The sequence below is a fragment of the Rosa rugosa genome, chromosome 2, assembly GCF_958449725.1.
Source record: "Rosa rugosa chromosome 2, drRosRugo1.1, whole genome shotgun sequence".
Taxonomy (NCBI): domain Eukaryota; kingdom Viridiplantae; phylum Streptophyta; class Magnoliopsida; order Rosales; family Rosaceae; genus Rosa; species Rosa rugosa.
Window position 1 is genome coordinate 31357252 of NC_084821.1, and position 71659 is coordinate 31428910.

General features: G+C 37.4%; 3 protein-coding genes and 1 long non-coding RNA gene across 9 annotated transcripts; 3 read left to right on the plus strand and 1 right to left on the minus strand.

The window, feature by feature from the left end:
* Window positions 1-5771: 5771 nt before the first annotated feature.
* On the minus strand, window positions 5772-6664 carry LOC133733168 (uncharacterized). The gene is made up of 3 exons (XR_009857530.1): window positions 6446-6664; window positions 6293-6317; window positions 5772-6222 (listed from the first exon to the last, which is right to left on the minus strand). It is a non-coding gene; the product is annotated as an uncharacterized LOC133733168 (long non-coding RNA).
* Window positions 6665-27329: 20665 nt separating this feature from the next.
* On the plus strand, window positions 27330-33080 carry LOC133733881 (4-diphosphocytidyl-2-C-methyl-D-erythritol kinase, chloroplastic). Of its 2 annotated transcripts, XM_062161532.1 has the most exons (11): window positions 27333-27676; window positions 27792-27890; window positions 27963-28031; window positions 28111-28215; window positions 28292-28348; window positions 28470-28670; window positions 29533-29625; window positions 29715-29814; window positions 30359-30458; window positions 31691-31776; window positions 32840-33080. In XM_062161532.1, the coding sequence occupies exons 1-11, from the start codon at window positions 27464-27466 to the stop codon at window positions 32938-32940; spliced, it is 1224 nt and encodes a 407-aa protein (XP_062017516.1). In that variant the 5' UTR covers window positions 27333-27463; the 3' UTR covers window positions 32941-33080. The 2 variants fall into 2 exon arrangements, with proteins under 2 accessions (XP_062017517.1, XP_062017516.1); XM_062161533.1 differs by lacking the exon at window positions 27792-27890 and having other exon boundaries at window positions 27330-27676.
* A 13400-nt stretch (window positions 33081-46480) lies between these two features.
* Window positions 46481-54861, plus strand: LOC133733070 (uncharacterized). Of its 4 annotated transcripts, none has more exons than XR_009857476.1 (13): window positions 46481-46840; window positions 46933-47025; window positions 47103-47177; window positions 47742-47791; window positions 48608-48697; window positions 48855-48911; window positions 50035-50104; window positions 51109-51210; window positions 51278-51330; window positions 52537-52687; window positions 52805-52889; window positions 52971-53069; window positions 53797-53928. XR_009857476.1 is itself a non-coding variant. In XM_062160678.1 (13 exons), the coding sequence occupies exons 1-13, from the start codon at window positions 46571-46573 to the stop codon at window positions 54288-54290; spliced, it is 1410 nt and encodes a 469-aa protein (XP_062016662.1). In that variant the 5' UTR covers window positions 46483-46570; the 3' UTR covers window positions 54291-54861. The 4 variants fall into 4 exon arrangements, 3 of the variants coding, with proteins under 3 accessions (XP_062016662.1, XP_062016663.1, XP_062016664.1); XM_062160678.1 differs by lacking the exon at window positions 52971-53069 and adding an exon at window positions 54109-54861 and having other exon boundaries at window positions 46483-46840; XM_062160680.1 differs by lacking the exon at window positions 52971-53069 and adding an exon at window positions 54109-54861 and having other exon boundaries at window positions 46573-46840; window positions 47113-47177.
* A 4313-nt stretch (window positions 54862-59174) lies between these two features.
* LOC133734068 (SNF1-related protein kinase regulatory subunit beta-1) lies at window positions 59175-61851 on the plus strand. 2 transcript variants are annotated; one of them, XM_062161721.1, is made up of 4 exons: window positions 59175-59462; window positions 60485-60660; window positions 60772-60934; window positions 61379-61851. In XM_062161721.1, exons 1-4 carry the CDS (start codon window positions 59343-59345, stop codon window positions 61691-61693), a joined length of 774 nt encoding a protein of 257 aa, XP_062017705.1. In that variant the 5' UTR covers window positions 59175-59342; the 3' UTR covers window positions 61694-61851. The 2 variants fall into 2 exon arrangements, with proteins under 2 accessions (XP_062017705.1, XP_062017706.1); XM_062161722.1 differs by lacking the exon at window positions 59175-59462 and adding an exon at window positions 59479-60312.
* Window positions 61852-71659: the final 9808 nt, after the last annotated feature.

Consider the following 71659-nt stretch of genomic DNA (forward strand, 5'->3'; position numbering starts at 1 on the left):
ATGTGTGAATATTATACTTTGTTTTAATTTTAATTGTTTAATTGTTTGACAATGACAGGTGTACCCTCAATCCCCGGAATAGAACGATCCCTATTTGCTTATACTACTAATGATAATTTCAGGGTTAAATTATGCGCTTGCTTTTAGCGTATCATTAAGGACTAAAATATCCAAGATATCCTCAATATTTCCTTGAAATTTCAGTTTTTTACAAGCATCGATATTAATTTTAACATCTTTCTGATATATTATTTTTAGTATATTTTTAGCTGATCATATTAGGCCTCATCAAAAAACCCGCGGATCAAGTGGGCGGATGGAGGCCCGCCGGCCCTGAGGGCTAAAAGGCCGGCCTGGCCCGTTAAAAAGCCCGCCTCGGTGCGTAGTGGGCCGGCCCGCCAAAAGCCCGCAAAAACTCGGCCCGGCCCGCTAGGCTCGGCCCGTAATTTTTATTGAATTGATAGGGGTTTCTCTTTGGAGTGTATGATATATAAATATAGGTTTATAAGAGTAACTAAGTTTTACCTCGTTGATTGAATTCGAAACGAGAACCAAATTGGCTGAATTTTTTACAACCATCATAAAACATTACAATCTCTCCATCGAGCGGTTGGTTTCTCTAAATTCATTTTCTACTTCATGGTTGCTTTAGAATGAACCTCAACAATTTAAATGCAATGTACAAGTCATACAACTTTAGGAGGTAAATTGATATAGGCCAACGTCTTTGTAATTAAAATTAAAATTTTTATCTTATGTACATGCACATCCATTGATAGGATATTTACAGACGTGATGTGAAAAAATAAGCACGTTTCGTGGTCATCAAGCCATCGGTCAACCAAGAAAACATACAAGTGACGACGGTTGACCAATTCAATCGGATTCGAAAATATGGTGAAATTGGCTAAATTTTTTACCACACTCATAATTTATTGTAATAATCTCATCCAACGGTCAGTTTTTCCATTTTCTTTGAATTGATAGGGGTTGCTCTTTGGAGTGCATGATATATAAATATAGATTTATAAGAGTAACTAAGTTTGACCTAGTTGATTGAATTTGAAACGAGAACCGAATAGGCTAGATTTTTTACAACCACCATAAAACATTACAATCTCTCTATCAAGCGGTTGGTTTCTCTAAATTCATTTTCCACTTCATGGTTGCTTTAGAGTGAACCTCAACAATTTAAATGCAACATATAAATCATACAACTTTAGAAGGCAAATTGGTATACGTCAACGCCTTTATAATTAAAATTGAAATTTTTATCTTATGTCCATCCATGCATATGCATCGATGGAATATTTATAGACGTGATATAGAAAAATAAGCACGTTTCGCGGTTGTTACGCCATCGGTCAACCAAGAAGACATAGAAGTGACGACAGTTGACCAATTCGATCGGATAAAAAAATATGGTGAAATTGGCTAAATTTTTTACCACACTCATAATTTATTGTAATGATCACATCCAACGGTTAGTTTTTTTATTATCTTTGAATTGATAGATGTTGCTCTTTGGAGTGTATGATATATAAATATAAGTTTATTATAAAAAAATTAGTATATTTAAAGATTTATTTGTAAATAAAGCCCGCAAGGCCCGGTCCGCTACTATTTAAAAATATAGTAAGGCCCGGCCAGGCCCAAGCCCGCTATGAATGGGCCGGGCTTGGCCCGGCCCGGCCCGTTGATGAGGCCTAGATCATATAACTCTTATCCAAAATTTTTGTAAAATTTCCATCAATATTCGATATTTTCTTCGATTTTTTTTTTTTGAACTATTGATATTTCCATGATCTTCAATATTTTGGTCATTGTTTTGGATCAAGTTCTGCCCCAGATGCCCAATACCAATTTCCACCAAGGTTTTTCAGCCCGGTCTGTCAGAGACCTGGGACTCAGGCTAGGGCAATAAATTGCCCCAGAGAATGACCGAAAGGAGCCCAAGGCTCGAACCTGGCCCAAAACAGAAAGAGGGTGACATCAACAATCTCGCCCTGTAGACGAAGGACGCGCATTGCAAATGTAATTTTGTTGCGTACTGACTGACGTACAGGCAAGGGACGCGCTCCGCATGGGTGAGCGCATGCCATGTAACCATTGGCTCCTCTAGAAATTTGAAACCAACAGTCATGAAATCTAGACCGTTGGTTTCGATATGTTTCTTAAACTAACGGCATATAATTAATAAGAGAAGAAACGGTAACATAACAGTAATAAAACGGGAAGAAAAATTGATAAAAAAAAATTCTCTAAAAATACCCAAATCTGCTTTACCTCCCACACCCAAAAAACTTTATTTCATAGTTGTAACGTCCCGAACCCAAATTTACCAGTTTACGAGTCTTTCGATGGGTAAACGACATTTTCATTTACTTTTTGGCTCCGTTTCGACATTTTAGGGGGCCCTAAAAGTTGGTTTTTTGTTCGGGTCAAAATTTGAGAAAATGTTCTTCATGAAAGTCGTAGAGGACGTTAAACCGAGTTCGTGGACATGCAGCACGTTAAAATCGGAGCTGTAACGAAAAAGTTATATAAGTTGGAATGTAATGGAAATTTTGTAAATTGGAGGATTTTTTTTGGTATATGGGGGTTTCCCAAAGGGGAAACCCATCATTTTCAGGGGCTTCCATTTCTGGAAGCTGACGAGAGAAAGAGAGGGAACTCGAGAGAGAGAGGGAGATAGCCGGCAGTGGGTTTCCCGGCCTCACCACCGGCATTTCCGGCCACCTCCGGCCGTGCAACCGGGCTCCCATGGACGTCTCACCTTCCTCTTCCTCCCTGTGGCCACGATGCACGATGATAATGGTAGAATTCGACGCAGCAAGCTTGATTTCCGGCGAGCTCGTTATTGGTTTTCCGGCCAATTCGTGATTTTCCAGCCATGTTAGACGACTCCACCGTCTGGGCTTTTTAGCCCCTTCCTCCACGGTCCTAATCCACCAAGTTTCATGTTCCAATTCAGCTGGAGGAAGGTGAATCGAAGATTTGAGCTAAATTTGGAGATTTCGGATTTGAGGTAAATTCGACCCTTTAGACTGGAAATTGAACTTGACCACAGTTATGAAAGACGCTTAGAATGTTGAGTTGATGATGTTGGTAAAATTTGGTAGCCAGATATGGCGGTTGACCGGCGGCGCGTGGGGCCCAGGCGCAGCTGCCTGTGGCGGCGCGTGAGGGCGCGTCCGGCCGTTCCTGGTGAGTTGTTTTGGTCTATTGAGTAGTATATATTGTTACGAATTTATGGATAGGTGTTTGGTGGAAATTGGAGGAGGTTTGGATATTAATCGGAATTTTCGAAGTTCAATAGTTTGGTTATTGATGATTTATGAGAATTCCACTATCGGATTTCTCTCAGTTTTGCCCTAGAAACCTTCAATTAAAGAATTGGTGTAAATGATAAAGTTTTTGTGTCAATGGTGAAGTTTGGGTTAAATTGGAGAAGAAATGGAAATGTTAATTTATGAGGATTTGATGTGGGAATCGTATTTAATTTCCGGATTGTTATTCACGAATTATAATTGTGTACAGGGCGATATACCGAGTATTGCTCGATGAAGGAATTCGTATACATGATCGCCTAAATAGTACTGTGAGTGGACATTTATTTTAAATTAAATGTGAATGCAGTATATTATTATTTTCCGATTGAGGTTTAATTTATTATTTTGAATTATTGAGTATTACGATTTTATGAGCTAGATTTCTTGAGATTTATTATGCTCTATGAGTTACGGGATTTTTAGTGGATTTCCTTCCCGAAGGCTTTCAATAGATGTTTTCAGGCTATTTATTTATGAGTTATTGAGTTGGGAAACGATTTTCAGGAAGTGACTGATTAAGAAAATATTATGAGAATTATTGTTTTCGAATAGCAGTTTTATGAGGATTTACGAGTACGAAGGATTTAGCAAATATTTGAGCATGATTGAATTATTGAGATTTCTTTCCGAAATCATTTAATGATTTACAGAGTATTTGATTTATGCTTTCGAGGATTTATTGAGGTGTTGAGGTTTGAGATAGCGGGATAATCCTGAGTTATGCTTTCAGTGGATTACTAATGATTTATTGAAGTATTATCGAGTTTATTTCTGTGGCAACCCGAATAAGTATACCACAGCGCCGTAATATTAAGCCAATAGGAGCTCGATACGTCGTAGACGTACCGTAGACCTACCAACTTAATACTACAAGGCTTGTTGAAAATGCAATTTTTGGGAAAATGGGAGACCAAGAAAAACTTTTAAGAAAGGACTTTAAATCAACAACCCAACATTTAAATCAACAAGTCTGGAAAGCAACAAAATAAAGTGGCAAGTGCACTGTGATGCCTTAGGGCTTACATCATAACCGAAATGAAAGGGAGTTCAACAATAACAATACAACAAGGGGTGAGGCGCGCTCCCAGGTAGGCGGACCTCACAGAGTTCAACATAGAAAGAGAAGCTAGTAAATCGATAGAGTACCAAATGGGAAGAACTTCAAGCAACAGGAACAGCAACACACGGACTCGGCCAACGACCCACCTCTAATCCAAATCGTCCGGAACGACCTCGTTGTAACCTGAAATGTAGGGGTGAGCATTTCGTCCTCGCTAGCCCAATAGGGGCCGACCCAACCTTAGTTAGGTTTGAAATCTAATAGGTAAAACATAGCTACTAGAATATAGGTTGCGCGCATTTGTAAAATCAAGTAAAACAAATGCAAACAAAAACAATCACAGTTGTTTCGTTTCAGGAAATCATATGCAGCATGCTTCACACAATTTGGAGCTCCGAGATACTTACCTGCCGGCTAAAGTAAAATAAATCAGTGACCGACCTGGTTCGTCCTGAGTACGAGAACCAGCCAACTACTCTGTAGTCCTTGTGACTACAAGTAGCGAAAGTGTCCATTTCCTGGCTCTGAGTCTCCTATGACTGGTTCACTGTCCGTATTTACCTTTCCTTGACAAACATAGGAGCACAGCCCCCCCCCCCCCCCCCGGAGGTTCACGGTTATCGACACCGTGGGATCCCTAGGAATCTACGCGTCTAGGTCCCATTCACTTTCAGGTCACAAACACAACATACAAAAGGGTACAGTATCTCAACATGCAAGTCTAGCCTCGGTTTTCGCAATCAACAATTATCAGTTCTGAAAACACATGTATCGCGAGGCATCGACTAATGAACAACCAAAAATACTTGCAGGCAACATAATATCATACTAGAGCATTCCACATATATCGAAAAGCCTCTAACAAGGAAGGGACAGCTCACGCTACCTGGAAAATGCTGGCGTACTCCACACTCGGATGCTTTCCGCTTAAGCTTCCTTAACGATCGTGTTACCTAAACCATTACTTAGTTTGTAAGTAATTATCCAGGTAAACATCATGATCAACTTTAAGTAATCGCGCACACTAATTCATTTTTATTTCAATGAGACCATTAATTATTTCTTTCAACCTTTACCAATTTGGGAAACTAACTTCTTTCTTAAAAAGGAAAACGTCCTTATCGCTCCGCTAAACTTTCGCCAATCCGAGCGACCAAAGTTGAGTCGATCCTCACGTTTTACGAGGTCGGTCAACCATGGTCAACTCTCGAAGTTGACTTTTGACCTTTGACTTTGACTTCTGACTTTTGACCAAATATTCCTTTATTTACCATTATTTCTTATTTATAAAAAATAAATAAGTAAATAATTATAAATAAAGTTTTACTTTTACTTTTATCCATTTACTTCTCCTTTTTCACCTTTTCACTTTTACCATGACTTTTACCTCCACACTTTCACTTTTACCTTTTACCTCCTTTTTACTGAATTTACCTTTACTTTCACCTTCTTCACTTTTTACCACTTTACCATGGTAAAAACTCAATTAATCCAACTTTTACCATTTTCTTTATTTTCCCTTTTCTTCCAAGAACAAATCCATTTCTTTTCTTCTTCCTTTTCTTTTTCCTTTGGCCAAAACTACACAACTATAATTACCAAATCTTCAACAACAAAATTCCAACACTAAGAAAATTATGCTAATAAAATCCTACTTATTTATCCATCCTCAAATCTCTAATTTCACAATTTTTCCAACAACAACAATAGCTCAACATAAACCAAATCAATCAAATAAATTCCAAAAATTCTAGGGTTTGTCCAAAACCCATTCCTTACCCTTTCTCCTTCAAAAATCACGTCATATACCTTCTCCTTGGCCTTCTTCACCTACAAATCCGTCCATAATCAACATCTCAACCAAAAACTCGAAAACAAGGTTGCATGGATAGATCCTTACCAAAAATCCTTGCCAAACCCATAGCCTAGCTTGATGGTTCAAGGAGAAATCGGGTTCATGCAAACAAAATCACAAACCCAAATCAAAAACTCGGATTTAGGAAGAAAGATGTATAGATCGAAGGAATATAGGCTAGATTAGGATGGAAAATACCTTGATTTGAGCTTGGAAAGAAGAAATCACAAAAGCCCCAATTTTAGCTTCGGGTTCTAGGGTTTTTGGGGGATTAAATGGCTAAATTTCATGATTTTGGTTGGAGAAATGGAAAGAGGGAAAGAAGAGGAGAAAATCTGGAAATTTTGGTTGAAATCCGGATTCCGGCGACGGCGGCGGCCTGCGGCGGCGGCGATTTCCGGCGACCGGGTAGAGAGAGAAAGCTGAAATGAGAAATGAGGGGGATGGAGGCTAGGGTTTGGTGATGTGTTCCTTAAATACCTCTCCCAAATTTAATTGTGAAAAGTCAAATCTGCCCCTCCTTTTGGGCCAATGGGCTTGGGCTGCTACTATTTCATTTTCCTTTTAATTTTCTCAAGCCCACTCCGAAAATTACCACTTCAAACATCCTTATTTCTCCTATACTTCATCGAATCCTTTCGGGAAAAATTTTCCGAGCTTATCCTAAGCCTTGATACTTTAAAAATACTTTTCTAGACCCAAATTGGATTTTCTCTAAATTTCTTAATCCTTTTTAATGGCCTCAAAGTCTTAACCGAAGCGCGAATACTTGTGTACCATACGAATACGTAGTTTCAAACATTATACGACAAATTAAAATAAACAAGAAAAAGTACGGGGGTCTACAATTTCCGAAAGCAGGTAATTGTAAGAGGTTGTTTCCAGTTTATTGAGGAGGCTATCAGTCAGCGCATGCATGCATTACCTAGTTGGCAGTCCCTTCTAGGTAATAGTCTGGTTGGCAGTCCCTTCCAGACTACAGTCCGGTTGGCAGTCCCTTCCGATGCGTCACCGGGTTGGCAGTCCCTTCCAGGTGACATGAGGTAGTAGTTGGCAGTCCCTTCTCACTACCTGTGGTTAGTTGGCAGTCCCTTCTATCCACCGCCTCCTGTTCCGGTTGGCAGTCCCTTCCGATGCGTCATCTGGGTGGCAGTCCCTCCCAGATGGCATGAGATGACTAGACAGCAGTCCTTTCTAGTCATCAAACGAACCTCTTGAAAAGGATGCTTTATGAAAAGGATTGAGGATGAGATTTTAAGAGATTGCAGTAAAGTGATGAATGAAAGTATTTCCAAGATTGTTACTGCATGCGAGGTTTTAGAGAATAACTTGGGAAAGCATTTAGTTTTACTTATTCATTTGAAATTACTTATTTTTCGTCCACTCACTCTAACGGTTTTTATATGTTTTCCCCTGGGCCCTTTGGTTTTAAATGCCCAGTTTGCAGGCCAGTTTAGCTTGAGGTCGAGCGTACTTGGGGTTGAGGCATAGCTGTCATAGCTTCCGCATTATAAAAGTATTGGTCATTTATCTTGTAATCTACCTTCTTGTACGCCTAAGAAATAGATTGCTCTGATAACTTTTGAGATTAATATTCTTAAGTTCTAATTGTTTGTGAATTGGGAGATGTAGTGATACGGGGAGCAGGGTGGCTCCCGAAGAATAAGGGTGGATTATTTTAGAAGTGTAAATGTCTTTCTACAGGTTTTTTTTTGGGTAGTTCACTTTTAGAGGGAGTTCCGCCAAATTTTTGGTAGAATTTCTTCTAAGGTGGGCCCCGCAGGGCCACTTTGGATTTCATGCCGGGGCGGGTCCTGTCAGTTGGTATCAGAGCACTAGGTTGTAAGATTCTGTAGACTTGTTTCGATCTAGTTACCTTATATGCTTGATGTTACTCAGTACCTCCCGAGTGATGGCCCGACTGCAGCGGTTCCCCATCGTTTACTCTTCGGTTCTGAAGTATTCATCAAGTGTGTAAGGTACATGGTTAGTTGATTTTCCTTCAGGTGCTATGCCTCTTATACGCCGACGTCATAGGGATTTCTCTGCATATCAGATTGTTTACGTGTTTTGCACCTTTTCCTGGTGATGTTGATGTTAGATTACCTTACAGGGTTGAGTTATGCTACGAAATGTGATCCGAGGGAATGTGGTGGTTATCTCTCCCTCGATGCCAACAAGTTTGTTGGGGTAAGGTTTAAGGTGCAAGACTGGAGTTCGATTTCGTGTTTGATTGTTAGAGTTGAGTGGGCATAGATTTGGGTTGTCTCAGTCTGCTATAAATTGCTTTGGAATCAGAGTTGTTGATGGAAATGGAACTAGTAATATTAGTGGTTCTAACGTTGAACCAAGTTTCAGGAGATGTGTTACGTGATGTGATGTGGCATGTAAGTGACATTTGTGATATCATTGATAGTTGTTGGAGATTGCTTGGAAATCATGACTGGTTATCTTAGGTCTTTGACCTGACCATGATATTTGGATCTAGTTTTGTTCGGATTGGAAGAAATTGATTCTAGATACATTGACTTATAATTGATCCTTTTGAAGTTTTGGATCGTATTGAGTAAGGAGATAGACAGAATTTAAGTTTTTGATATAGTTTTATGTTTGAAACTTGAGTATTTAGTTGGACGCATAGGGCTTTACAATCGAGTTACGATCTTTGCCAATATTTAATTGAGAAGATTAGAAACAACTTTTGTATATGAGATTGTGCCTATGCGTGTACTTAATTGGTTATCCGTTTTGGCTGAAATGGTTGTACCTAAAGTTTGGAGAATAGTGGTAGTGATATCGTTGGGTATTCATAATAGTATACGGAGTATGATTCGAGTTATAAATTGTGGAGCCTTGAAAATCAATTGTGATAGATTCTTGGTGAAGTTTTTGCTAGACAGTTGGATTGTGATTTTGTAAGAGTGGTTAGTGGAATAGCATTGAGGAAATAAGTTTCCCAGTTGGCTCCGGAAATATTTCTAATTAAGGTTTGACCAGAATTCTTGTTATATGTGGGTCAAATGTAATGCGGTTTGTCTGTGCAGTGACATATTTCAACGGTGATTAAATGGAGGAATTGGATCGCCATGTGGTTGGATTAATTTCATATTCTAGTACCGCTTTGTGTGATAAGAGATGTTAGACGGGTATCTGTTTTGCATCAAGGTTGTTGTTCGAGGAAAGACTCTGTGAACGGTGTTTGTCATCTAGGAAAATTGGTTGTTGCTTGAGTTGCATACGTATATTAACGGTTTGCTTTTGAGGAATTAAGTGAATTTTACTACCTTGGTACCGTTACTGGTGGAATTGGTTAAACTGTTTGAGATTTAGTTCTCACTTTAATTGATCTTTCTACCGTATGGTGGACCATATTTGGAGAAGTATAGGAAGTTATTGGTACGATTGCCATCACTGGTTTATAGGTACGATGACTTAGCAGGATGTTGGAGTTGAGTTTGAAAATTAATTGTTTGGACCTTGGGTTTTATCAAGGGTTTCAATTGACACTTGAAATACTAAATTGTTGAGCGACTATGATTGAGTTGTGTTGTTGGATTTATGTTTAGCAAGATGAGGATTGAGAAATTTTGGTGTAATCTTAGTTAGCGCAGATTAGTTTTTGGAATTGTTGTTGTAGCTGGAATATTATTGAATAAGTGTTGTTAGAGGGCGGATCTTCAGCTACTTTACCCTCAGTTTAGCGATGACAGTGTCGCTTGGGGATATCGGCTTTGAGCCATGCAAAGAGAGTTGGCTATACTCAAATACTTGCAAGTTTGACGTTGATTATTGGAATATTATGGTTTGGAAACGCGGAGAAGAAAGAATGGACTACTTTGCTAGCAGTGTGGTACAGAAATTTTGAACATGAGTAGGTGTGCGAAATGTGTTGCCTTATGGCCAGCAGGGTATATATCAAAGAAGTTTCTCTAGTTGACTTAGATGTCATCCCAAGGCTTTGATCAATGTTTTAGTCAGGTATCAAAGTAGCGCAAAGGAAGTGTAGTGGCCTCATAACATACATGATTAAGAACTTATAGGTTGGTTCGAGACTACTCTTTGATATGCTTGACAACTATGGGATATCTACGTGCACGACATTCGATCAGAAATTTAAGCACAAACAGACAAAAAGCAAGTGCGGTTTTGTGGTTGCTAAGGAAATTGGTTGTTTCAGATATGTGGTGTTTTATTAACTGTTGGACTTTCCATAAACCCGTGTACGAATTGAAATTGTATTAAGTGTGGGTAGATGTATTATCATCATGTTGTTGGTGAACAAAGTGGATCTTCACTGTACGAGTTATATGAAAAAGAGTATGAATGCCACTATTCAAATTGAATAGTTTGTGATATTGATACCATGAGTCATCTGAACTAATATTTGACCTAAAATTCTTGACGTCGAAGTTGTGTACTTGCGAGTATGTACTACTACGTAGTTAGGTAAGACAAAGGTATCCAACTTGGAACATTGATACATTTGGGGTTTTAAGTATATGTTTTTGGTTGCTTGTGTAATCGAGATTGTCAAGATTATCAACTACTCCAGTCGTTGACTTAAGTTTGCAAAGGGAAAACTTAATCCAAAGAAGGTTTGATTTTCGTTATGCAATTTCAAGGTGTAGTTCGTTCAAGTAACCGACCTTGATTTAGCCTTGAGTCTTTATTCTGGAAATTTTAGTAGGTGTTTCTGCTCACATAGTTGAACAGTTTACAATTGCTTAGAACATAATGCTTTGACAATGTTCTTCCTCAGTTGTTAAGGACTGTCAGTAATGAGTGGAAGTAAATCTACCTACTAAGACACTGAATTTAGTAAGAACGCTGTGGGAATTATTCAGATCGCAATAATTGGCTAGATTTCAGCTAGAGGATTGTTTCTTATAAGGGTTGATCTCCCTGTCCTAATTGGTCAAGTCTTGGATCAGTTTTGAAGGTAGTTTCTTCATGATTTGAGCAGACTTGCACATCTTTTTTGTGTCTTATCATCGCCACTGCTGTAGGATTGATGTGCTATTCATCTTCGTGACTGTTTACTATGTATTGACGTGTGCACCCATTTCTACTTCAACAGTATGGAATTTCGAGGACGAAATTTTTATAAGGAGGGGAGATTGTAACGTCCCGAACCCAAATTTACCAGTTTACGAGTCTTTCGATGGGTAAACGACATTTACATTTACTTTTTGGCTCCGTTTCGACATTTTAGGGGGCCCTAAAAGTTGGTTTTTTGTTCGGGTCAAAATTTGAGAAAATGTTCTTCATGAAAGTCGTAGAGGACGTTAAACCGAGTTCGTGGACATGCAGCACGTTAAAATCGGAGCTGTAACGAAAAAGTTATATAAGTTGGAATGTAATGGAAATTTTGTAAATTGGAGGATTTTTTTTGGTATATGGGGGTTTCCCAAAGGGGAAACCCATCATTTTCAGGGGCTTCCATTTCTGGAAGCTGACGAGAGAAAGAGAGGGAACTCGAGAGAGAGAGGGAGATAGCCGGCAGTGGGTTTCCCGGCCTCACCACCGGCGTTTCCGGCCACCTCCGGCCGTGCAACCGGGCTCCCATGGACGTCTCACCTTCCTCTTCCTCCCTGTGGCCACGATGCACGATGATAATGGTAGAATTCGACGCAGCAAGCTTGATTTCCGGCGAGCTCGTTATTGGTTTTCCGACCAATTCGTGATTTTCCAGCCATGTTAGACGACTCCACCGTCTGGGCTTTTTAGCCCCTTCCTCCACGGTCCTAATCCACCAAGTTTCATGTTCCAATTCAGCTGGAGGAAGGTGAATCGAAGATTTGAGCTAAATTTGGAGATTTCGGATTTGAGGTAAATTCGACCCTTTAGACTGGAAATTGAACTTGACCACAGTTATGAAAGACGCTTAGAATGTTGAGTTGATGATGTTGGTAAAATTTGGTAGCCAGATATGGCGGTTGACCGGCGGCGCGTGGGGCCCAGGCGCAGCTGCCTGTGGCGGCGCGTGAGGGCGCGTCCGGCCGTTCCTGGTGAGTTGTTTTGGTCTATTGAGTAGTATATATTGTTACGAATTTATGGATAGGTGTTTGGTGGAAATTGGAGGAGGTTTGGATATTAATCGGAATTTTCGAAGTTCAATAGTTTGGTTATTGATGATTTATGAGAATTCCACTATCGGATTTCTCTCAGTTTTGCCCTAGAAACCTTCAATTAAAGAATTGGTGTAAATGATAAAGTTTTTGTGTCAATGGTGAAGTTTGGGTTAAATTGGAGAAGAAATGGAAATGTTAATTTATGAGGATTTGATGTGGGAATCGTATTTAATTTCCGGATTGTTATTCACGAATTATAATTGTGTACAGGGCGATATACAGAGCTATTGCTCGATGAAGGAATTCGTATACATGATCGCCTAAATAGTACTGTGAGTGGACATTTATTTTAAATTAAATGTGAATGCAGTATATTATTATTTTCCGATTGAGGTTTAATTTATTATTTTGAATTATTGAGTATTACGATTTTATGAGCTAGATTTCTTGAGATTTATTATGCTCTATGAGTTACGGGATTTTTAGTGGATTTCCTTCCCGAAGGCTTTCAATAGATGTTTTCAGGCTATTTATTTATGAGTTATTGAGTTGGGAAACGATTTTCAGGAAGTGACTGATTAAGAAAATATTATGAGAATTATTGTTTTCGAATAGCAGTTTTATGAGGATTTACGATTACGAAGGATTTAGCAAATATTTGAGCATGATTGAATTATTGAGATTTCTTTCCGAAATCATTTAATGATTTACAGAGTATTTGATTTATGCTTTCGAGGATTTATTGAGGTATTGAGGTTTGAGATAGCGGGATAATCCTGAGTTATGCTTTCAGTGGATTACTAATGATTTATTGAAGTATTATCGAGTTTATTTCCGAAAGCAGGTAATTGTAAGAGGTTGTTTCCAGTTTATTGAGGAGGCTATCAGTCAGCGCATGCATGCATTACCTAGTTAGCAGTCCCTTCTAGGTAATAGTCTGGTTGGCAGTCCCTTCCAGACTACAGTCCGGTTGGCAGTCCCTTCCGATGCGTCACCGAGTTTGCAGTCCCTTCCAGGTGACATGAGGTAGTAGTTGGCAGTCCCTTCTCACTACCTGTTCCGGTTGGCAGTCCCTTCCGATGCGTCATCTGGGTGGCAGTCCCTCCCAGATGGCATGAGATGACTAGACAGCAGTCCTTTCTAGTCATCAAACGAACCTCTTGAAAAGGATGCTTTATGAAAAGGATTGAGGATGAGATTTTAAGAGATTGCAGTAAAGTGATGAATGAAAGTATTTCCAAGATTGTTACTGCATGCAAGGTTTTAGAGAATAACTTGGGAAAGCATTTAGTTTTACTTATTCATTTGAAATTACTTATTTTTCGTCCACTCACTCTAACGGTTTTTATATGTTTTCCCCTGGGCCCTTTGGTTTTAAATGCCCAGTTTGCAGGCCAGTTTAGCTTGAGGTCGAGCGTACTTGGGGTTGAGGCATAGCTGTCATAGCTTCCGCATTATAAAAGTATTGGTCATTTATCTTGTAATCTACCTTCTTGTACGCCTAAGAAATAGATTGCTCTGATAACTTTTGAGATTAATATTCTTAAGTTCTAATTGTTTGTGAATTGGGAGATGTAGTGATACGGGGAGCAGGGTGGCTCCCGAAGAATAAGGGTGGATTATTTTAGAAGTGTAAATGTCTTTCTACAGGTTTTTTTTTGGGTAGTTCACTTTTAGAGGGAGTTCCGCCAAATTTTTGGTAGAATTTCTTCTAAGGTGGGCCCCGCAGGGCCACTTTGGATTTCAAGGTGAAATCCGGGGCGGGTCCTGTCAATAGTTGCACAAAATTTGTTCTTCCTTTTCCTAATATCTTTCATAGTCTCCGGCGACTGAAGTCCGGTGAAGTCTTCAATAACTTCTCTCTCTCTCTCTCTCTCTCTCTCTCTCTCTATGTGACAAAGGGGGAGATGTCAAAATTGTCCCATTAATAAAAAATAAAAATAAAAATTTAATTAGGTATTAGAGCAAAAAATATGTAATTTGTTAGGTGAGTGGACAATCTAATAAGATGTCGGGGGTATGTGGAGTTAAAATAGCAAAAATTTGGATATATGGACATTTTTCCAAAAGATTTTACTTAGGGAAAATTTTAAGAACAGTCCCTGACAGATGGCCCACTCTGAAGTTCGGTAAATTATCTTTCAAAAAAATCAAAACAGTTCATGAAGTTGTAATACAGACCCAAAATTGGTGCATGCCATTACATCAACCGTTAGTGTGATTTTGGTCAAATATATAAGGGTAAATCTGTCTCTTCAAGGATTGATAAAAAAACAACAACAACAATAAAGAAGAATAATGGGATCTGTGCTGAGCTGAGAAGAAGAAGAAGATGAGAGATTTTTTCATGAGTTCATTTCTTTACCCTAAATTTGTGTTCGTTCAATATAAGAAGGCGCATATTGGGTATTTGAGTAGTACTTGCTCTCTGGGCTTACCTCTCTTTCTTATACTTGAGACATGATTCACTACTTGCATCTCTGGTTTCTGGTTTTAGTTTTGATTTTTAAGCTGAATAGCTCAAGGTTCTTTTGAAGGATTTCAAAAAGAGGTTTTGGTTGTTGACCGTGGGTGAGAAAAAAGAAGGGAAAAACTCACAAACAGTACCTGAACTTCAAGCCACTAATAACTTTCGTACCTCAAGTTCAAAAAATATCAGATTGGTACCTAAACTTCTGACCCCGACCCAATATCAGTATCTGGGAACAGTAAAATCGTTAACGGAGTTAATTTTTGAAGGGTAAATCTGTCATTTCACTGTTCATCATCTCCAAAACTCTCCCCTCTCTCTCTGCAAACCCAGATTTTTCATTATCTTCTTCATACCTCACACACACAAACCCAAATCGACCAAAGGAGAGGTGAGAGGTGAGAGGAGTTGGTGGTGGATGGGACGGTGGCTATTGAAGAAGTGAAAGGTTGGTTGATAGTGGTGATGAGGTATGAAGAAGAAGAAGAAGAAGAAGAAGAAGAAATCTGGTATTGCAGAGAGAGGGGAGAGTTTTGGAGATGATGAACAGTGAAATGACAGATTTACCCTTCAAAAATTAACCCCGTTAACGATTTTACTGTTCCCAGGTATTGATATTGGGTCGGGGTCAGAAGTTCAGGTACCAATCTGATATTTTTTGAACTTGAGGTACGAAAGTTATTAGTGGCCGATAGGTCAGGTACTGTTTGTGAGATTTTACCAAAAAAGAAAGAGAAAGATAGAAACCAGAAGGAAGAGGAAGAAGATTGTTACGTCCCGAACCTAAATTTACCGTTTTACAAGTCATTTGGACGGTAAACGACAATTACTTTCATCTTTTACTTTGTTCGACACGTTTAGTGGCCCTAAAAGTTGACTTTTTGTTCGGATCAGATTTTGAGAAAATTTCCTTCATGAAAGTTGTAGAGGATGTTAAACCGAGCGTGTGTACATATGGTATGTAAAAATCGGAGTTCGTATACGAAAGTTATAAGCGAAATACTAAAGTTACTGTTTGGGGTAAATGGTATAAATTTGAAAAGTTACTATGGGCCGGTAATTTTTTTTTTCTTTTCTATCTCCTACCTCCCGCTCTCTCTCTCTCTCTCTCTCTCTCTCTTCTGCAACTCTCTCTCTCTCTGGCGTTTCTTCGCCATCCAGCCACCAACAGGTGAGCTACTGGCCCCCAACAGACGTGTCTCCTCCTCCCCTTAAAGCCTGCGATGGTGGCTTGTGACGATTTGGCTGGAAAATGGAGAACCAACACCGAGAAGCTTACGGTTACTGTAGTAGAAAGTGGTCAACGCCAATTTCTCTCAAATGCGGCCACCTCCGGTGACGAAACCAGGTCCATTAGAAGTGCCTTGAGACACACTTGAAGCTCCCCAAACCTCTTGAAGCGATTCAAAGCGTGGAGGAAGAATCAAAGGTTTGAAATTCTGGGCACTATTTACAAATTAGGATTTACTGTTTTCGTTGTTTTTCCGACAGTTCTAGATGTTTTATGAATTTGTTGTAGTTAAGAAAGATGGTTGGGTTGTTGAGAGGAAGCTGCTGGTAAAATTTGGTGGCCTGTGGAGGTGGTGGCCAGTGGCTCGTGAACCCCACGTGCCATCACTGTGGGCCACTGTGGGTGGCACGTAAAGCAGGTTTCTGGCATCGATTTTTATCTAATTAAATCATATAATTGTTGTAGAGCTTGAATATGTGATTTTGGCGAAATTTGGAGAAGTTTGATATCGATTGTGAATTTCTGAAATTTGGAGTTTTGGATGTCGATTTATGGGAAGCCAACCTTTGGTTTTCCCTTGTTTCCGCTATGAAATACTCTAATCGACAGATTGATATTAGTGGTGAAGTTTGGGTTGAATCCGGAAAGAAATGGAAATATTGGTTTACGAGGGGTTTTCGGGTTTCGTTTTAGAATCGTATTTATTTGTCGAATTGTTGTTTACGGAATATAATTGTGTACAGGACGAGGTACTGACTCATCACTCAACGAGGATCCTTACGCTTACGCTTGGGTACCACGTTAGCCGTATACTGTGAGTGGACTTTTGATTTTAAGTGATGCATGCGGTTAATTTTTTCCGAATTATTGATTTAAGTATTTACCATTCTATTATAACTTGAGCATATATTGAGTTCGGAAATTGACTTCGGATTATCTCATGATTTTCACTTTCAATAATGATTTTCGGAGATTGATTATGATTCATTTCGGTTACATTTTCGGAAGTGAATTTTGTATTACTATTTTGTGTGATTTTGAGTTCCGATGATTTATCTCCGATTTATAATTATTATTTTTTTATTTATGTTTTGTTGACGGTTTTGTGAGTATTCTTTTGGCGTGTGGGACACGACGTGATTTATTTGTTTATCTTGAGATTTTTCGAGTACGGTTGGGAATCGTACTTGTGTTTTCATTTGCGAGATTTTGGGGAAGCTTTACTTGTTTTCGGTTTTCTATTGTTTTCTTCACCATGGATCGATTTATTTAGTTCTCCTCCTCACGTGGGTGTAGTCAAGTATTATTAGTACTCCTCCCTGCTTACTATGTGTTTGTGGGTGAGTTGAGCATAGAGCCTGGGAGGCTCCGACCCGAGCCTGAGAGGCTCCCTTCATTGCATGGTGATATTTTCTTCCCCATGTCCTTCTATTACTTGACTAGTGGGACTAGTTCGATCTTGTTTAACCAGCGGGGCTGGTCTTATTTTCTTGAGTATCAGAGTTTCAATCTTTTTACTTGATTATTTGTGACTAGCGGGGCTAGTCGGTTTTCTTGAGCTGAACATCAGTCGATTTGTTTTCCTTAATTGTTGCATGCATCGGGGTTTTAAATGAATAAACGTGGGAAAATATAAACTCCTTTTTTCTTTACAATTGCTTATTTTTGTCCACTCACTCTAATGTTTTTATATACTTTCCCCTGGGCCATTCGGTTTCATTTGCCCAGTCTATAGAGTAGCTAGTTCGGCATAGTAGGATTTGGGGGATAGCATCTGCTGCTGTTGTTTTCATATTGTAGGTTAATCGCTGAACCTACTTGTATTATGAATTCTTATTCTCTTTTAGATTGCTCTGATAACCTGTGGGACAAATGTTGTAAAGTTTGGGAGTTACAGTTGTGTATTTGGTTTATGTTGTATTGTTCGGATTTCAGTTGTTAATTGTAGAGTTGTTGTGATTTAGGGAGCATGGTGACTCCAGAAGAATAAGGATTTTTTTTTTTTTTTTTAAGTGTGAATGTGTTTCTACAGGTGTTGGGTAGTTCATTTTTAGGAGTGACTCTGTCAAAATTTTGGTAGAGTTATTCCTAAGGTGAGCCCCACAGGGCAACCTCAGATTTCAGGGTGAAATTCGGGGCGGGTCCTGTCAAAGACGGAAAAAGAAAGAAAGAAAGAAAAGAAATTGAGGGGGAAGAGCTGAGAGAGAGAGAGGTTAGAGATTAGAAGAGGAGAGAGAGAGAGGGAGCTAGTGAGAACTGCATAATTGTAGATTCTCAAGTTCTTGAGGTGATTGGAATATAACGTATGGGTGAAATTTGTTACCTAGGAGTAGTATTTGATTTTCGGAATTTGATTTCTCCTCTTTGGTATCTTGATTTATAACCAAGATGATGCTCTGAGTTTGGTTGGTTGTTTTGTTATGCTCTATGATTCTGAAAGCAAACTGTGGATGGGAGGAGATTTAGGAGAGGTGTTGCAGTCCTTGTTATGTTTTTTCTAGTATTCAAAGCTTTAGAGCCTTGTGGGTTTTCTTTTCTTGGTTGTTCTTGTTATGGATCTGAGTGAGAGAGAGAAAGAGAGAGAGGGAGGGAGAAATAATAAATTACCCTTTGAAAAATGAATAATTACATAAGGTTAACTGTGTTATTAACGTCATATACTAAGAGTGTGTTAGGTTTTAAAAGTCATGTACTGTTTTGATTTTTTTTAAAATATAATGTACCGAACTTCTGGGTGGGCCATTTGTCGGGGCCTGTTGTTAAAATTTTCTCTTTTACTTAACTCTTTTGTTGATGACAAGTATGAAAGTTAATTGGTAAAAATAATTTGAGATACCGTAGTGATATTTTATAAAAATTGAGGTATCAAAGTGTCGAATGGTTTAAGATTGAGATATTATTTAGGGAAATTCGTCCAAACAGTGTCTGAACTTTTCCAAACTATTAATTTTCATACCTATATTTCAAAAAAAATCGAAATGGTACCTGACGATTTAAGCCCGACCCAATTTCAGTACCTAGCAACAGTAAAATCGTTAACTCTATTAACTTTTAAAGGGTATTTTCGTCATTTTACTATTCATCTTATCTGAAACCATCCTCATCTCCATCCTCTTCTTCTCCTCCACCGAAACCATCACCAAACCAGACTCTCAGATCTATTGATAACTGATTCTTTCTTTCTTGCTTTCTTTTTCTTCTTCTTCTTCTTCGATTGCTGCTTCATCAAACCAAGGACAAAGCGCTGTCTCTATCTCTCTCGACTTCGTGCCCCATTTTCGTGCCACTGGTGAACCCAAACCCGGACCACAACCAGCTCCAGAACTCATGTGTTGATTCTGATGGTTTCATACAGGTGTCAAATGGAGACTTCCTACCGATTGGAAAAGAAGGAAAGAAAGAAGAGGATGAAGCTAATTTCGATGGAGAGTTCATTAAAGTTGAGAAGGAATCACTAGCTGAAAAGACATTGGCGGAGGAGGACAGCAAGTCATCTGTTATTGAGAGAAGCATAAGCAATTCAAGCAGGGAGTTACTAGAAGCGCGGGAGAAGACATGTGAACTTGAGCTAGAGATTGAAAGAATGGCTGGTGTGTTGAAGTAATCTGAGTCAGAGAATTCTGAGCTGAAGAATGAGGTCTTACTTACAAAGGAGAAGCTCGAAGAAATTGGAAGGAAGAACGAGGAGCTGGAACTCAGTCACAAGAAATTGCAAGAGCGGATCACTGAAGCTGAGGAGAAGTACATTTCACAACTCAGTGTTTTGCAAGAGGCATTGCAAGCTCAAGAAGAAAAGCACAAGGATCTTATTAGGGTGAAGGAATCATTCGATGGTCTAAGCCTTGAGCTCGAAAGCTCGAGAAAGAGGATGCAGGAGCTGGAGCAAGAGCTGCAGAGTTCTGTAGGTGAAGTGCAGAAGTTTGAGGAGCTGTACAAGCAAAGTGGTTCGCACGCCGAGTCTGAGACAAAGAGGACCTTGGAGTTCGAGAAGCTGCTTGAAGTGGCGAAAGTGAGTGCTAAAGAGATGGAAGAGCAGATGGGTGCTATTCAAGGAGAACTTAAGGGATTGTGATAGGAGCATTTTAATGCGACGTTTTAACTGCATTTCCCTACATTTTCTGCGTTATTTCCTTAATAAAACTCTGTTTAGGAAAGTTTCCATTCTTTGATTGGGAAAGTTCCTATTTGTAGAAAGTTTCTATTTTGTAGTTTCTATTTTTCATTTTTGGAAAGTTTCCATTTTTAGTTTAGGAAAGTTGCCATTTTTCATTTTAGGAAAGTTTCTATTTTTGGTAACAGTTTCTATTTTCAGGACTTTGGAATAAATGAGCTGAAATGAGCTCATAAATGGAAAGAGGAGCTAGCCAACGTTGGAGGGAGTAAAGACAAGCCACTAAGGGCTGCATAAATGAGCTGAAATGAAGAAAAGAAGCTTTCCTGTTTCAACCAGAAAACTCCACTCAGAAGAGGAAACCCTGCCAAAACAAGACTCTTGAGCCAACCAAGAAAGGAAATCGGCAAAATAATGTGTCATGGCATGAGAGAAGCTTCTTGAAGACATTTGATGATGACATGGCATGAAAGTGGCGCATGGAGGCCCAAGAACTCTCAAGAATGACTTGGATTTTCGGCAAATGGATAAAAGCCCAAGGAATTAGGGTTTTGGGATGCATGTGAGATATTTTTGGAGACCTAAGTCATGTTGCCGTGAAAACCTAAGAGGAAGAGAGAAAGTTGGCGTCAAAATCAATCAAGATAAAAGTGATTGACGCCATACAAGGAAGGATATGTCTTGGAGATATTCTTGGAGGATTTAATTGGGAAATTGCCGTGTAAATGGAGAGAGAAAAAGGGGAATCAACGTGAAAATCAAAGAAACCCTAAGAAGATGATGCCAAGAGAGATTCAAGGGAGAAATAAAAGGAAAGAGAAAAAGGTGGAGACCCAGAAAAGCTAAAAAGGTGTCTAGGTTCATTCCTACATTCCCTAAAGGAAGTTTGGCCGAAATAAAAGAGAAAAATCAGAATATTTACAAGGAATTTCGGCAATCATATATTAGGGAATTAATTTGGAATTTTGTGATTGGTTGAACAACAAAGAAGGGCTTACTTGGCATCATACCATTGGTTGAAGTGATGTGGAAATTTCTGATTGCTTTGTGAACCCTAGCCGTGCTCCTATATATACATCTCATTCTAGACGTTGAAAGGGTCCTCTCTTTTACGTTTATACTTTAGAAAAAAATCAGAAAATCTCTCTAGCATAGCCGTGAGTTTCTCCATCCTCTAGAGCAAGCCACGAAGTTCAAGCAAGGCCAAGGAAGAGAAGAAGAAGCCGTGATCTATTCCTCCACCATCCACCTTTGAAGCTTGCTTTCGAGTTTCAAAGGATTCATCGTTATTCACCCATCATCATCTTCCATCCACGGTGTAATTCGACCTCTACTTTGTAACCTTTGCTTTGTATTTTGTTGGTTTTGCTCTAGTTGACATATATGTTTGAACAAATATTAATTTCTGGAAATTTTATGATTGAATGAGAAGTTTTCGATTCTATTATTGTAATTCGAGAGTTGCTTATGTGAGTTTGTTTAATTAAATTTGCTTTACAGAAAACTTTTATATGTTTATCTTATTTGGGTCGACAGTTATAGGATTTGCATGTAATTGGTGCTAGGTTTAAGAACATAATTCAACTTTTTGTTTTGTGTAAACTTGAATCAAAGTAGTAAAGGTTTTGGACAAAGATCGAATTTAATTAACGAGGATTGCAATTAGGTGGACTTTTCCATACTAAGTTGTACACTTGAGTTGATAGCCTTTCTCTATGTCTAATGCGTTAAACATGTCATGATTGACTAGCTTTCTAGGGTTTGATTACATGTTTGATAGGATTAATCTAGGTGCTTTCACTTAGGTTAATTAGCATTGAAAAGTAAAAATGGGAAATCATTTGCTTTCGAATGTTTCACATGATCAACTCCTTTCTCATGACTTAGATGAACAATATTAGAATTGAATCGATTTTAATCATGGTTTCGGTTTTGATCTTTGTTCTCTCATTCCATTCATGTTTTTATGTTTTTGTGTTTTATTTGTTTTTACTTAGTTTATTTTCGAAAATCAAAACAAAATCCCCCCTTTTTCGTAAATAATGTTTATACTTGTGAATATCTTTGTGAATATTATACTTTGTTTTAATTTTGATTGTTTAATTGTTTGACAATGACATGTGTACCCTCAATCCCCGGAATAGAACGATCCCTATTTGCTTATACTACTATGATATTTTTAGGGTTAAATTATGCGCTTGCTTTTAGCGTGTCAGATTGTATGACAAGATTGCTGAAGATGAAAAAGTTAAGGAAGCACTTCAGTCTGCTGCTGCTGAGCTTTCTGTAGTCCAAGAGGAGCTGGTTCTGTCAAAGTCCCAAGGTGTAGACTTGGAGCAACGACTTTCTGATAAAGAAGCTCTTATAAGTGAACTAACTGCAGAATTGGACTTGAAAAGGGCATCATCAGTTCACTTTTCTTGGTTGATCTGAATTGGGTTTTCTTTTTTGACTTGTTTCTATGGTTGTTTTTCTCAAGAGATATGTGTTTGTTCAGACTGCTTTGATTGATTTGTATTCGAAACTGGGACGAATCGGTGAAGCCTAGAAGGTGTTCGATCAAATGCCTAAGAGAGATGTTTTGCATCATGGACTACAATGTTTTCTTCTCTTACTCGTGTAGGGAATATGATTTTGGCGAGGACATTGTTCGATGAGATGATAGAAAGGTCTACAACTACTTGGAATACTATGATCGACGACATGAAAGGTGCAGAGAAGTGAAACCAGAAGAGAGAACAAAGGGTGAAGTTGCAGAGAGATAGGAGGATGAATAGTAAAATGACGAAAATACCCTTTAAAAGTTAACAGAGTTAACGATTTTACTGTTGCTAGGTATGAAAATTGGGTCGGGCATAAATCGTCAGGTACCATTTCGATGTTTTTTGAAATATAGGTATGAAAATTAATAGTCTGGAAAAGTTCAGACACTGTTTGGACGAATTTCCCTATTATTTATGACGTTATCCTTATTCTAAAGAGAAAAATATACAAACAGTACCCGAACTTAGGCACATTCTAAACATTAGTACCCGTCTATTCAAAACTATAGCTTTAGTACCCAGAGTTTTAAGCCCGACCCAATAATTGTACACCCTGTCCATAACAGTGTTAAATAGCAAGTCACATGACAAAACCTGATGGGTAATTGGGCCATTTCACCTTATCTGTCTCCTCCTACCGAAGCAAAGTCACAGATTGCTTCTTCCTCCCCTCGTCGCCTCTTTCCTCTCCGATTATCTAATGGATGTCACCTTTTTGTTGGGGTAGTTTCGTCTGTCTCAACTCAATTTCCTTTTTCTTCCACTCCACAATTATCATCTGTCTCAACCATTCTATGAGAAATCGAGATTACAGAACAGCGAGGAGAGAAAATCAGAGAGAGTGAGAGAGATTAGTGATTCAATTTCAATTCGGAAGTATTGTCTCTGCCATCAATTGCTACGATGTCATACCCCAGAAGGTTAAGGTACCCCCCCCCCCCCCTCTCCTTCCCCAAAATGATACAGGTCCCCATCTGCTTCCCCAAGGTTAAATTCACATGTCTAGGATATCAATGCCCATGGAGTTCTTGGTCAGGTTCTTTTCGACATCTATGTTCGTCAAGTTCCTTGAATGGGAGAGAGATTGATAAGAATTGAACCTGCTGTTGTTTTGGGACTGCCAGGCTGCCAGCAGAAGAAGATATAGACACCAATGGAAAATGAAAAAAAAAATGTCCAAGCAAGTCAGACAAAGTTGAGGTATGGGACAAAATTAACCCTCAAAATAAGCCACGTGGCTAGCTACATAACGTCGTCCATGATGGTGTGTATGAAAGGTGGGTCAGGTTAGAAACTCTAGATACCAAATTTATAGTTTTGAATAATCGGGTACTGATGTTTAGAATGGGCTTAAGTTTGGGTACTGTTTGTATATTTTTCTCTATTCTAAAAGCCGAAGCATTCTCCAAATGGCTTTGTGGGCTCGACATTGCTTCTCTCTTGGACTTGGGTGCAGAAGTAGTAGAGAAGAGGATCGATTATCACTGCTCTACTCTTCAATTATAGACTTTTCAACTTCAACTTTTTTCTTTTTGTTTTATTTTTTCTCTCGTAAAATATGATGCATTAGTATATTATTTGCGTCTAATACACGAATCTACTAACCGTGTTGGGGAAAATTAGGGTACTAAATTATTTATACCTTGAATCACTTGTGCACATGCACTTCTACTTTCATCATGGGTCCCTTGCACTTACCAATCAATCTTATCTAATCCTTAATTTTTTTGGTGTAATATGTTTTGAAATTCTTATCACTTACGATATAATTATGCATCACACGGTAATAAATCATCATCCTATCAGAAGCCCATTAGAGCCACGCTTTTAATTTACAAAATACTTGACGAAAAAGCTAATGTTTAGACAAAATTGATTAAATTAGAGAGCACAAGGGTACATGTGATGAAATTAGAAATGCATGAACACAATTGATTTAGGGGAGTGAAATTTGCACTCCCCTTTTTGTAAACTACACTCCCATTTTCTGTTTTGTTTGTTAAACTTCCCAAATTGCCCCTATGCTCTTCTTATATTTTCCTTGTTACCCATTGCGTTTCACACTCACTTTCACAGGACAACTAGAGCTCCTCTTTCTCTATCATCTTCTCTCTCTTCCCAGATCATCTTCAAGGACTCAGATTCTCTATTATGATAATATTAAGATCTGCTATATTTTGTATGAAAGGCTCCTAAGCTAGATGTCATAGCTGAAAGCTCTTAGCTGATTACAACCCAAATAAGAGTTGTAAGATCACAGAACCCAGATGAAATTGAGCAAAACCCACTTGAAATTATTCAAGTGTTTATTAGAAATGGAATAGATAAAGAGCAAATCATGATAGATAAGTTGTACCAAAAAAAAAAAACAATGATAGATAAGCTTGAACATTGAGGCTTCTGAGATTCTTGATTTCTGGTGGCCAAGTTAGCTTAAGTTCCTCTTCTTCTTCTTCGTAATATTTGTCCTTGTTCTTCATATGCTTAATTGTTATTATACTTTCTTAATTATCAAAGACGGGCTATGAACTTGGTGAATATAATCTGGACCAGCTCCTCACCACCATCTCTCACCTCTTCCACAATTCCAAGTATATGAAGCAAGCTCACCAACTTCTCAACTCCATGGATCCTCACCTTCTGAAACGCCGAAACTTCGTGCAGGTTTCTGCGTCTCCGTCCCCAACTTCCTAGATCAGATCCACATCATCGTTGAGATTCATAGCTTCCTTGCCCGACTCCACAACAACCAGCACCTTCAATTCGTTGACCACCCAATCGAAATCTCTGACCTCTTTCTTCAGCGACGTTGTTTCAACCTTCTTCGGGCGGCCCATTTTCGAAGACACATCTTCAGATCCAAGTATAATTCATCGTTCTCAGCTTCGATTGAAACGAGTGCTTCTGGATCTGTGCACGGCGATCTTCCCTTCAGTCAAATTGAGACCGAAGACGGGCTATATTCCAGTATCCCCAATATGAAATGGAATTAGTGAGGAAATCGTTGTTTCAATTGGTTGTTATCATCATGATTTCTTGTGTCCCTTTCGAGTTTCGACGTTGCCGTTTACATCATCTACAATCTATCTTCTACACGGCCAGCCACTATTTCAGGTGTGGATAGCGGAGAAGTCTAGAATACGCAGGCTGCAAGTTACGCAGCCAACGTCGTTAAGACGGAGGGGCTTAATTGACAATTCCACTCACTGTATTAATCAGGGTAAAACATCTTTTACAGTCCTCCTCGTTAGCGCATCAGCCACCACAATCCAATTTTGTTCGTCTTCTTCTTCCTCCTTCTCCTCGTTGGCCTATATATCCACAAACCACAAACCATTTTCTCTAGAGCCACACCGTCGTTCGTCTTCTCCTCGTTGGCCAGAAAGCGCATTCTGCAACCGCATGAAAACTGATTAGGGATTAGGACCCGTGTCCGCAAAGATTTGGATTTGTTTGGCATCAATTTGTTGAACCCAATTTGTTGTTTTCAGTAGTACGTTATCACTGGATACCGTTTTCCATCGAAGGAAAAATCCGTCTAGGCTGTCGAGATCTACTGCACCGGATTTTTTGTTGATGTTCTTCAGAACTTATTAATTATCAGACCCATTTTTGACAGACAGCTCCTCACCAAACTTTTGAGTCATATTATTACTTAATCAAAGAGATAATAAGGACCATGAAGCCCAACTCTATGTTGGGAGACTGGGAACCATTCCTATGATCCATCTTCAAATTCTTTCTGATAAATGCAGATGACATATATTACATGGGTTCTAGAAGGATCTGGGTAGTCAATCACTATATATCTTGACCAATATTTATGAGATGGGATGACATAAATTTTCGGATTTCGCGATTTCGCTATTCCACCCCACTTTTCTAAGATCTGAAAGTTTCCTCATCACTTTCATCGTCTGAGAGTTGAAAGTCTTAATCATCTTCGACTACACCATCCTTCCTGATCTTCACGTACACCTCCGTATATATTTGACCGACCACTTCCCTTCACTATGGATGTGCTCTGTGAAGAGAAAAATCCCCTGCTTTGTTCATTAACCAGAGCTTTCTTTCATCGGTGAGATGAAGAAGAGAGGGCGACGTCTCGTGGCTTCAAGAAAACACTAGGTTATAATGTCCTCATGTGAGAATTGATTAATTAATCCCCACATTTTTTACCTTGACGGCCACCAATTTACTCACAACGACCGTCAACTGCGAAATTACCTGATGCCCCTACTTTCAGCCATACTGCGGCGTAAGGAGAGCCACGTCTCCTTTTGTCAGCAGCTGTAAGTTACAGCATGCGTATTCTAGCCGCCTCCGTGGATAGCTCAAGTTTAGAGAGAGAGAGAGAGAGAGAGAGAGAGAGCTAAGGGTTATTTTTGGAATAGAGAAAAAAGGGAGTGTGGTTTACAAAAAGGGGAGTGCAAATTTCACTCCCCTTAATTTAAGGTGTAAATGTCAAGGAGGTAAAATGCATAAGGATCCTTTATTGGAGTGCGGAGCTTCTCAAGCTTTCTTCTCGAGAATCATGTACATCACACGTGTGGGTGATCAAATATATATGTCACCCCTTAATATAAACTTTTTATTAAAAGATAAAATTTAAGAAAATCACATAAAGTGTGAATTGTGGTATAAACATGGGTATAGGAAGACCATTTGCCGGATTGGCAAGTATGCTAAAAAGGGACAAAGAAGAATAACAAAATGTGTGCAGAAATTTGATTCCCCTGTTGTTGGTTGAGACTTGCGAAAATTCAATTTCTTATGCTAATGCTAATGCTATGCTGGGCCTGGCTGTCTGCACTGGGGGCATAGACTATCCTATGGCTTTATCTCAGTTTCTCGGCCATAATCCAATCTTGCAGCCTTGTCCCAATTTGTTCGAAAACAACCGCAGAGTGCATTCGTTACGTTCACATGGGTCTTCCTCATATTTCAACTCAAAGTCGAGAAATGTCAGAGTCATGGTTTCTGCCAACAGAAAACAAGTAGAGGTAACTTATATTCGATCTCTCAGTTCTGGCTGGTCGGGGTTTCAGTTTTTTTTTTTTTTTTTGTGTATGAATTGAAGCAAGTGCTTATATTTCTGGGTTGGTTGGTGACTAGTAGATAGTATACGATCCTGATGAAAGGATAAACAAGTTGGCAGATAAGGTGGACAATGAAGCTCCGCCGCTTTCAAGGCTATCACTGTTCTCGCCTTGCAAGGTCACTCCCTCACTCACTCACTCACTCTATCTGGCGATTTGTATTGAATTTATATCTATCTATCTTTTGCAGATTAATGTTTTCTTGAGAATAACGAACAAAAGAGAAGATGGGTTTCATGACTTGGCATCTCTCTTTCATGTGAGTTCCTTTTCATTTGTTCGGTTGTGTAATTGAATCTTCTCTCAGCATTTTGACTATTAATTTGTGCCGCCTCTAGGTAATAAGCCTTGGAGATGTGATTAAGTTCTCTTTGTCACCCTCAAAATCCAAAGATCGTTTGTCGACCAATGTGTCAGGGGTTCCCCTTGATGATAGGAATTTGGTAAGGGAAGTCTGCCATTCCGCATGTTTGCTCCTAATGTTGCTACCATTATGATTGGGAACCTCTTTTGTTGCAGATTATCAAGGCCCTTAATCTCTACAGGAACAAGACTGGTAGCGACAATTTCTTTTGGGTATGAAGTGATGCCTAGGTGATTCGGAATTTTTTTTTTTTTTGAGAGCTCTTTGAAGTTGAAGAATAGGGTGCTGTAAATAACTTCACATTTATGTTGCATTGAATTTTTTTTTTGGCAGATTCATCTTGATAAGAAAGTGCCTACAGGAGCAGGACTTGGTGGTGGAAGCAGCAATGCTGCAACTGCTCTATGGGCAGCAAATCAGTTTAATGGTTGTCTTGCCACTGAGAAGGAGCTCCAAGAATGGTCGAGTGAGATTGGTTCAGATGTTCCCTTCTTTTTCTCTCAAGGTGCAGCCTATTGTACTGGTCGTGGTGAGGTATGTCTTTGCCATATTACGGTGTTTCTTTTCTGCTTTCCATCATTGTACATCATTTGACGAGATGGCTCTGCTAGAAATTAGTGAAGCCAAAGTTTTGGTTTTCTCTTTTGGTCCTTACATATGTTGAAACTATACAGAGAGAATCAAAAGAGTTGTATTACCCAGATAATTGAGAGTTCCTGTTGTAATGCATGATTACTCATTCACTTGTCTATTTGGGGTGCGGCTCGATATGAGTGACCTTAGGAGTTAGATGCACAACTTCTGTTCATCAAATTGTTAATTAAGAGCTCAGCGATGTTACAACTAGCCTTTGGTCTGGTGATATTTCTCTCTACACTGTTGGAGGTGATACGAAGTTAAAATCTGCCAACCCCAATATTGTTTTACATCAAAATTGAGTAAGAAAAATAAATGAATCCAGAACCAACAATGTCAAAAGGTCTATTTGACAGTCTAGATGGGACAGGAACTCTCAAAAAAATGAATCAGTTATTAGTTTGTTGTGTATCATGGACTCTTTCTTTAGGACTGCTTTCCTCGTTTAAAATTTTAAAATTACTGTCTTGATATGATTTTGAGACACCACATTTTCAAAGGTTATGTGGTGGATTTTGCATGTTCTAGCCTCCCAGGAAAAAGGAGGCTTGGATTTTAATAGTGTCTGAATATCTTATAAAGACAGTCTTTTTACTACCCATTGGACTTCAATGAATTTCAGGCCGAGTCAATATTCCTTCTATAGGGTTTAGGGTGTTGGTTGTTGTCCCTGAATGGAAAGTTTCATACTGATAGATATAATTAATATTTTGTGCTTATTAGGATGGTATAATATGCAAAACTGCTTTTCGATGTCCAGGTTGTTCAAAATATTCCTCCACCTGTACCCTTTGACATTCCGATGGTTCTTATAAAGCCTCAGCAGGCATGTTCAACAGCTGAAGTTTACAAGGTATTGTAGATTTAACAGTCAGTGGATTGTCAATTAACTTGATCAAAATTTTTTACCATCATTTTTTAATAATCTTTTTTATTTTTCAGCGCCTGCAGTTGGATACAACTAGTAGTGTTGATCCTTTAAAATTACTGGAAAGAATCTCAGTGAATGGAATATCGCAAGATGTTTGCATCAATGATTTAGGTATGCATTGATGAAGGACAGTAAGAAGACACTTTTGATTTGTATAAAGCTATTAACGTTAGCAATTTCTTAATAAAAATAAATTAGAGAAATTATCATTCTGGCATTCAAATTCCTGCAGCTCAATCCTCCCAGTTTTGTTCCTTTAGTAGGCAAGTCCACACGTTAAAGACATTGTTGGTATATAAAAAATAAAAATAAAAATCCAAGCGAACTCTTTAACAACCAATACCTCTTTTCTCTCATTTTTTTTCCTCTGTTTGCCCTAATTTTTTAGTCCCTTATGTCCTTTTCTTTCTAATAGCTTCTTTAATGTAGTTGACCTGCTTGTTTGCTAGTAACTTTCTCTAATATCTTGTTCATATATATTGGACAAAACTTTGCACTGGATGGACACTTCATCCAGAGTTAGAGAACCCTGCCTGTTTTAGCGAGTTGGTCTAAAGTCTCAGCTGGCTCAAGATTTACAGACTGCCGTAGCGTCATCTATTCTTAAGTATCAAAAATAAAATTATTAACAAGTTTTAGTTGTACTTATTTGCAGAACCTCCAGCATTTCAAGTTCTTCCATCTCTTAAAAGATTGAAGCAGCGAGTACTTGCTGCTAGCCGTGGACAATATGATGCTGTTTTCATGTCTGGAAGGTACACTCATCGCATCGCCTATGAAGATAATTAATTAAACACTGGTTAAGATTATTGTTTCATTAATGAGGGTCAATATTACTTTGCTATTTGATGTCTGGAAGGTACAAATTAATACATTCTGATGGTGATGTAGAGTTAGCCTTCTCTTTTCTTTGTTTTAATTAAAAGTTAATTATCTCCTTTATCTCATATAACAAACTAAAAATACTATACATAATAGACCATTTCAAAATATCGAGCAGGGTCAAGTGACCCTTCTGGGCATAAGCTAGCTACGCCATTGCCTCCAACTATTAATATACTCAAGGGCGAGTATATGTTTTGGGTCGGCTGAACATTTATCATACAGTTATATACTTATATAGGAGGTCCGGGTCCCAATCCTCCCGGGTTCCAATCCTCCAATGCTCCACTTCCCATTCCTTAATATTCTGTTTGTTGGAGTGCCGTTCTCGGTCTGATTCTTTCTGGGTCTCCACACGAAGGTTGGGGTTGTAAGCGAGGAGCAGTTTAGCTTCATATTCATTGTTCCCTAAGCTGCTGATTAAATGGTTGCCTAAGACCACAAAGCTTTGCATACTCAACTTGCTGAGCAATTACATGCCTGAAAATCAGTAGTCAACTTCACAATACTTGTACAGTTATTGGATGTAATCTGGGGTTTAATTCAATTTTGGTCTTCTAATCAAACTGGGAATGGTTTTGCAAAAGTGTTTATAATTTACCTGCGCTGGACACAGAATATATAAAGTTCATATGGATGAATTTTTGTATGGGGATTATTGTTGATAGAGGTTGATTATTATTCATTTAGCTGAATGATTGGTTACTATACATCTAGCTACACTAAGTCTGTTACATTAAAAGAAGCTCTGGTTGTTTAATTAGCTTATTTTAAGACTGATTTTAGGAGGAGGTTTGCATCTTCATGTGTAGTGTCCTATATATGTATCCATGTATCTATCAATATAGTAATATGAAAATATGATCAAGTCCTTTTCTCATTCCTGAATTTTCCTTTGCAACAGTGAGGGAGCATTTTTTAGTCTTAAGTTTCAAACTCAGGGAGCTGCCAACTCGCAGTCTCATTATACTTAACGACTTGTATTAGATTAAAATAGACAAATTCATGTTGCGAAATGTTCAACTGCTGACTGCCTTTTGATCTAATATGCTATTTGTGCAAATTTATTTACATCATTTCCATGTTCTCAAAATTGTTGATGCAGTGGAAGCACTATTGTTGGGATTGGTTCTCCAGATCCTCCTCAGTTTGTATATGATGACAATGAATACAAGGATGTGTTTTTGTCAGGTCAGTTGTCAGTCCAATTTAACTATATCTATTCACTTCCAGAGTGCATCATCAATTAATAACACCCATAATGTTGCTATAGAAAATCATATAATGCTTTATTAATTCTGATGAATTGCTGCCTGAAAAATAAAAGAAAGTAATTGGAACAATTCTCTCATCCTACCCCATACCTGTATAGGAATTTGAACTATTAGACAAGTAGACCAACCTGTTATTCGAATGATTTATATATGTAATAGCTTAACATCTGTGCAACATAGAAGTTGAGTTCCATATGCTCTTGATATGAAGTAAAAGAATGAAAATTCTTGAAGAACAACACTGTAGAAGTCCCCTTTTAGTGAGTGTCAACAGCATTTGAGAAAGTTACTATTAGTAAAGTTGGTACAGAGTAGACAATTTCCCCAATTTCTAATGGTCACCAAGGATATAAATATTATTGCTAGTTTCTTTTTATATTTAATAGACTGGTTGAATTGGGGTTTGTTTGTATTTTCTTCCATTTTTTTTTTTTCGCTTAAAGGCTGTATTTAAATATGTTAAATTTTGAGTTAACTGGGGGCAGGGGGAACTAAATCATTTTTGAGGCATCTTAGACCTCTGTTTTTTTTTTTTTTTTTGCCTTTCCTGTTTCAATGAGGGAAGGACTCAAATGCTGCTGCTCTATTCTCTGTTTCACGCTCTAGTCGCCTTGCATCAACTTACCCAACATCAATTGTCTGAAAAAAATGGAAAGTAGTGTGAAGATGATGTTAGTCTGTTATGGTGTTGGGGTGGTGTGCTAATCATTCATTTATAGTCACAAATTGGAGCACTTTATGCCATAGGGTCCCATTAGTTCTACAAATAGAAGCAAGGATAACAGTCACTGTTAGGGTGAAAATAACAAGGGAGAGAACAAGCATGGAACTCGAATACTTTCTGGCCTAATTTATTTGAATACCTTTGTGCTTGTATGGAATGAATTGGGAAAAATCTGTAAAGATTCTTTGCAGGTAAAATATATGGATTACCCTGCATGAAGTTTTGTTTTATCATTCATTGGAGTTCTTTTTTGCAGAGGCCAACTTTCTCACTCGCGAAGAAAATCATTGGTACAGAGAACCTCCATCCAGAAGTGCTAGTGGCCCATCCTCTGATTTTTCCCAGTCTATTCCTTGATTTTTACTCCCCTATGAGAGAACTGAAATGATGTTTCTAGTAATAAATAAAGTCCGACCTGCTTTAAATTTGGCTTGTTAATCTTGTGAAGTTGTGAACACCATTTAAAGCTGCACTTCGTGTGCTTTTTTTCTGTTTCATTTTATTTATTCTTCGGGATTATGGGATTCAGTCTTAAGAAACCAATAATCTGAACCACAAACAAGCTGATGGAACTTGAGCAAGATCACAAGTTACATGGCAGTGTGTGAAATCACCCCTTGAAATCCAAAGCCAGTTACATCAAACCTCTTCTTCGTATTTGTCAGTCTCACTGTTTTTCATCTCGTGCACACGTCATTATCAGTCTTTCTTTGTAGCTCTACCATACTGTTGAACTCATTCTGCCAAAAAAGAAAAGAAAAAAAACTGTTGAGCTCATACTTATCATTTGGGTGTTGCCAAAAAGAGAAAAAAATTGTTCTATTTTTTTGAGAAAAGAAAAGAAAAAAAGTTCTCTCTGTGCCCTTTTTTATGAGCTGACATGCGAAATGGTACGTAGGTTGTTTTCTCTTGATCCTCAACCAGGCTCATCTTAGTAGGACATGATGTCTAAGATTTGGTTTGGATGCATGAAGTGCTTTCAAGTAGAGCCTTGAGCCCCGCTAAAATAGCTCCCCTCCTCACCTGGTCATGTTTGAAAGGAGTCACCAAAAGAGAAAAGAGGAGTATCTCAAACATCAATTTTTGTGTCTTTACTTTGTTTTGAATCTTAGGTCATCTCCAACCCACGGACCGAAATCTTCTGTCCCCATTTCCCTATCCCCACCCTGTCCCTTCATTCTGATTGGTTAACAAGGATTAAAAAATGAATATAAAGATTAAAAAATTAAACAAAAGTTTAAGATAATAATTTTTTAATCTACATCAACCAATCAGTGAGGAGGGACACCTATCCCCATCTCATTTGGGGACAGAGGATTTCCTGCCCCAACCCACAAGGCTAAAAATAGCCCTGACGCTAAATTTTAGCCTTGATTTCTTTACTATTCATTGATGTGACATCAACTGTCTTCAACCAGTCAAGGCTAAATTATAGCCCTAAAATATAACTAGCTGTTGCTGATGTAATCTAGCCATTTATAACCGTCAGATTATAAGATGTAATCAATATGGACCATTGATTTAAAAATTTGAAAATACACTCACATATGCAATGCAGATGCATGCAAGTTGTATCACATGACGTGGCTCTCCCCATTTTCTGATACAATCAGTTGGTCTCCCCATAATTTTCTAAGGGCTATAGGGCTAAATCAAGGGGTATATTTAGCCCCTTAAGTTGCACTTTGGCCCTCAAAAATAGCCCGTTAACCCTTAACTATTTGGGTTGGACATGAAAATTGTTAAATTTTAGCCATTTGACCCTTTAACCCTTTGGGTTGGAGATGGCTTTAGGATGCCCTTCAATGTCTATGATGAATTTATATCTCTAAAGTTATGGCTAAAAGAATATCACTATTATTGGGATGAAGTTTAATGTTATTCTTTGGTTACTAAGATGTATAAGAAGCATACGTACTTGTAGTGGATATGGCCTGATAACTTTGGTACAGAATACGAGCATGATAAGATGAGTATGATTCATAAAATAGTCCTAAGTGAGAATTTGAGCCATGTGCCCTTTCTTTGTTGAGTGTTAATGAAAAAAAATATATGTCATCTTATTTTCTTGGTGATGATTTGCATGATCTCATTATTCTTTCATTTAGATTGACTACTTGCTATAGATTAAGTTTAATGGACACTAGAGATTACTAGAACTCACTTTTGTGCTATTAAAGACTTTATATCTCTACACCCAGACCTCGGAAAGGATAAAGGCACTTAGGAACTTCCACCATTGCCAAAATAAGCCTGTGTCCCTATTTGTGCACACAAAGATGTGCATTCCCCTAGTTAACCCATTTGAGCCTACATTTAAACCTTTATTTCACCACCCCTTATATTTTAAACCTTTAAACCTTAGTATAGATATTTCTTTACCCTTGTTCTAATGACATAGTGGAGCTAGACTTGAGACAAAAACAAGATGAAGGTTTCATCATAAGGAGATGATGAAAAGATTAAGTGTGGGGGAATCAAGTCATACATTGTGTGTTGTATTGTAAGGTCTTTGCCGTAAGGAACATGAAAAAAAAAAAAAAAAAGTATACTATGCCGAAGGGAAAAAAAGAGAGAGAAAGATTTATGCACAAAGTGCATATGAGGGCAAAAGAAAAAAAGAATGAAAAAGAAAGTATAGTGTACGGCAAAAACATAAGAAAGTGATGTATGATATATATTCACAGTTCTTTTGGGCTTGATTCCTTAGTTTGTTACTAAAAGAAGTGGCGGTTAGAATGAAGCATCGGCCCAACATGATGGTCTTTGGCCCTTTTAAGGACCACTAAGGGGATTTCTACATTACAATGCCTTGGAGGAGTTTTCATAAGATGTCTCTTACTTCAACAGTGCTCTGTTAGGTTTTTAGAACCTTTTGTGATTATCCTATCCCTTCGTTTCTTTAAATCCTTAGCCTAGTCTCATTAAAACCTCAAAAATAAGACCTTCTTGGTCCTTGAAAAGGGTAATTGATCTGTGGAGATGTGTCATAAGAGTTGAGCATATGGTTCGGTTCATTTTGCAAGTAGTTTTTATCTTTCATGAGATCTTTAAGAAAAATATAAGTATGTGCTTATCTTTCTATATGTGAGTTTTTTTGAAATATATATATATATATATATATATATATATATATATATATATATATATATATATATATATACTTGAGTGATTAAAGCTTTTAAGCATAAGCCTTGAATTTGAGGGAGAAAGAGTGATTGCCTTTTGAGGTTTGAATCATACTTGTTTGAACATGTTGAGATCCACCATATCACTATTGTTGCCCCTAAGCCCTACTTGTTTATGTGTAGACTATATGTTTTAATAGCTCTTGAATATCTAAGGATTAAGTCTTGGTTGAGGTGCTAACCTTGATGCTGTGAAAATATGAGATGCCTGACACAATTCTTTGAAGGGTTAGAGTTTTTGAGTCTTTGTTTTTGAGTCAAATTTTGTTTTCTTTCTGAGTGAAATTTTCATTTTTTTCTACTTAGTGCCTTTAGTTCTTTGTTTTGTTTTGATTTTGCTAAAGGACTAGCAAAAGCTAAGTGTGGGGGAATTTGATAGGATCATATAATGCGACATTTATAATGTTTATTTCTCATACTTTGTTATACTTTTATCTTTACTATGTAGTTTTTAACTTAATTTTATTCTTATAGGTCTATAAGAGGAATTAAGCGTACAAAGGAGCTAAATGGCACATGTTAAGCATGTGATGACATAAAATGAAGCCATGATGGAATGGAGGAGATGAAAATAACATGTGCTAGACATATGAGGCGTTTTGGAAGGCTTGTCACATGTTTTGCATGTGAAAATTAAGATCCCTAAATTTTAGCTAAGTATCATGTGCATTTTTAATGAAGTCATGTGACATTTAAAGGGCTTGTGTAAGACATTTGATTCAAAATAGTCATGTGCAAGGGATGATGCTGAGTTAAAATCTCCTAAGTTTTAGGGAATTATTTCCTAAAAACTATCCTACAATATTTTCTAAATTGTTTCCTAAAATATAGGAATTTCTTTCCTAATTTTAAGGGAAGTTATTATTGACTTTTCAAAGCCTATTTGGACAAGAATTTCTAAGCCACATTGAAGATGGATTACCTAGCTCTTAAGGAGTATTTCAAGGCCATAATTTCGGCCATTAAAGGAGACAATGCCGTGACCCTTGCAAGAAGAAAATGCCTAAGTGTTCAAGTGATGCCATGAAGAACATTCAAGGAGGCTTCCATGACATTGAAGACTAGTTCTTATCCATTCTAGTTTAGGTTTCATTTCTCTAAGTAGTTTAGAATTTCCTTAGTTGTTTGATAGAAGAATTAATTACTATATATAAAGCCATTTGATTTCATAATGTAAGTTCCTCTATCTACCGAGCCGTCTCTCAAAGTGAGTTACCGAAAGGTTGAGTTATGTGTTAGAATTGGATTCCTTTTCTGAAACAAATTGGAGTATAAATCCGACTCTGACTCTGCTTTTAGCTATCTGTTATCTATAAATACCCACTAACCCTCTCGTTATTTTTGACAACAACTTTCATTCTACAATTCTCTGCATCCATGAATATCTTATTCTGAGCTCTCTCCTTTTTCTAGGGTCAAGGCACGTATTGATATATTAAAGGAGGACGCTGGTTTGAACGTTCCAGACCGTACTACTCTCACACCATTACTATTTCGTTAGTTAACATTTGATACAGAAGGGAATAGACTTGAGATTGAATCAGAGGCTTCTAATTCTAATTTTGGCTCAGGGAATATTTATACCAAATTCATATCTGGAATGATGTGGCAGGTGCCGACTCATCTCTATTTGGAAGGAATTGCTAATGTGGATTTTCTCTACTAATTTTTTTATTAAAAAATTTTAAAAAAAATCCAAACCTTTTGCAATGCACGGCCTTTGTCCTCATCAAGAGGAGATGATCATCACCATCGACCTTGTAGATATGGTTGGTTTGGTGACTTTTGTTCTCTGTACTTAAATTTATTTATTTATTTATTTTTTTTTTTTGCTTTGTAAAATTTAGTTAAAGGTTAACACATGACAAAGCCTCTCCAATTATTGGCAAGACCGAAAGAGTAGCTATCGGTCAAGTTATATGAGATTCCTAGATTGATTATTTAATGTCAAAAGAATAAACTATGAAAAGAGAGGGAGTATGAGACAGAGAAATGAACTTTTTATAAGTTTGGGTGGCTCTTGGTAAGTCTGAGAATGAAACCAAAGTTTTAGTACTGTTTCATGGCTCTAGTTAGAAACAGCAAAGAAAAGGGTGCCATGCTCAACTGCTCAAGGAAGAAGATATTTTGGTTTATTTTTATATTTTTATTCTTTTTTTTTAAGGTATAAAAAATTGTATTAATTCCAGATCATCACTTTCTTAGTAGGAAGATTGATGACATGGCAAATGCCACATCATTTGGTATTGATATTTGGCATAACTTTTTGGTATCTCAAGCAATTTCGTATAAACAATTATACTCAAACTTTCAAATACATTGCACGCATTATGTATCATTTTCCTTTTCGCCTAGCCCCTACACTATGTAACATCTTTTCTCACCTCTCTGACACCATTCCCTCTAACATATATTATTTACGTATTAACACACTCACCTCACCACCTAAACCCCTATCTTGGTACTCCCCTTAACACATTGCATACATAACTATATATATATATATATATATATATATACAGATCCTATCCAGAGCAGAGCTCCGCTTTGAAAATTAACGTGTGAAGTTCGAGTTTTGGGTCACTTTTCGGTCGCATATCCACATCTCAACCGTTCAGTTTTTCGGTACTAGTGTATAGATCGTCTCCGCAAATTTTCAGCCAAAATGATGATCGTTAAGGCATTGATAATTGCCTTAAAGCTAGTACGGTTCAGGTTGACAGATTCAGTCCGTCCATTGGTTTAAGCGAGTTAGATACCTTAACGATCATCAATTTGGCTGAAAATTTGCAGAGATGATCTATACACTAGTACCTAAAAACTGAACGGTCGAGATGTGGATATGCAACCGAAAAGTGACCCAAAACTCTAACTTCACACGTTAATTTCAAAGTTGAGCTCCGCTCTGGATAAAATCTGTATATATATATATATAATTATTTTACCTCATAATTCATTATTATCAAACTATATTGTTTTCACATTTTAAAATATAATTCAATGTATTAGTAATCACATGGTATTACTTGCTACAGAGAAATGGCACTTAACTTTGTATTACGTACTCACTATATTAGCACTCGTGCTAATTATTTTGTGTTGTAGAATTTGAACATTATTTCTCAGTGCGGTAACATCCACCTGTTATTGCTCAGTGTAGTAGCACCTGTGCGGTATAGCTCGATATAGTAGCATCGTTTCGAGAAGTGACGATATACTGCATTGATATGTTATTGCTCTGTGCAACAGATCGATGTGATATAGTTCAATGTAGTACAACTCACATTATATTGCTAGGTGCAGTAGCACCTGAGCTTTATATTCCTAAATTACTTGTGCTCATGCACTTCTAATTTCATCACGGGTGCCCATGTCCAATCCATAGCTTGTTTTGTATAATATGATTTGAAGTTCTTGTCACTAACGATACAATTTAATATGCGCCTTTAGTGAGTCATCATTCTACAAGGGAACCCAACCACATTTTCAATTTACAAAATAATTGATAGAAAAACTAATGATTGGATAAGAGTGATTAAAATTGGAGAGCACATGGATATTTGTGAGTAAATTAGAAGCGCAGGGGCACAACTGATTTAAGGTGTAAGAGTCAGGGAGGTAAAATGAAATTAGTCCTAAACAAACAATCACATTTCTACAATTATAATAACTTTGCTATGAAAAATAATTAGTTGTAGTTTTTTCTTTTCTTTTTGAGAACATGAATTATGGATAATTAGCGGTATTTGGGGAGGGAGATTCAAGCTTTATGAGAAAATGCTAGTCAGATGGTCCTTTCTCATCAATGACACAGATTTTAATTATTCGGCATTGAGTCATCTTTATTGTTGAAGTAATATTGGTCATGAAACACTATAAGGGATGACAGACATATTAAGAATTGGGCAGAAAAGTAAACACAAGTCATATTTCAAGGGCTATATATTGCCTATTTCTATATGTTTGTTGGATAATCACCATCCATATTAATGTCACATTCACCTTCAAGCCGACCATTATCTCTAAGAATTCTGAAATAGCCATTTTCAGCCCATTTATTGCTCCATGAGTTCTAATACCAATACTTGGTGCCCTCTTCAGTTGTCTCGTGCTCGACAACTGTAGTAGCATGCTCAAGGTTTAGGTTGCAATCACAGGAGAAAACTCCACTTTCGTAATGTTGAAAGTCTTGTCTCTCGACTGAAATGAAGACTAAGACAGGTTGTTTAGACATAACCTTGAGCAAATTCATTTCCCCTGGAGGCACTTTTTCATAACCAGTATTGTGGCAGCAAGCTGTTTTTCCTTATTATTGTCATATTCTCCGTCCTAGCCATGTATCGATCATTATCTTCACCAATGATTCCACCATTTTGTTGGATGTATTGGAAGGCCTCTACTGTGTTACCACCCATCTAGCCACTATTGTACATATCTCTATTACAGTCCACAAGTTGTTGCTCGGATAGCAAGATCAATTGGCTAGATCTTACATTGGTAGTCCCTTCCATAGCTACCACTTCTGAGAAAGCCCAACAACAACCTAGTTATACCCATGTATGAAATTACAAAACAAAAAAAATGCTTCCTTACCCTATGATTAATGGATAAAGTCAGTATTTAAGGTATGAGATATGAATGATATGGTGCTAGTTCTCTTACCATAGTCAACTCGATTCTTTAGCCAACTCCATCTTTTCATTGTTAAATTTTGAATTTCCATGTATGCATTCACAAATATAGATATTATTAAATAACTTATTTCTACGATAAGATAGTAAATAGAATATATCATATTTGAAAATAATTCATACCTCCCACTATATATATATATATCAGCCATTCTCAGGTGCGGACGTCCGTACCTAAGCAAAAGGTACTGATTTCCATTTTTTCCCCAGTTTCCGATCACACATTTACATCTTAACCATTTAATTTTTAGGTCCTAATGTATAGATCATCTCTGCAAAATTTCAGCCAAATTAGTGATCGTTAAGGCATTCAAAACTGCAATTTACATTTCGACAGATTCGGAACCGTTCTTATTCATTGTTGTAAATTGCAGTTTTGAATGCCTTAACGATCACCAATTAGGTACGGACGTCCACAGCCAAGAACCCTTATATATATATATATATATACAGATTTTATCCAGAGCGGAGCTCCGCTTTGAAATTAACGTGTGAAGTTCGAGTTTTGGGTCACTTTTCGATCGCAGATCCACATCTCGACCGTTCAGTTTTTAGGTACTAGTGTATAGATAATCTCTGCAAATTTTCAGCCAAATTGATGATCGTTAAGGTATCTAACTCGCTTAAACCAATGGACGGACTGAATCTGTCAACTTGAACCGTATTAACTTTAAGGCAGTTATCAATGCCTTAACGATCATCATTTTGGCTGAAAATTTGCAGAGATGATCTATACACTAGTACCTAAAAACTGAACGGTCGAGATGTGGATATGCGACCGAAAAGTGATCCAAAACTCAAACTTCACACTCTAATTTCAAAGCGGAGCTCCACTCTGGATAGGATCTGTATATATATATATATATATATATATATATATATATATATATATATATATATATATATATATATATGATGAACTGATGAACTCGGATTGAATTCTCAAAATTAACCATGTTGATAATTGTTAGTATAAAGCAAGTAGGGATCGTTCTATCCGGGGATTGAGGGTGCTCATGTCATTTAAACATCAAAGAAAGAATTATTAATTACATGTATAAATTATTTACGAAAATTACAAAGTAGAATAGGGTGGTAGAAGGGCCTAGTTTGGAACCCCCATGCCAGGTCTAGCTTTCGAAACCCCATGAGGGCTTGGGGCCAACCAATGGGTGCTTATTGCCCCATGGCGTTCGGAAGGGATTAGTCCGGCTCTGTTGGGATACCCCCAAAGGGTGTGTGTGTTGCTAACTTACTAACGCTAACCTCCCCCAATCAAAAAAAAAAAAGAATAGGGGATTTGAAAAGTTTGTACTCTAATCGAATTAAACTAATTACAATGATCGATTCAAACCATGAATTAAGATAGATATATGGAACAAAATATGTATGATGCAGTTAACAATTACTAACACAAAAACAAGTAATCTAAACATAAATCACGGATTAAAACATGTGAATGAAGAAATCAATTAAGAACAGAGATGAACACATACAGAGTTCTTTTTACTTTCCTTAGTTAAATTAACTAGATGAAGGCACCATAGTTAACCCTATTAAACATGCAATGCTAGTGAGAGATCAAGTCATCAACAAAACATATTCAACGCATTAAACACTTAGAAAGTTTGATCGATTTAAGCCAAGAACACAAGTTGGAACGCCATACAAGCATGCAAGACTCTTCATTGATTTACCTAAGGAATTATAGGTTTTCCACTTAGCAATTAAGTCCTACAACGCTAGCATATCTTAATTTGGATTTAGTTACATGCTCAATATTCTAAGTTTGCAACCAAATAACACAAAACACATAAAAGATGGGATTGAAGCACGAATCAATGAACTTAGATCATCACATATAGAAATCGCAATTTATGTATTCTAGAAACCTAAAACGTTTTCATGCTTCATGATTACTAGAAACTAAACAACAAAACATAAACTCAATCATAAAAAAGAATCGAAATTTCCAATAAAACAAACAAAACATTCGAATTGTTTTATACAAACTAGAAACCGAAAACAAAGAGTTTATGGTCATGGTTACACTTTTAAAGACGCTTCGAGAACGCAAGAATATCTTCAAGAGGATGGAGGCTACGACAAGGATGTATGAAGGATGATGGAGCTTGCTTCACGGCTTCAAGGCTTGCACAAAGGAGAGATGCCGAAACTTTGAGAGAGAGATGGGAGGTTTTCAAAATTAATTCTGGGTTTGAATGATGATTAAAACGTCTCCCAAGGCCAATTCCCCCACACTTAGCTTTTGCTAGTCCCTTAGTAAAATCAAAACAAAGATTTAACGAAAACTTAAAGAAAAGACAAAGACGTTACAACAAACAATGACTCTATCACCCTTCAACATTTAGTCTCATAAATCTCCTACTTTCATAGGATCAAGATTAGCACTCAACCAAGAATCAATATTTAGATATTCGAGAGTTAATTCAAACATATAATCCACATATAAATAAGTAGGACCTGGTTGTAACAATGGTGATGGGATGGAGCTCAGCATGTTCAGACAAGTATAATTCATATCTTCACAATGTATATCCACTCTTTCTTCTCTCAGATTTATGGCAATGCTTAAAAGCTTATAATCACTCAAGTATATGTGAGAGAAAATATTTTGAGGGAATCAAATAGCTCACATATATAAGAAACGGAAAGCACTTTGTGAATATAATTTTTCAAGATCTCATTAAAGATATCAACTATTTGCACAAATAGACCCAAGCCATAGGTTCAACTCTTATAACTCATCTCCACAGATCAAAGACTATCCCATCTTAAGGATCAAAAAGGTCTTATAAAGGGTTGTAATGAGGCCAAGGCTCAAGGTTTTAAGAAACAAAGGATAAAGAATGTCACAAAGTATCCTAAAAACCTAGAGCTTAATTATGTTGATGTAGAGAGACTTCTAGAAATCCACCAAGGCATACAAAAACGTCATAACCCATAGAGGCAAAATAAAACGGCCTAATGTCTTCATGTTGGGCCCAAACTTCATTCTAAACTTCATTTGAACTCTTGTGAATTGGACAAATACCAAATTTTTCTATAGTGGGCCTTCAATTCAAAACAAACTCCAAATCCACAAATTATGGGGGACTAAAATCTACAAAATTTTTCTTTTCTTTTGCCCTACACAATATATATATATATATATATATATATATATATATATATATATATATATATATATATGTAGCTGTTGGTCTCCGCTAGGTAGCTGGTCTCTAGGCTACAATTGACGAGAGAGAGTGATGGGTGGTCTGGCGTTCTCCATGTGGCCTAGGATAATTGAAGGGCAATTCATGTGCAGCTCCACATTGCTTCGTGTCAATCACCCTTTGGTGCGTATATGAAAGATAAGAATGATGGTTAAATATTGGTACCCAACTAATTAATCCATCTGCACGTGCATGCTTTTTTAGAGTTAGGCTTAATTTCTTCTCAAAAAAAAAAAAAAAAAAAGTTAGGCTTAATTAAGCAATTAAGCTTAATTAAGTAATTAACAAATCCACAATTTCGTCCTCTTGTCGAAAACTCAAATCTTCACCATTTTCGCGTCATTCTATCTCGTTTCAGTAACTCCATTTATTTACTACAAAATAAATAAAAATAGATTAATTATATATTAATTAACTTGAAGATTAGCTTAATTCTAGTATTTAGAATGCGATTATGCGCATAGAAATGCGTGTAATCATTATATTAACCATCTATGTACTCTTGTGATTTGTTGTACGTGGTTTTCGTTAAAAAAAATTTGCATATTCTCATGTAAATTGAATGAGTACTGATTAATTAGGAATCTTTATTCATAATTGCAGGAAATTTTGAGTACAATAGAGCATGGTGGAAGTTCATTGACATAATTGCATGAATCTTCAAGTCCACAAGAATGATTTATTTTGTAATTTTTTGTTTTCAAAGAAGTAATTGGTAGCATCAGACTACTCTTCATATCTCTATTCTTCTAATTGTTTTTGAAGAAGTAAATGAAAGTTTTAGTTTCACTTGATGTAAATCATGTAATTGATATCATTAGACATCAGACAACTTTCTTAAGTTTTAAGGGACTTCTATTCAATTGCATATATTGAAGTTTTTTTTTTTTTTTTTCTCCAGCTTGAGTTTATTTAAGTAAGGCCGGCCCTTTCGACCCTTGCGGGATGGGCCTTAAGGGCAGGTAAGGGCATATATATTGAAGCCCCGGCCCGACCCTAAGTTTCGTTAACTTTGTCAAAGCCCAGCCTGGCCCATGATGACCCCTAGGTCTAACTAACTGATCAAAACAAGAGACCAAAAAAGGTCGGAAGCACTCCTACGCGCCACTAGCTTCACTCCCGAATTGGTTAGCAAGAACTATACCAAATTGTTCATACAACATCCTCAACAAGTCTTACAACTACCACAAAGTCTAGTTTTAATCGAGGGAGATGAAATTTACCTTGAACACTTCGGGAACCCAAAATCTTCAAATCTTCGATTCCTTCTCCACAAGTTGATTTGAGTCAAACAATAAGTATAGACGTGATTAGCTAGGAAAGAGCTGCAGGGCCCAAACGATGGCCTCATCAGAGGTGGACAAAATCCTGCGATCGAAACTGGTTGCTTTGCATGGCACATAGGAGGAGTTTTGCTTCGATTCACTTCTCTGAAGCTTCTATGGCACGAAATTCTTCCATGGATCACAAGAGGAAAGGGAGGCGCCTCGAATGGCGGTGGTGCGACGATCTACAAAGGTTGGACGACAGAGATTTTGCCGGATCTTCGTCCGGATCGTGGCGCAGGTTGGTACAAAACCTGGATCGTGTCGAGAGAGATTTAGGAATTAGGGTTTCTTACTGAAATAGAAATTTTCCCGAAATAGAAGGGTGAAATCGCTATTTATTGTAGGTTTCCTGAAATAGTAAATTCAGCTTTTTAGATCGTAACTTCTTCATACGAACTCTGATTTTATCTGCTGAGTGTCCGCGAACTCGGTTTCACGCCCTCTACAACTTTTCAGAATAAAGTTTCCTAGAAACTAAGCTGAGGAAAAAGTCAATCTTTAGGTCCCCTAAATGTTTGAAATAAAGTAAAAAATAAAGATTTTAATTGTTTACCTTCCAATGACTAGTAAGCAGGTAAATCTAGATACGGGGCGTAAAAACAACGCTGGTGTTCAGTCCGAGGATTTCAATTTAGATAGGAAAACAGAGGATCAAACAAGCAGCTGTATTACTCAATCCATCATAGTCGGACAACAAAAACATCGACTGGCATAAAATCAAGGTCGACCAAGCACTACCTGACGCTGCTACTACTCTTTAGAGAACTTCAGGATAAAGCGATTACCTTGGTTTCGAACTGAAAGCCGATTCTTTAAACCCGAACAAGAGGCCAACATTCCTATTAGAGCCTTGGGATCTGGCCTTTTCTTCTAGGAAATCAAACATCGCACAACATAAGAGTAACCAAAGATGGCAACCGCCTCGGCGGCGCTCAAGGACAGAGGACAGTGATGGGGAACCTGGGCTGTAGCCCATGTGGTTTTTTATTTGGTCTTAATGCATAAAGCATAATTAGGCTAAGCTAACCTCTATTACATGAATCATAGCCCACCCACTTTTGAAATGAAGTCAAGTAAAAGTCTAATGAATTAAATTGCCAAATCAACCAGCCCAATGTTTTCTTAGTTTAACTTGGTGGACTAATAAATAAAAGTTGGGCACTTACTGACTTAAATTGTTTTAATTTTTTTTTATTCCTCTAATTCGCGGTTGTAACAATCTTGTATTTCTCAACTAGTCCAACTCCAAGCTAATTTATCAGGCTTCACCTCTAAGAGGTCTTTTTCCCTCTTTAGTTCTTGCCATCTAAATTTTAAATTATAGTTCTAGGAGTTTTAGTGGGAGTACTTTTTTAAATTTGGGGATCTAATAAAAAAAATTTGAAAATAATAAACAAAAAATAAAATTGAAATTTTTACATTTTAGCCCAGCCTAACCTGGCTCCGTCCTGGTGGACACTCATCCATTATCTGATGTTGTTGTTTTTATTTTGGACTTGTGAGTGGTGAGTGGTGAGTGGTGAGTGGTGAGAGAAAAGGCAATGGCATTTCTGGCTCCTCCTCCTCCTGCTTGTTGTTGCGTTGGTTCAAGATTGGTGCAAAAGCAAATTCACGCTCTTCCACTCCCACTTGATCATCATAAACCACTAGTTTATCTCCCAACTCCAAATCCTAGAAAATTTGCGAAATGCATGTCGCAGAAGAAACAATCCGCCGAAGAGGAAAGGCTGTTTTCCAACCTCAACCAAGCCACATTGAAGAGAGAACCCCCAAGTCTATCCAGCGCTGTTTTCCTAGTTGCAGGGACTACCGTATCTATCTATCAAACCCTTCTCTCTCTTTCTTCTTTTCTTTTCCTTTCCTTTCCTCTAGCTGTTTCATATATAGATTGAATTCCATGCAGGTGGGTGCTGGTATCCTCGCAATACCTGCAGTGACCCAAGAATCTGGATTTCTGGCCTCTGCAATAACCTGCATTTTTTGTTGGGCATACATGGTAACTACTGTATGACCAAACAACACTTGTTTTCTTATCACTTGTTTTCCTTTCTTGTAATTTTGTAACTACTGCAGGTTGTAACAGGTCTGCTACTAGCCCAAGTTAATGTAAATACTATGTCTCAACTCGGTTCTGGCAGTGTATCACTGGTACTTAATTCTTTCTCTTCTTTACTCCACTACTCTACTGTCTCTTCAGTTTGCACCAGTGTGCACTACTCCTTATCTATGCATTATATTTTGGATTGCGTACAGAATCAAATTCTGTCTGAAGAATGATTTCAAGCTTTCTTATTATCTCAGTCTCTTTCATAACTGGGATCCATGAAGCTAGCTCTTCAATTTCCCTATCTTTTGAAAGTATTCAAGTACATGACAGACACTTGGGCTTCCATCATGTAAAACCAGAAGAAAAGAAAAAGCTCTGTCCACTTTCAATATATCACACACATGTTGTGTCCAGATTCCAGAAAGGAAAAAGCCATATTCCTTCTATCTCTCCCAATTGATAACCCCCCTCCGTCATGTTTAAATTTTATTACCTCCTTAATATTGCATATACATCTAGTCCTAACAGCTTAGATTCAAAATATTATAATCATTCTCTATATATTGTATTGTTTACAATTGTCTCTTACCAAGAACAAATATTAATTAGGCTGACAACTCCATAACATTTGGAACCTAATATAGTTGTCTTGTGACTGACTTCAGGTATCCATGGCTATGAGGACTGTTGGTAATGTGGGAGTTCAAATTGTTTGGTAGGTTAACATTCTTACTAGATTTTTGAAACATTTGTTATTGTTGAACATCAACATGCATTTTTGGCGTTTCCTTTGAGAAAAGATTACTTACATAGCTATTGTTGCTGCTGCTGCTGTTGTTATTTTAATTAACTAATTTAGTTTAATTTGTTTCATTTTAATTTTTTTTTATTTATATTCTTTGATATAATATAACATAATGCAAGATTATTTTTTCCAATCACGTTGTAAGCCCACTCTTTCATCAACAATATACACACACACACACACACATAATAAGTTGCTCCAGTGTGAATAACCGCAAATGAGAAAAGTGCTATTAACCATAGAGACTTGCTGTCCAATGGTCGAAGTCATCCATTCTTTAGGTCCTCCTTTAAGGTGATCCCTGGAATATATCTATATATGAAATTATAGTAGCCGTTATCGAATATTTAGCTCTCCATCTGATGTATTTACCGACACAGTTCAAATGACCAAATCTTTTCCTATTGCGCAGATTAGAGATAATCCTTGATAAGGATGTAAATGATAATGCCATTCTGAATATTGAATTGTATTTCGTGCATTCTTTGGTGTCTGGGGAGAGGATGACTGCATTTTTTCAAATTTTGTGGTTAATTTTCAGATGATAATGCTCTTTTAATTGTTTATTATATATATATATATATATATATATATTTCTTCATAGTCTGGGTGCTAGATAGTTTGTTTAGTTGGCTCTTATAAGCATATTTTACCATTTTGGCTTAGTACATTTCTATTTGCACTATGTTCTTTCAGTTTCTGATAGTAACGTGCATTATCCTGCAGTTGGACGTACATTTTTATACATTACGCACTTCTGGTTGCCTATGTTGCTCGTTCTTCAGAAATTTTGACAAATTTTGTTGGCATTCCCTTGTAAGGACCAAAATCTGTAGCACTTTCTATTTGACAAAATGTCATGCCTATTTTGTGCTTTCTCATATCTGTATTTTCAGTTTAGTAGGCGTACATTTTATATTTTAAAGTACATTTCTACGCTTTTTAGGTGTTGATGGCAACACTATGGTTGCAGATGGGAAAGTGCAACATTGTTTTCATTGGTTTTCGGAGGCATTTGCTACTTTGGAAGGTTTGTCGGACTTCTTGAATCTTGGAGTATTATTTTACTTTCTATTTAACTTTTATACCCTAGAAGTCCCTGAAACCCACTTCGTGGACCGAGGCTTGAAACTGGGGCCTCCTGCCGCAACCAGGGGCTTCACCTCTAGTCCTTACAAGACAGGAAATTCTAGCAATTGGCTACATAAGTACTGTGATGGGATTTGAATTTCAGACCACATGGGAGCAAAACCATGGGCCTGAACTTCCTACTAACCCCTCACAGGGTTATGTGGTTTTATATAGTAGACTATGTACAAGATAATATATCGTCATTCTTGTAGTAATAAAATTCTGAACTATAAATGCCTGTAGAATATATACTGAATGAATCATAGACCACTGTTGTTAGGTATCACCGCTAGTCAAAAACACTGATCATTTTTGAAAAAAAGGAAGAACATAGAAACCTATGCTGTATTTCTTAGGAAACATGCTTGAAGTTGAACAAGCTTATAGTCACATTATAAAGGTTAGTTTTGAGTGTTTATGTCTGCACATCTTCGTATGATCTCATGAGTAAAGATGTGCCTTTGAAACATATTTGCCATGGTTGTCTTAGTTCACGTTGAAGTTTTAATCACTAGTTAGTGGTTTAATTATCAAAGAGAGGGAATCCTTTGCTAGTTTCATAATAGAAATTTACCTGATTTGCAGAGGATATTTGAGAATGCATTTTTTTTTTCCTTTTCTTTTATTGTTTTGCTAGACAACCATTGCGCCCTGCAAGTTTAAGCTGTTGAGGGATGAGGCAACACCTATATTAAGCAAACCTCCCTGCTGCCCTGTCACAAAATGCTCTAGGGTGCAATACAAAAAAAGTATAGGTGCCATCTCACCCTGAAATTGGTGACCTGGAAAATTTATGAGGAATGGGAGGAGAGGTTTTAAATGTGGGACTTCCTAGACCCAAAGTTCTGTTATCAATTTAAATTGCTACTAGATCCTGAAGCTTAAGCTGCAAGTTGATGGAATGTTCAAGCAAGCAACAGTTGCATGCTAATTCTCCAAAAGGAATTTCAAATATGATGTGATTTTGTATCTCTGTTTCTTTTATTTGAGACTTGACCATAAACTTGTCCCATTACATGCAGTCCGCGGTTCATTGGTGCGGTTAATGGGGTTCTGGTAATTGGAATCATCATATCCTTTGCTGCTCTTGTGGTAAGTCTCTCTCTCTCTCTCTCTCAATGATTTACATGTATTTTTTATTGTTTAGTTTTTTGGAGAAGAAAACACAAAACACATTAATCAGGAAACTAAACATTAGATAGAGTTGATAGGAAGTCCAGCACTAAAAGAAGACGGAGGATACAGAATACACTATCCAGTATCCAACACCAAATCAAGATACTGCAGCTTTTCAGTTCCAGTCTAACAATATATCTCGACTAGCTGGTGAGAATTCTTCATTAATCAGGAAACTGAAAATTAGAGTTGATAGGTAGTCCAGCACTAAAAGAAGACAGAGAATACAAGACTACACTATCCAACACCAAATCAAGATACTGCAGCTTTTCAGTTCCAGTCTAACAATATATCTCGAGTGGCTGGTGAGAATTCTTTATGGATTCCAAGAACGCTTCTGGTGTGATTTCTCCCTTCCTTTCAGATCCTTAACCCCAACACCCATCCCCGCAGATTATAATCCTAAGCTCCACCCTTCTAAGACGTTAACACATTAACCCTAAGTTTTCTACATCACAATGAACCTGTGAACAATATTATCCTTTCAAACTGGTCAAATGGATGTTTTAATGATTTTTGAAAATTCATCCATTCATGTATTTTTCATGTTCTGTAGATGTAGAAAAATCTTTCTAGAATGAGGAACAAAATGGCCCTTACACTTTCGTACTCATGTTTGTGTTTGAGGTAATAATGAAGACTCTAATTATGTAAACACTGCGCTCAATATATTTATTGCAATATCAATAGAATATGTTCAGAATCCAGAATATGGACAAGGATATATTTGATACAAATTGTGATTTTGAAAGAGGAAAGAAAGTCATACTGTCTAACTATGATTCTACAGTCTTGTGATTGGAAAATGTAAAACCCTTGTATTTCTCCAATGTATTATCATATAACACTATACATGTTCCTGGTGTTATTAAACGTGGACAGGAGCTAGTCTTTCTTATGCATTAGTATTTCTTTCATAGGCAGTTGCAAGTGAATACCTACAATTGAGTGCACTTTTGAAAGCCAACTTCCAAGCTGTTCCCATGAGCATACCGATAATTGTTTTGTCATTTGTATACCAGGTAACATTACCATCTTGTAATTATTCAATGCTGAATTGATTTAACAATTTGTACATGCTTTTTCCAGAATGTAGTGCCTATTCTTTGTACAGATCTTGAAGGAGACCTATCAAAAGTAAGGTGATAAATTAAACACTTATACTTGCTGATGCATCACTATCTTTGTATATGTAAATGTGATTATCCTCTCACAAAAAGTCTTTAAAAGTTAACATCTTAACTGAAAGACACTATAGGTCGCTGGTACTAAATTTATTGTATATAAAATCAGTAAGTACCTGGTGATAAAATAGTGTATAATGATAACTACTGATCATTTACCTGAACTTGCAGCTCATCTATAGGTAACACAGTTTTATGGCAAAATAATATAAAAGAATAGTCGGTTAGGTTTTGTTGAAATAGATAACACAGTTTTGTTGAAAGATTATATCCCAGCTAACTGTATATATAGATTGATAAATTTCTTGGTTTACCACTTGTTCAAAAGTCCAGGCCGTTTCTTAGGTAGCACTCCTCATATGTGCCATTTGTATCTCTCACAAAATGTGGAATTCAATTTTATTTGGTAGATGCAATTGCAGAGATTTGAACTTCGAATCTCCTGTTCTGATACCTTTATAAACTTGTACATTTACCACTATTCTTAAAACCAAAGATGTTAGGATTTGGCAAACAATTAGATACTAACACAGATGACCATGCTAAAACTGTCACACACAGGGAGAGACTTCCCTTGCAAAAGCTACGTGATGCGGGACTTTTCCCCTTCAATCCAGGGATGAAGTCACTCATCTGGCCAATTAAGTTTACTGAATCTTGATATCTAGGGCTTGGATCGTCTCAACTCTTAAATGAAATAAATTTCAGTTGTCTTGAGCTCGGATGAGCTTGGGCTTCAGAAATTCCTATTCCAACACTTCCAAACATACATACAATGATGCATGTTTGGATGTTGCATTTCTTTTCAAACTATAGACTCTAGGTATCTGACTCAGTATATCCTTTAAGACAAGGTCATTTTACCTTGTTGGTGCAGCTTTGTTTCTTCTCCATATGTATGTTGCCGGGGTCAAGGCCAAGTCCTCTTATATGGTCCTTAACACTTGGCATGTCTGTACACCCCAAAAATTGGCCATAATTTGGCTTACATTACGTAGGTTGTTGTTGATACATATGTGATTGCACTGACAGGAAGTACCTTTGTGACTGCCTAGAATTTGACATTTTGTTTAATTCCCCATATACTGATTTCCTCTTATAGGTCTTAGTTGCTGTCATGCATAGCTGACATTGTACGTTATGCAATAATTTGTTGTTTTGCAGGACTTCGATTGTTCTAGGCACAAGTATACCACTTATTTTATTTCTAGTCTGGAATGCCGTGATTCTAGGAACCATCACAGATGTTGAAATGGGCTCTGGTAAAATCATGGATCCATTACAACTATTGCAATCAACAAATGCTGCTGTTGGAGTAAGTTTATAGTACCAAATCTTAAATTCTTTAAAGTAACTGAAAGGATTACAGAATGCTTTGACCAAATCTATTTTCCCTTTCTTGTCTTACTGTTCCTCTTTGAATTTCTTTCAGCCTATAGTTGAGGTGTTCTCAATTTTTGCTATCGCGACGTCATATATTGGATTTGTTTTGGGTCTTTGTGATTTCCTTTCTGATCGTAAGTGCCTTTTTTCTTTTCTGTCTAATCTTCAACTTCATTTTATACGAATTTGTATGTGTACTCTTGGGTTTTTTGCAGGAAATATGACTCTTAGAAAGAGAGAAATTAAAAATGAATGAGTGGATGCAGTATCCCTAGAGCATTAGAGCATGAAGATAAATAATGATTTTTATCTAGGTATGTGATAAAGTTAGAAGTCGTAAACATTAGGTGTAAAGTTTAGGGTGGTAAAATGAATTTAACAGAATAATAACTTCTTTTTAGTTCTCTTCATCTATGTGTCTCTGTGCATAAACAAGAGCAGAACCTCTCGTTACTCAGAACATAAGGTATCAAATCTTGACCAAATCAGGAAATTAATTCCTTTTAGGCAATTATGACTTCCCCCGTTCTCTGTAACCAATAAGATTGCAGGTAAACTTTATCAATTAGGAGTAGGAATATTTTATTCCTTATTGGCACCAACAACCATCAATAGGAATCCAAATTCTATTGGTAACATGCTTCGTCTCTTTTAAGACAAGCATACTAATGGCGTTATAAATCACTAATGGGCTGGAATGTTATCCCATAACATATTTGCTATCCAGTCTACAGGAGGAATATGAACTTGGTACTGCATTCTAGGGAGTGGCCACTTTTGTTGATGAGAATCCATTTGGATTTTTCATTATCCATTCTACATAAGCATCTTTTGACCTATTCTCCCTGTTCTTCTTTGTTTTTTTTGGAAATGAACTTTCTACGTAGGCATAATCGATGTTTGGTTTTGTTTAAATTTTGTCATCAGTTGTCAATTTCCTTTTTGATTGTAATATATCAAGGCATTTAGCTGTACAATTTGTGTGTTATTTCAGTATGTATATTTTCATTTAACAGTTGTGGTTAATTTCTCTGTATCCAGTGCTGAAACTCCCCGCTGGTCAGAGCAGGCCTGTGCTGCCATACCTTTTAACGTTGATTCCACCAGTTGTGCTGTCATTGCTAGACCCAGATATATTCTTTAAAGCCTTGGACTTTGCTGGAACTTATGGAGGTGTGGCCTGGTTTAATTTTTCATTTTTCCGGAACTTAGTTTTTGTTAAAACATTTTCAATTTGCATGTTTTTATTTTTTATTATTTTTTTCTTTTCCATTTCCCTTTTCTAACATTCATGTCGTCATGATCTCAAGTTTTTATGATGGCTAAGGTTCTTCCATTTCATGTCCTTGGTAGTGTTGGTGCTGTTCGGAATAGTTCCAGCTGCAATGTCTTGGTCCGATAGGTACTCAAGTTCATCCACAGCTGTGAAATTGCCGCGGTTGGTTCCAGGAGGAAGGCTCACTCTTTCGCTTGTGGCAGGAGGTGCTGGATATGTCATTTTCTCAGAAATTATTGACAAGTTGGGCAACCCGTAATAGTTTCCGAATGGTTCTGTTAGCTGGGACTCTACAAAGCTTGTTGACATACAACCTTCCTTATATATATTTTATTTAGCTTTTGACCAGAAAAAGAAGAAGATATATATATATAAATGCCAATCTCACAGAGGAAACTTTCTAGCCTTGGCCCGAGAGTCCCGGATAGAGCTATCACTCGGTCGGTTCGAATCGGTTATAAGTATTATCAATTTCAAAACCAAAGCTTTCAATTTCAAAATTGAACTATCAATTACCAACCAAAATCTTTGGTTTTTAATTATATCTACCAAATTCGGTATTTTAGTTTTCGGTATTACAAATTTTAAAACAATTATTTCTTTGTAATATAAATTAGAATAAACAATACTAGGTTTTTCAATTTTATATTTGTAAACTTTGTATTCATCAACTTATTATAGCTTTCTTTTGTACATATGACATCAAGTTTTAGTCATTTTCAATAAAACTAGGTTATTTAACCATCCTTGACTAGGTTACTTAAAATGCATGTACTATTAATGTAGTATATGTAGTAATGTTCATATTATTATGAAATTTTTTATGTTTATTTCTTAATATACATGTATGTGTATGAAAACTATAATATATAGGGAAAATGATCATTTACCCAATTTTAGTTTAAAAATTGCTCACTTACCCAAACACTCTAAGAGATTATTTCCCTATTACCCAATTAAGTTTTAGTCATTTTCAATAAAACTAGGTTATTTAACCATCTTTGACTAGGTTACTTAAAATGCATGTACTATTAATGTAGTATATGTAGTAATGTTCATATTATTATGAAATTTTTTATGTTTATTTCTTAATATACATGTATGTGTATGAAAACTATAATATATAGGGAAAATGATCATTTACCCAATTTTAGTTTAAAAATTGCTCACTTACCCAAACACTCTAAGAGATTATTTCCCTATTACCCAATTAAGTATTTTTTATTTTTTTTTATTTATTTTTGGGACAATTTTGCCCCCTCCTTCTTTGTCACTTAGAGAGAGAAGTGATAGGAGACCTTGCCGGACTCCCGTGACCAGTGGTCGGCCGCGGACTCCTGTGACGGAATCTGGCGACCGGTGACCGGAATCCCGAATTCGGCTACCGGACCGGTGACCGGTTCCGGCGTCTGATTTTATTACCCCCCAATAATACCCAGTAATCATATTATTGCCCCCCAATAAACATATTATTACTCCTCAATAACAAATTTATTGGGGATCAATAACTAGTGAAAAATGAAGATGTTTTTAATTTTGAATGTTTTAGTAGGTTTATCCAAATAAATAATCTTATTATTGCCCCTCAATAATCTTATTATTGTCCCCCAATAAAAACATTACTATCCCCTAATAATATGATTATTGCCACCCAATAATGTGATTATTGCCCCAATAGAAACATTATTGCCCCTCAATTAAGCATGCAAATACCAACAAAAAGCAAACCTCGTTGATCCAAACACTAACACCGCTTCAATTTATTCCAAATTTATTCACAGACCATCCAATAAACCCTCATCACAGTCCACTTCAAAAAACTCAGAGCTAGAAGCCAAAATCAAAAATCAACTCTTCTTCGTCTTCCTCACAGCGCATTCTCTCAAACTCCCACAGAGAGAATGCATCATCCCACAGAGAGAATCCATTCTCTCATCCATGATGCAATAGTTTTTCTTTTTTTTCTTCTTTTTTTTCCTTCCCCATTCTCGCAGCTCTTCCCATCGAAATCAAAAAAAAAAAAACCATCTGAATTTTTCTCCGGCCACCTACGCTTTCCCCTGTGGACACCCACGCTCCTCCAGCCCGATTCCGGCCGGACCGCCTTCGTCTTCTCTAGGCCCTCTTCTCCAGTTGCTCACCTACAGCCCATCTCCGACGCAGCAACACCCCTGCTTGCTCGTCCGTACCGGCCTCGTCCAGGCCTGCAGGTGCCCCACGCCGGCGCTCTCCACCGTCACAGCCACCATCTCTCGACGTCTCCAGATCACCGTCCTGGACTAGACGGCATCAAGGGACCTCCTCAGATCACCGACGATCTCAGCGACAACCTCCGGTATTTTCAGCGACCTCAGCGACGACCTACACGCCGGACGAAATTAGACCCAAACCGCCTGCAACCTGCGGCACCTTGGCGTCGTCGCTCGGCATCTGGCCGTCCGGCTGGAGAGAGAGAGAGAGAGAGTCTGGGAGGAGAAAGATTATGAGAGGAGAGAGACGATGAGTTTCAATTTGATTAATGGGGGCAAAACTGTCAATAGTTGTTGGATTGGGTAAATGGGGTTAAAAAACTCTTAGTGGAGTAAGTGGGCAATTTTTATGCTGAAATTGGGTAAGTGGTCACGGCCCCTAATATATAAAGCTAATATTTAGATAATCTGTAGATTCGGTATTTACCGAAACCAAACCAACTTTTTCGGTAATTTTTTTATTTCGATTTTATCGGTCTCGGTTACAAAAAAGTCGGTATACCAAACCTAAAACATCGGTTCGTATTCAGTTGGTTTGGTAACTACCAAACCAAGTGGCAACCCTACTCCTGGGGCTGCTACAATTACAATGAAGAAAATCGTGAAAATTCTTTCTCGCTCAGAGGCGGCCCGTTTGAATGGATGATTTGAAGAGAATTCATCACTTTGAACTTTTAGTGGTTTCCGAAGCGCCCAAAGTCCAGACCCGTCAAGCTTTGTATGTTCTTAAGAAGTTGGGCTTTTCTAGTCATTATGTTATTGATACTATTGGCTTTTCCAGTGATTTTTGGATTCTTTGGAATGAGAATTTGGTTAATAACAATTTTTTTTTAATAAACAAAATAAAAAAAAATTATAGAATAGTTTCGCTTATGATGTTCTGCCATGTTCTGCCTTTTTGCATCTTCCTCTTGTCCTCCTTGAAAGTACAGCTGATGAGGAAGTGAAGCTATCTAGTTTTCTTTCTATTTGTTCTTTTCCTCAAGCAACACACACACACACACACAGAGGCGGGATCAGAGGCGACCGTTCGTGAAAAAGGCAAAAATGCTGACATCCAATTATCAGCCGTCGGATGCGTTTAAATGAACTTCAATGGTTAGTGACAGTTCTTATGTCCTCGTTCTTCACAGTTGATCAACGGCCCACCTTGAAACCAATTCGATGTCATTACCGTCAAAAACCAACTCATTCTTCACCTTCTCTGATCGTGAGATGGTCACGCCATTGAGCATCTCGACCTTCATGGTAGAAAACAAATTGAGGGTGGCGGATCCAACCGGAAACTGGTCTGGTGTTTGGAGTTGGCGTGATCGATGGCTAATCATAGTGAGTATTTGACGATGTGATCGATGGCTGACTGGTGGTTGCAACGAGGAGGGTTTGCCTCTAGTTTTAGCAAAGAGGTACGGTGATGGTGATTGATCATAAATGACGCCGTCCTGGATTTCCATGGTCTTAGAGGACAAAATTGTCTTCATATTCATTCGGCATCTCACTCTCACACTCACAATTGTAGGTCTCACTCTCTGAGGACATGCGTTGGCTGATAATTGGACGTCTGCATTTTTCTTCTTTCGCGGACGACCACCTCTGATTATAGAGGATCTAGAGAGAACCTTCTTAAACTTGAAATGTGAGGATGTTTTTATTTTTAGCTTGTAGTTTAATAACCTAAATCATTTATTCTCTAGTTATGTAGATACCTCTCACTAGCATGACTAATTCGCTATATCACTAAGCATAAGTAACACCCTCTTAGGGGGGCCACAAGTCATGGTGGGGCCCAACCACGACTTGCATACCGTAGCCTGACATACAACCTATCCTGTGGTAGTCGGAAGCAGCCAAGACCTCGCCGGGAAGCAACCTTCCCGGCCTTGACAATATGCCTTCACAACAAGCTTTCTAGACTTGAAATGGACTTTGTGTCCCACATTGAAAACCATGTAAAGGAAGGAGCCTCCATTCCCTATAAAAGGAGACTCCTTCCCACTTATTCCACATCCCATTACATCCTTATGTAATACCCTTGGGCTGCAAGGCCCAACACACATAGTTAAACATTTAAGTAGACGCAGTCTCCCGCTAAGGTGGGAGACGAACCATTATACTTCTCGTGTCTCATTTACTCTCTCTCTCTCTCTCTCTTTCTTTAACGTTAATTAGAGCATTCGGTTTCTAACATTAACAAGTTACATACACACATATGAATTCTACAAAAAATTAGCCAAATCAGAAAACATTTAATTATTTAATTAGCACAATGTTTAATTTAATATTATCTTTTTTTTTGAATAAAATTTAATATTATCTAACATACTACATTTGTTTACACACTTTTGAATGACCATTTAGATTATGGATATTGTTGATTTTTTGTAGACACAATTTTTGCATATAAATCTTAAGGATCAACGGTTGAAATCATTGAATTATGTCATATACTAGTGTACGTAACTTATAGTAAATAGGCTCTCTCTAGTATGGACCTCTCTCTCTCTCTCTCTCTCTCTCTCTCTCTCTCTCTCTCTCTCTCTCTCTATATATATATATATATATATATATATATATATAACGCTTCTCTACTAATGATCTCAGCATATATTAAATAACAAATATGAGGATTTTCTTGATAGAGTCTTTCCGATCGCATATCCACATCTCGACCGTACAGTTTTTAGTTCCTAATGTATGATGTATGAATCACTTGTGTAAATTTTAAGCCAAATTGATAATCGCTGAGAATTAACTTAGGAAAACATGGCGAAATAGTAGTTGACAAAATTACTGCTGTTTTGGTAAGAAAACATGGGCCGATTAAGACTAAAATAAAGAAAATGACTAATTAATATTTTTCAATATTTAAACGTACATAGAGGGAGGCAATAAACAATTCGACGGTGGTTTAGCGGAGAAAGGAGGGGGGCGGAATCCAATGAGCTAAGTTATATACCAGGAAGACTTGTGATGGATATATTAGATTAGCTGGAGCTGGAGCTGGATTTGTGATTGTGGATTGGAAAGGGAAAGGGAAAGGGAAAGGGAAGCGATCGTGGTGAATGGGAAATGCTAACGGCAGAGAAGAGGAGGAGGAGGAGGAGGAGATCCAAGATGAGGTCGTCGTCAATGGCCAACTAGATATTGGGATGGAATCCATGGAACCCTTGTTCTCTCCCCAGGTTCAATCTTCTTTTTGTTCTTTTGCATCATTCATGGCCACTAAATTATAACTGAATCTGGGAATATGCCGTGACCCGACCTTGGGAATATGACCTCAAGTGCTGCAGTGAGGCACTAGTATGTCAAAGAAAAATTGGGAAAAATGCCAGTAGAAGCTAGTCAGGATCAGTTTTGTTATTTCTCTTTAGTGGATAAGGACATTAGGGAAGGAAGAAGGCCACCCTGACAGTGTAATTACAGCCGGCTCTATTTCCTAGCTTTTCTGATGGAAAGGGGGGTGACCAAAGAGAAGCATAAAAAGGTTGGGTTGAGTCCTTACTGGTTCCAAAGGGAAAGGCGCTCAGAGGAACGAAATTATGTTGTTGCTATGTTTACATTCGCAGTTTCATCTCAGCTTGCACACATCTGTCAGTTCACAGAATTTATCTTCTTGTAAAATTTACAGAAATAATTTTCAAATTGATGATATTTGAGTAAAAGTTTGTCATTAAATAATGCATCAAGTTTACTTGTAAATATCATAAAGTAGCATATCCCTAACTTAGTATGACTTAAAGTGGAATTCTCTGTTGACGCAGGATTTTGAGAGGGTTGTGTGGCTGGGGATTTGCAGTTGAGATTACCCCAGCTTCCTCCCCCCTCCCACCTCAAAATTTGTTCTATTTCTTTCCATCCAGTTGACCCAAAATATAGCCATCATAGCACATCTTCCCAAACACCATTTCCTTCCAGGGAACTTCTGATTAGTGATTATTGGATTAGCTAGCTTTTGGCTGTTTTAACACCCACTATCCATGGTAGTGCAATTACAAATGTCATGCCTGCTATTGTACATTTTTAATGGGAGGTGTAAGTAGCTATAGTATGCTTATCCATGCAGGCACCCTTACATTTTTTGTTGTATAACACTGAAGATGAGATGCTAGAATCAGTATAGCCTTGATAATAGTAGAATGAGGAGGTTATGTCTCCATTAATGGCTTTCCGGATGATTTATTGGCTGCTGTCTGTGCATGTGCAGATTCCTGTAGCTCCGCTTCAAAGGGGTAAGGGCATTCCTGAATTTCCTCAAATGTTGACGACTGAATTTCAAGGTGTTCATCATCCTCCTGAACAAGGAATTCCCACCATGATTACATGGAACTATGGTGGGAACAATTTGGCTGTGGAGGGTTCTTGGGACAATTGGAAATCTAGGCAAGTATTTGTCATTTTGTTATCAGGGATATATATGAACTCAAATTTTCTATGTATAGAAACTCGAATAAATGGTCAACATATGTTACATTTAGTTATCTATGTCTGCAGGAAATCACTACAGAGATCTGGTAAGGATCATTCAGTTCTTTTGGTCTTGCCATCAGGCATATACCGGTACAAGTTCATCGTTGATGGTGAACCGAGATATATCCCAGATCTTCCATTCATAGCTGATGAAATGGGCCATGTTTGTAATCTTCTTGATGTTCATGTATGCATCTTGTATCTGATCTCTTTGGTTTTATTTCCTTTACATTTTACAAAGTAGATGTACTGTACATTGAAAATGTCTTGGTGTGGTGTCACATAGTATAGATGTATAGCAAATTGGAAGAATGGTGAGAGATAGAGAGAATTCATGTAGTTTCACCGTGTGGGATAAGAATATCTCGCAGTCATAAACGAAACTCACATGATCCAGATTCCTGAAGTGGAAATGACACTTGCACATAAGCACAAAGTCACAAACATATTCACAAATACAGTACATCATTGAAGTTGCTGTTATGTGTGCTCCCAGTAAAAAAACCCCATAAAAAGTAATTAGAAAAATGACGAACCATGTGCAGCTGCTTGGGTGAGCCATCATTTTCTATGCAACCTTTTTGTTTGTATGATATTCTTACCTTCTGTCTGACATTTTGTGTCTTAACAGGACTATGTGCCAGAAAATTTGGACAGTGTGGCTGAGTTTGAGGCTCCGGCTTCCCCAGAATCCAGCTATGATCAAGCATTTCCAGCTGAGGAAGATCTTACGAAGGAACCAGTGGTTATCCCACCACAGCTGCAACTGACTGTCCTTGGCATGGAGGATTCAAATGACGATTCTCCAAAGCCTCGACATGTTGTACTTAACCACCTTTTTATAGAAAAAGGATGGGCCTCACAATCTATGGTTTCCCTGGGACTGACTCACAGGTTTGAGTCTAAATATGTGACTGTTGTCCTATATAAATCACTTAAAAGGTAAATCTACCACGCCATTAACTTGCCTCTGTAAAGAACTTGCTTCCTTTAATCTCACACTTGTTTTGTTAAGTGTTCTGATGTTTTATTATGTCATGATGCTTATGACGTTGTTTGTTCGAGTTTTTCTGGTTAATGGAAATGTTCACTTCCCTACGGTTATGATAATGATCTTTAATACCCTTCCCCTCTCAGTCGAAGATCTAGTTTGGGTTCTTCCAAAAAGCAGCCACGTGTGTAAAGCGACCGGTTATATCCGATAAGGCTGTAAGCTAAATGCACCACAACCAACTTTTATAGTTTGACCGTGATGGCCTAATATACCTCGGTTTAGTCCAACACGCAAGAATGGGCTGTACCTGGGTCGTTTTTAAACATGTCACTTCTTGTTTGACTTCAAAATTGATAGTTTTATCCTCACATAATTTAATACTGCTAATAGAGTTGGGGTGTTTCTAAATGTATTTAACAAATTTCTATGTAAACCCAACACGTTTTTTACACCCAACAAAATGATAGAATTTATAATTACACCCTGCAATTTTTCCAATATTACCCTTATTATTAATCACACCCACCCAGCAAAACTCAAACCCAGCAAATCTCACGCCCAAAACTCACACCCACCAAAACCCCAATTATCTCCCTTGGTTGAGTTACTTATGATGCAATCCGCATCAATGAGAGTTGCCCCAAGTTCGTTCCCTAACTGAGGAACTAGTCTGGAGCTTCATTAAAGAGGACCGACTTGATGTGAGTTTCAGATAAAAGGGACTGAAAATAGTAAAAGAATTTGACAAGTAGTAACATTCGGTGGTTGTCTGCCGAAATTCTACCAATATTCGGTGTTTATGGCCTGAACAGAGCAGTAAAATTCGGTGGTTGTCGTCCGAATAATATAGTAACTTTCGGTGGTTGACTGCCGAACGTACCTATTTCATTCGGTGGTAAACTACCGAATATTCTAATTATTTTCAGTGTTTATTGATCGATCGAAGTGCGATAAACTGCAGCAAATTTTTTTATATTCTGAATCTATGTTAAACAAAATGAACAAACCTTATTTGACGCCTCCAAAATCATAATTGCTGTCACAACTTTGTTGATATCATGTGTATTAAACCCTTGAAGCAATTACAAAGGAAAGTGAAATTTGGGTTTAAGGTTTTGCTGAAAGAAACAACATAACAACGTGAACACAGTGAACTGCTGGGTACAAATACAAAAAAGAGTTTCGGACTTTATGGTTTATTTTGTTATTATCTTTATTTACCGGCCGTGACCATTACTGTCATTTCATACGAGGATATAACTGTCTTTTCATGCAAAAATTGATATGTTGGGTCTACATAGAAATTTGCTGGGTGTATTTAGAAAGACCCTAGATTTACGAAGAAAAAAAATAAACACAAATACGGTATGGCTGTATAGATATTTCATGAGAAAAACAAAAAAATGATCTGGTGGGTGCGAGAGATTTTACTTTTAAAAGAGAACTTAGGTTGGCGGTGGCGAGTCAGGATTTCCTAACTCTTTTGGTCTTGCATGTGTGGTTCAAGGTCTGAATTTATTTTTATTTTGGTCATGAGGGAAGTGGTGGTAGTGGAATTCTGCAGCGGCGTTCTACTGCCCAAGAGTATGGCAACGAGGCTCCGAGTGGTGCAAGGCTTATGTCCTCCAATCTTCATGGGTTTCAACCCATCATTTGATTTCTCCATCAATCTTGGTGAATCAGTGGCGCTAAGGGCAATGGGTGGTGATATGCCCCGTATCTAGTTCACCTCCTTACTGTATTCGAGTAATTTACTTTAAGTTTTACTTTCTTCAATTTCGGTTTTAACAATTAGGGGACATTTTATAGGATGACAATTTAGAGAAATTTTCTTCTTGAAAGACATAAAGGACGCTAAGCCGAGGCCATGGCCATGTGGCACTCCCAAATTGGAGTTTGTATGTTATACTCCGTACCAAAATCTTTAACTTATTACTAGTTACAGTTGGTAAAAGACGATTTTACTTCGTGGAATTCTGTTTTATTGTTTAGGGGATGATAAGTTGACTTTTTATTTGACCTAATAATTTAGGAAAATTTCTTGTGGAAGTCGTAGAATACGTTAAACCGAGTTCGTAGACACGTAGTTTGCTCAAATCGGAGTTCGTACGGAAATGTTATGAGCAAAACCTAAGTTACAATTTCGGGCCTTTGTAAATAAATAGAGGGGTTTCTATTTTCGAAAAGGAGAGAAAGTTTTTAGTTTTTCCTGATACGCTCAAAGCAAGCGCATAATTTAACCCTAAAAATATCATTAGTAGTATAAGCAAGTAGGGATCGTTCTATTCCGGGGATTGAGGGTACACCTGTCATTGTCAAACAATTAAACAATTAAAATTAAAACAAAGTAATATAATCACAAAGATATTCACAAGTATAAACATATTTACGAAAAAGGGGGAATTTTGGATTTTGGATTCGAAAATAAACTAAGTTAAGAAAACAAATAAAACACATAAACATAATTAAACGAATGGAATGAGAGAACAAAGATCAAAACCGAAACTTATGATTAAAATTGATTCAAACCCTAATATTGTTCATCTAAGTCATGAGAAAGGAGTTGATCATGTGAAACATTCGAAAGCAAATGAATTCCCATTTTTTACTTTTCAATGCTAATTAACCTAAGCGAAAGCACCTAGATTAATCCTATCAAACATGCAATCAAACCCTAGAAAGCTAGTCAATCATGTCATGTTTAACGCATTACACATAGAGAAAGGCTATCAACTCAAGTGTACAACTTAGTATGGAAAAGTCCACCTAATTGCAATTCTCTTTAATTAAATTCGATCTTTGTACAAAACCTTTACTACTTTGATTCAAGTTTACACAAAACGAAAAGTCGATTTCATGTTCTTAAACCTAGCACCAATTATATCGAAACCCTAAGTGTTTGCAACCACATAAGATTAAAATACAAAAGTTATCCATAATGCAAATTTAATTAAACAAACCCACATAAGCAACTCTTGAATCACAATATATGAATCTGAAAATTCTCAATTAATCATAAAATTCCAGAAATTAACAATTGTTCAAACATATATGTCAACTAAGGCAAAACCAACGAAATACAAAGCAAAGGTTACAAAGTAGAGGTCGAATTACACCGTGGATGGAAGATGAAGATGGGTGAATAACGTTGAATCCTTTGAGACTCGAAAGCAAGCTTCAAAGGTGGAGGATGGATGATGATGCTCACGGCTTGGTTCTTCTCTTCCTTGGCCTTGCTTGAACTTCGTGGCTTGCCCTAGAGGATGTTGGAAAGGAAAATGGAAAGGAAATGGAGAGACAAAGAAGATGGAATGGATGAAGGAATGTGGTTAGAGTGAGAGGAGAAGGTGTTTATATAGGGAAGAAAAAAAGAAGAGTGAAATGATAAATGGAAGAAAAATAATGAAAGTGGTTTGTAAAATATGGAAAAGATGGAGTAATGATGAAATGAAAGCAAGGCATGAAGGTGCAGAAGTATGGAAGTGATGATGATCTATTGGAGCAGAAAAATATATCCAAGGAAAAAGAGAAAAGCATCTAGCTTTCTTCATGTGGGTAGGAAACTTGAACATGTGGTGTTGAGCTGTTTTTAGATCAGTTTCTGCCCCTTTATTCCTTCAATTATTTCTCCAACAGGACTTCAGATTTGGCTCGTGACTTCTTCATATGAAATGATCTACCATGAGTGTAGATCATTTTGGTAAAATTTCAGAATTTATTTTCATGCCTTTGGGCCAGAATCTCTGCTGGACTCCTTACGGGTCCAGTTTTCCAGTTTTGCTTCTGCAGGAAATTGGGCTGACTGTTTGAAGGCCTTCCACTCAAAACTAGCTCTGGCACTCTTCATAAGAAATGATCCTTAGGATGTCTAGAATGGATCTGGAAAGTTTCAGCTCATTTAGAGTTCATTTGGTCAGGCGGCCGCTCCTTCTTCCTTGCTTGGCTTGGTTTCTCCTAGCCGGAGTAGGAAAATGTGTAAAATTGACATTTTAGTACATTTCCATTTTTCTCCACCATTTATAGGTAAGTGTGGACCTAATGCTCATTTCACCATCATTTACTCCAATGTACCTAAGAAAATAGAAATTGAGTTAAAAATCGATTCGTTAAGGAATTAACTAAGCAAAATGTGAGGAATTAACTATTAAAATACCACTTTAAAATGCTCCTATCATTTCCCTAGCCGAGACTCAAACATGCGACCCGACCCGTTTTCGGACCTGGAAACTGAATCTGGTGATTTCTTCACCGTTGGACCGCCGCTGAGCTCGTCACTGGTCACAGATTGATTCTCTCTTCCTTCTCTTTCAATCCATGTAAGTATTTTAATTTGAGAGGCCCTATATTGAACTAATCGAAACGAGGGTTTTCCCTTTCCGATTTTCGACAGTTTCAGGCAGGAAATCTTGGTGGGTTTTGATGCTAGGGAGGCATTGATCGTTTTACTACCCATCTTGCAGCTCAACTCGGTTAGAGGAGGAAGAATTGAAACTGTACAGTGGGTTTGCCGGATTTTGCTTTCGGGCCAATTTCTGACCAATTGGTCTTGAATTAGTTGTTGTGGCAGGTACAAAAAGTTGTTGGGTATGTTGTGAGGATTAATTTGATGTAGGTGGTGTGACCGGATTTGGGTGTTGGTGCGGCGGCACGTGAAGCCAGTGGCGGCGTGTGGAGGCGCATGCAGCCGCTTAAAATGCCTTGTTTTAGTTTATAAATTATACTTAGTGATTCGGAATCATTGGCTACACTTCGTTTTAGAGAAATTCAAATTTAGATATTGATTCGGAAAGTGGTAGTTTTGAGATTATTAGATGTTTATATTCGTTGTTGTGGAATTGAATTTGGTTGTTATTTTTAGAGGATTGGAGAATGTAAAACAGGATTTGAAAATTGGTAAATCATTGAGAATCTTAGTTTTCGAGTATTAAGAATCCTAAATTGGAAAAACTAGGTTTAGGAGAAATTATGAGTAAATTGAGTTATTAATATTTTATGGAAGTAATTGTCGATTTTAAATTGTTTCCCTTTTATTATTTATAAGCTGCCAATTTGTACAGAACGTAGTGAGCCCATGAGTAAGGAGGATCCCGGCAAGCAGCAGGCATAGCTGCGAGGCTTACGAGTGAGTGGACTTTTGATCTTAATTAAATTATGCATGCAATATTGATTTTCGGTTTTGAATTTAATTCAAAACATAAAAGTATTTGATTAAATATGATTTCATTGTTTTCGAAAGGAATTGTGTTTTTAAAAGATGACTTGATAAGGAGGCTATTGTATGTCACATGCATGTATTACCTGGTCGGCTGTACCCTCCAGGTAATTGTCTGGTCGGCAGTACCCTTCGATGCGTCATTTGGTCGGCAGCACCCTCCAGATGACATGAGATAGTTAGTTGGCAGCACCCTCTAACTATCTGTGGTTAGTCGGCAGTACCCTCTAACCACCGCCTCTTAGATTCCAGTCGGCAGTACCCTCTGATACATGATCTGGTCGAGAGTACCCTCCAGATGACATAAGATGACTAGTTGGCAGTACCCTCTAGTCATCGAATGTTTTACACTGAACTTTGATTTTAAGATGATGGATTTGAGTGGTTATTTTACTAAGCTGCATGCCGGATTTAAGATGAAGAAAATGGGAAAGCATTCACTTTACATTAATTTCTTTAGTATTTAACTTTATTTTTGTCCACTCACTCTAACGGTTTTCAATGCTTTTCCGTGGGGCCTTCGGTTTTTCAACTGCCTAGATTTCAGATTGCCGAGATCGTGTGTTTAGGAATTTGAGGCTTAGGATCCACCGCTTCCGTTTTGACTGTAGGTTATCACTTAACCTACTTATGTATTATATCGGCTTAGTTTCGTAGAATTGCTCCGATAACCAAACTTTAGTTGGAAGGATGTTTAATACTTGAGAATTGAGATGTTATGGGTATGCTAAGGTGAATTACTATCCGGAATGTAATATACCTGAAATATAAATATTTGGAATGTATAATTGGTGTTGTGATGTTAGTTTAAGTTTCATGTCCTGGTTTTGCTAAATTTGGGTAGTTCATTTTTAGGGGAAGTTCTGTCGAATTTTCGACAAAACTTAACCTAAATTGGGTCCCACAGGCCCGGTTCGGGTTCTATTATTGTACGTGAAAGTTATGGTCAGAAAATTAAAGTTATTATTATAAAAAAATGGTATAATATGAGGACTTCCCGAAAAGGGTAAGTCATTTTTCACATTCGGCCCAAAGTAGAAAACCAAAAAAAAAAAAAAAAAATCTCTCCAGCTGATCACCGAACCCAACCCGACTCCAAAGCTCGACCCAGTTATATCTTTGTCGTTCAGCCACCTGACGGCGCGCCATTGGTCCCGTTCGAACCGCGTCGTCTTCCCCTTGAGCTTTGTGGTGGTGTCTTTGATCAATCCCAGATAAGGAATGAGTATTGGAGCGAAAACAATCTTGGGAAAGCTCTGAACCTGGATTAATCAAAAGAGTCAATTTAATAATAAACAAAAAAAAATCAGTCTAACTCAAATCCTTCATGGAGTTTCTTCTTATTATTATCTTCATTGGTCAAACATTAATTGAAAACAAAACAAAAGCACACGATCTACAAGTTTGATACCTGGATCCTGGATCGATCATTTGATCTTACCACTATCTTCAATTGATCGCTATCAGGGGCCGCTAAATGATCCCTACTTATTCTATACTAACAATACGTTCTTGCATAATTAAATTGTGCACTTGTTTTTAGCATATCAAGAGTCTTTGCTCTGATTGCTTCGATGAATATCAAGCTGAATCGAATGCAGATTCGAATAATAGAGTTTCGATGATCTTAAAATTTTGTGGGTTTAATAGCAGTGCCCATTTTGGGGACGATGACCCATTCTGGGGATAAAATTCCCTAGAGTGGCATCGCTATAGTTTTGTCAAACATTTCGTAATTTTGCTTTAAAAATCCAGAACTAGGACTACCACTCCTCTCCCAATTGCTTGGGACCAAATTTGTCTTCCTAAATATTTGGGAGGAATTGGATAAGACCTGCTTCTTTCTTTAATAAAGCAGCTTTAGCAAAGTTTTTTGGTCATACTTCAAAGTTAGGATGGAAAATTATTTCTAATAAGGACAATTGGTGGGTTGATATTGTCAGAAGAAAGTACTTAAGAAAGCATTCTTTCTTTGACCTTAAGAGTAAAGCTAATCATTTTATGACGTGGAAAAGTATTCTAGATGCTAGAGATCTTATTCTGCAAGGAATGCGTTGGATTGTTGGAAATGGCAAGGATATCAAGTTCTGGACTTTTAACTAGGCTTTTCCATTTCCTTTGTTTAATCTTTCATTTTTAAATCAAAGATATGTTATCAATTTGGATGAAAACGTTAGCGATTATATAGCCAATGGCTATTAAAACATAAGTAAATTTTCTTCTATTCTAGACCATGATACTGTTAACTTTATTATTGGTATTCCAGTTCCTTCTACTAATGTTGTGGATGAATCTGTTTGGGGTCTAGCTACCAATGGTAGATTTTCAATTAAGGGGGGTGTATTCAATTTAGATTTTAAAAGATTTTGTTTGAGTTTTTATAATCCATGGATTGTTTAAATTCTATATATATGGACTCTGATTGATTCTAATTGATTGATTTACTAGTATTTGTTTAGATTTTACAATTCCTTATGATGTTTTTGGTAGGTTAATTTTTTTTTCTTCTTTAATATTTAAGCAATGGATGTATGGATCCAACTATAATACTATATCAATGACAAAAAAGTATGGCAATCTATCATTCTTTACGTTGTGTATATATGAACAGTAAGAGAAAACTAACCAGCCAAAATGTTAGACAAAAAATAAAGTAGTAAACTAATGACATAATTTATTTCATATCTAATTTACAAAAGAAACATGTGTATATGTATCATCTTAACAATACCATTGGAAGTGAGCTTAATTAGCTAGAAGGATTAAGGCTTCTAGAGCTATAGTGAGGAAAAACAAATTATTAGATAAGAGCAGAGGCAGAGGATGATAGTGGGAAAATAGGTGTAAGGCAAAATGGATGAGTGACACCTATTGAGGGCTGCTTCTTCAATTTTTTTTTTTTTGGTGAAGAGCTTCTTCATTTTGTGAGTGAGATAGAATCCATCAAAATCTCTTGGGAAGTGGTTGGATTGTTTTTGAGTTTCAATATGTATAAAAAGTACTATAAAATCCTCAAAAATCCAACATTTAATGAAATGCTTAAAAATCCTTATACTTTTGAATATCGACAGATTTGAGTGTATAATTTTAAATCTTTATTGAATACATCAAGATTTTAAAGGACTGTTTAAAATCTAAATTGAATACCCATAGACTTTTAAAATACAAAAAAAATCTTGTAGACTCTTAAATGAATACACCCCCTTAAATCTGCTACTTGGCTTCAATGTGATATGACTAATCCTCATTCATATTGAAACTATGATTGATATTTGGAGACTAAATCTTCCTCCAAAAGTCAAGATTTTTGCTTGGCTTTTAGCTAGAAGAAGGTTGATAACCAAGGCACGAATTGCTCATTAATCCAATTCTGTATGTTGATTCAAATTGTGCTTTGTGCAACTCAAGGGTTGAGGATATAAACCATCTTTTTTTCTCATGCCCTTTAGCTTTGAATGTTGGCACCTTGCTGGGACTAATGTTTCTGATTACCAAAATTTTAATGACTCCTGGTTTCTTTCTGGTTCAGGAAGGAATTCCAAAAAAGCACTACTGAAAATCTTCTAATCCTTTGCTAGAAGATTTGGGAGGTAATAGTAACAACCTCATTTTCAGCCAAATTTAACCTCTCCCAAGTTCGGTGGTTCTTGCTCCTGCCTCCACTAGTGACAATTACAGAAGACAAAACCCTACCCCCTCCTTCTATTTCTACTAATGTTATTCGTTGGCTTCCCCATTTAGACCAGTTTATCAAGTTAAACTTTGATGGCTCTATGGTTAATAACAAAAAATTTGTCATCAGGGACCACAATGGTTCCCCATCATTGTTGAAACCAGGAATATTGGCCATTCCTCAATGCCGGCCTGTTGCGGAATGTAGCACCGTCCAAGATGAGCTTTTCCGTGCCTTGTGTAATCAATGCCGAAAAATATCCGTTAAGGAGACTCCAAGCTTATCAAAGATTCAATCAATAAGTTTGTGGTCCCTCTTGTAGGATTCGATCTCTTATCAAGGACATCCAAAGTATGGCAATATCTCTTCCAAGCATGTCTCTCGTGAAGCCAATTTTATAGCGGATGTGATTACGAGCTTGGGGCATAACGCGACCAAACCAATCGCGTGGATCAAAAAGCTGTCTCTTTTAGCTCTTCCTGCTTTTAATTTTGATAAATTTAATTATGGTTGCAGTAGGGTTTCGTTTATAATTTTCATTTTCTTTTAAAAAATAAAAGAAATGGTGCTTTTCTAATTATTTTATAATATACTAGAAAATGTCAACACACCCGATGGGTGTGAGAGTAGTGGGGAGTTATAATTTTTTTATTTTTTTGAGAAGAAAGTGAAGAGTTTTTTTTTTTTTTTTTTTTTTGATCAAGAAGAAACTTCATTAATAATGAACTGGATACAATGAGTTTTGACAACATCTCATACATAGAAATGGCCACTGGACTTCACACTGAAACTCCAAAATGACTGACTAATAGAGCCAAAAAAGGTCCCGACTCAACTACAGACTTAAAACTTGCACAACAATTAACAGGCAAAGACAATATGCGCATGAGCAGTGAATCCTTGACACACAACTTTGTCAACACTAATTCGCCACCCAGAGTCCTCCTGACCTGCCTTTGATCGACCAAGTCTACACTCGTTATGACTTAGAACCCGACCAAATTGAAATGCTGGACCGTCAGACCTGAGTCTA

Excerpts from the sequence above, each read along its gene's own strand:
- LOC133733881 (XM_062161532.1), top strand. The coding sequence starts at position 27,464 with ATGCTGGGCCTGGCTGTCTGCACTGGGGGCATAGACTATCCTATGGCT. Across the intron at positions 28,032-28,110 it reads ACTTGGCATCTCTCTTTCAT|GTAATAAGCCTTGGAGATGT; the intron begins GTGAGTTCCTTT and ends TGCCGCCTCTAG. Across the intron at positions 29,626-29,714 it reads CAACAGCTGAAGTTTACAAG|CGCCTGCAGTTGGATACAAC; the intron begins GTATTGTAGATT and ends TTTATTTTTCAG.
- LOC133734068 (XM_062161721.1), top strand. The coding sequence starts at position 59,343 with ATGGGAAATGCTAACGGCAGAGAAGAGGAGGAGGAGGAGGAGGAGATC. Across the intron at positions 59,463-60,484 it reads AACCCTTGTTCTCTCCCCAG|ATTCCTGTAGCTCCGCTTCA; the intron begins GTTCAATCTTCT and ends GTGCATGTGCAG. Across the intron at positions 60,661-60,771 it reads TGGGACAATTGGAAATCTAG|GAAATCACTACAGAGATCTG; the intron begins GCAAGTATTTGT and ends CTATGTCTGCAG.
- LOC133733070 (XM_062160678.1), top strand. The coding sequence starts at position 46,571 with ATGGCATTTCTGGCTCCTCCTCCTCCTGCTTGTTGTTGCGTTGGTTCA. Across the intron at positions 47,026-47,102 it reads TTTTTTGTTGGGCATACATG|GTTGTAACAGGTCTGCTACT; the intron begins GTAACTACTGTA and ends TAACTACTGCAG. Across the intron at positions 51,331-52,536 it reads GGAGACCTATCAAAAGTAAG|GACTTCGATTGTTCTAGGCA; the intron begins GTGATAAATTAA and ends GTTGTTTTGCAG.